This window comes from Pinus tabuliformis, chromosome 3_2 (genome assembly GCF_031772625.1).
Source record: "Pinus tabuliformis cultivar Carrire ecotype Pingquan chromosome 3_2, CPIR1, whole genome shotgun sequence".
Lineage (NCBI taxonomy): Eukaryota > Viridiplantae > Streptophyta > Pinopsida > Pinales > Pinaceae > Pinus > Pinus tabuliformis.
In genome coordinates this window covers 641110786-641182874 of record NC_142302.1, presented here as the reverse complement: position 1 = coordinate 641182874, position 72089 = coordinate 641110786, and the positions used below count along the sequence as shown (strand labels likewise).

At 36.2% G+C, this 72089-nt stretch overlaps 2 pseudogenes; both read right to left on the bottom strand.

Moving 5' to 3' along the window:
- Positions 1–37005: 37005 nt before the first annotated feature.
- Positions 37006–38411, bottom strand: LOC149182245 (uncharacterized; annotated as a pseudogene).
- Positions 38412–39826: 1415 nt separating this feature from the next.
- On the bottom strand, positions 39827–41158 carry LOC149182244 (uncharacterized; annotated as a pseudogene).
- Between the last annotated feature and the right edge of the window lie 30931 nt (positions 41159–72089).

Here is a 72089-nt window from a genome sequence, read left to right as displayed (position 1 = left end):
TTGCTTCACATCTTCCTCTGTCCATTCTACAGGATGTCAGTCATTGATCCACAATTTCACTTTGGGATTGAGCCTCTCTACGTCCTTTATTCTTTGGGAATATGTCATAATCAATTCTCTAGTTATGTCAAAACATGGAAATTTTTAAGTGCTCAACTAAATGGGATTTAATCTGCCCAGCTAGGCTTGCCACAAAGCAAACCTATGGATGATGGGTAAGAGGGATTTTTTATGGTATTTCCTGTCATGACTCTAGGGTAGTTCTTATATTAGAAAAAAAAAACTTTATCCCAGTTAGATGGTTTATAAAACAGAGGGATATTTATCTAAGAGATAATAAAGTTCCATAATGAGATCATTAAAGGGTAGTCATGGAAAAGATGGGTCATGGATACGTCACGATCTTTGCAACAAACCCACTAGGGTGGACAGAGTATACAATTTTTGAACTAGTTCTCAACAATTAGCAGCTTCATATGCACTATGAGGCATAAGAAATCTACGTTTTGAGCAATATCTTGTTCCACATGATGGAAACACATAGAATCCATAAGTAGACTGTTTCAAAATAGTAAGGTAAACTTGCTTTATAGTGTATTGTCCTTGTGTTTCCCTATGAGGGGTATTTCTCTTTTCTGAAAGCAATTGGAGTTGAATCCCTTAGGGCTAGGGTCATTTCCTTCCAGTGCTTTATTATATGAAGTGGAATATTTGAAGGCTACCTCCATCCTTTCCAAGCTATTTTATCATATTCACTTCAAATAGAGATATCAACAAGAATCTGAACACCATTATTTTCTTCAAAGGACTTTGGACTAAGGGAATATTTCTCATAATGGATTCCCTCCATACCTTTGTTGTTTTCTCATTCATGGGATGGATTGGATTTACAGATTTAGATATATCCAAAGGGAAGGTCCCTCAAAAGGATCATGTGCCTTTCCACCTCATTAAAATATATGTTCCAGATTACTTCCTTTCACCCTACTATTTTTCCAAAAACCGAATATTAATATATGCATGGGCGTACTAATGGTGCAATGCCATATAATGCATTGAGACATCTATCATTCTCTATGGACTTTGGGCAGTCAAGAAAAATTGTGGGAGGAGGTCAAAGTTCTGAAACACTTCTTGGTAATTAATCTTTCTATTTTAGCTTATGGTTTCACTCAAGCATTGTCTGAGGTCACTTTCTGTTATCTGAGGTCTGATGCCTATCTATGACGTGTTTTTATGGAGTTTATTCCAACATAGATCCTAAGGCTTAAGTCTGGCCTTACAAAATGACTGAAATGAAATGTCTGAACACAGGTTTTCAAGTTGATATAAGGGTTATATACACTATCCTTCTGCAACATGTATGCGACTCTCATTAGCCTGATCTATAATTTTTATGGTAGTCATTTATTTTGAATTGGTGTAACATTATTACAGGAAATATTTGCGGCTCTCTTAAGGCTCAAATTTGGGCACACATGGAGACCCATTTTAACACCTAACAGAGTTTATGTGTGCAAACTTAGTAATTTTTCTAAGGTATTTTTGACAAAGGGATAATTTATGTTTTTTGGAAGACATGTTCCTCTGAAGTCACTCCTATGCAATTTTAGGTTTCTCACTGTAATTGTCACACAATTTCAAGTGAAATTGTTGTAGCCTTGAGTATGGTATGTTTGCATCCTTTTCTAGATGATCTGAAGCCTATATTTGTGTAGAAGGATGGACTTAATTATAGCACATAATTTCTCTCCCTTGATTACATATTCAACACTCTTAAGGTTCATACGATGGTATATTCTAGAGCTCCTAGGGTTAGTATTTGAATGGTATTGATATATTACGTAGCCACTCCATAAAACAATTTTGTAAACCTTTCTCTTACATCATTTCTATGATCATTGGTTTTGTTCAGAGATTTGCCTTGCAATAGAGGACATAAATAGTATTTTCATACATTCAAGGAGCATATCTACAGATCAGTCCTATGGCATCTTTTTGAACCCTATTACAATGTCCAGATGTGGCAAGAGGTCGTAATCCTTGCTGGAGAATATACTTGTTGTATTGACCTTGAAGACAAAATAAAAATTTCTCATGAGGGCTCAAATTGAAGCATTAAAAATTGATCCTTGACAGTAAAGGTTTCATTGGGTCAGCTTGAAGATATATGACAAAGTTATTGTGTAGCAATATTTATCAACAGATCCAAGGAATGATGATATAGTTGAATTTTAGCTACTATTGAATGGACTAGTTTGAAGGGTTGTGTTATAGACATATTTGGGCACTAAAACCCCAAACTCATATGTCCATAAACTAAGGGCTCTTTAACCCCTAAAAGAGTTGTTTCATACCCTAAAGGATCATGGTCAACTGAATACATCATTTCCCAAAAGTTCCACCTGAAAAACCACTCAAAACTGACCAAAACTGGACCATATTGACTGCTCCATGGTTAAGGTGTGATGCATACTGGCTTCCACTCTAGTCAGGTGTGATGCATACTGAAAGAGCCTTCTGTAGGGTGTGATGAGTGAGAATAGACAAATGGTAGAGACGGTTTTCTAAGTGGATGATCATGGAATCTTCCAGAAACTTCTCATATGACACTTGCCTCTTTGAATTCGCCCAGGGATAAGTAAGATATCAATGAAATATCCAAGTGGAACCAAGAAATATCAGTGGAATGACACTAATCAAAAACCCAGAACTAACTCACACCCTTTCAAGACATCTATAAATGGATCCCTCATCTAAGAGATCTAGAGGCTGGAATTTTGTAATTTGTAACGAAGTGTTGTTGGTTTATCTTTGAGAAGAGACATTGTATTGTAGGGTGATCTTGATTTTCATGAGGTGAAGAGGGCTTCTATGTTGGGAGGATGATGTTGGACCAGATAGCTAGGTTGTAATCATCTCTTCTACTATTAATAAAGTTCCTTGAGTTTTCCTCCATATAATCGTGTGTTTTTTAATCTTATAGTTTATGAATGCAATTATATGGTCAATGTGTTTCTGATTCTGCATTGTTTATGATGTTTTAGATAGAGATTCTTTGATGGTTTTCTATTACTTTGACTCTACAGGTACTCTGTAAAGCGGGACAAGTATGAGAGGAATGGAAAATTCTATCAAGGGAAAGAGAAATCAAGTAAGGATCCAAGCGGAAGATCCAGGTTGGTCCTCTTTTCTTCCCTCTTATCTATTATACTTGAAGGAAATCTGTAATTGCTTTGATTGTTTGTTTCTAAGATAGCTACCCATCTTAGTGGGACTAGCAGTTTGAATCGACACTAGTTTGCCCAGAAATAAAATGGTGACTCCACTGGGGAGCAAATAGTTTGTTTTCTTGTTATTATTGTTTGCTTTATAAACTATAGACGGAGCCTGAAGTTAGCCAGCTAGCCTTCGAACCGCCTTTGCTATGCAATTGCGAAGTAGATGAACACTGCTTCAGTCAATCTCCAGGTTGGTTTATGAACTAAACATCTGACTTACAAGCATCTTAAGTGCCCTTGTGGTAGCTCATAACCTCATAATATCATACCCTTATAATACTTTGTTTTTACTATCCATCATAACTCAGCCTAAATCACTGAACTTAGCTGCAAATTTTGAGCAAAAACCCAACTCAGTTTCATTCCCTGGACCATCGCACTATCTGTGAGTGGAAACCAATATGTATCACACCTCCAGTATGTTTTAGGTGAGATGCATCCCCGTTTCCCTGAAGGACAGGTGCAATGACTGAGTGACACTATTTGACTCTTTGAAATTTGGTTTTTCCTCCTTGTTTTCAGCTCTATTCAATATTTTTGTCGTTCATGATCAATATCTCATTGCTGAAGCCTCCTTCCTTTACATTATTCAGCCTCCATTGATTAGGATTTTTAAATTTTTTTATGTATTTTTCAATCATTTACAGTCCTCCTTTGTCAAAAGTAGCTTAATCGAACTGTCGTTTTTGATGCAAAAAGTGTCGTAACTGTCATTTTGAGTCAAAAAGAAGAGTGTCGTAAAGTCTTCCTCCTCTAGATAGTCGATTGTACTTTTGTCATTGTATTTGATTTGGATTGTTAATATTTGAAGTGTCGAAAGAAATTTTCCATTCGAAATCGAAAAGTGTCATTTTAGTCTTCCTTTCATTTTTTGAAAAGAAATTGTCGAAATGTCGCTTTGAAGAAAATAATTTAGATCTGTACTTAGTTTTCCTTTTGAGAATTCTCACATTAAGGAAAAGAAAAACAAACACATGCATTTGCATTTGCATTTATATTGTGTGCGAAAATGATTTAGGAAAAGTGCATTTAGTGTGTGCTCTTTGCTCTATGTTGAAATAATTGTACTCTTCTTTCCTTAGTAGCTAGGATTTTCATTGCTAAAACAAAATAAAAGACTGTTTATCATTTTAGATTGCATATTTAGGAATTTTACATCTACATCACAAGGTGAACCTTGAAAGACAAACTTCTAAGCAAGATCAACTCTAAAATAAATCTCAATGAACATAAAAATGCTTTGGAACCTAACGCAACACATCTAGAAGTCTATGCTAGAGACGTGTTTTGGCATCGCAAAACCTGGTAACTATCATTTTTATCGAAGTTTGGGTGATTCCTCCTCTTTGATACGACAAGTGCCAGTACGAACTTGTGCTCCCTGTATTGTCGAGTATATATTGGGAGACCATAATAGGCTAATATCATTTATCCTTAGGAAGCTGTGTCTTCCGCCCTATCGATCGCAATGCACTAAACACAACATTCGAGAAAATTGACTACCATATGTAAATTCCTTGGTAATTTCTCTTTAATTTTACCACTAAGGTGTATATTGCAGTTTTTCGATTGGTTTGGTAATCCCTCTATCTAGATTTCTAGAGTAATCAATTTCATTCCTTTTCGACTCCTTAAAAGAAAAGGTCCATGTGAGTACTTGTTACTTCAGGCTCATTAAAAATCAAAGGTGACTAAAGTCACCTTTAGCTTTTTATCGACTCTTAAAAATTGAAAAATCAAAGTTGTGTCAAAGCGTCATTAAATTTTATTTAAACCGAAATAACATCCCTATTCCTTCTTTGATCTTAGGTTGATATAATGGAGTCCACCAATCAAGGAACCCCTCTTGGGGGGAATCCTAGTCCTTTCTCTTCTTGGGGAGATATTGGTGCTCGTATATGGCTACATTGTCCCTCCAGGAATCACAATCGACCTACCAGTATGACTATTCTCAACCTCTGTCATTCGAAACACCGTAATTCATCAGCAACCAAATGATACTGAAGTAGTCCCTTCACCTTTTACTTCACCTATTTCTCCCTCCCCTTCTTCCTCTTCGCTTGGTGAAACTAGTGATACTAAAAACCAAGTAGTTGAGAAGAAGAAGAAAGTGAAGGAAAAGAAGAAGAAGAATCTAGTTAAGCAAGAGGAAACAATGAATCATCTGGTGAAAATTCACACATTAAATCTCCTATATATCCTTGTCTAATTTGCAAAGAAAACCATTTCAATCGAGATTGTCCTTGCATTCCGCGGTTCTTGAGAGAATGGTCTCCCCGTTCGCACCATCTGGTGTCATCAAATTCTGACAATCATATTGATAGCACATTGTCAAATAGTGAAAATGAAAGTCCCGAACAGGGAGGAAAGGTAAAATCTCCCTGTCTACTATGTGAGGGAGACCATCACCTTCCTCGTTGTCCTTTTCTAGATGAGGCCAAGATAATCTTGCATAATCATCTTGCTTCACCGCACCAACTTCCTCCTAGATACAAGAAACTCTTACCAAGTCCAATGCTAGTTGAAAACCCAACTGACATAACTTAGTTGTTGGTCGAAACACCTATCGTTGGAAGTGAACCTTCTGAATCCATACCGTACCAAAGTCAATAGGTCGAGATGGCAGTCGACCCAGTCTTGCCTTTAGAAGGACCACCTTTGGATGATACAATTTCCAAAGAGAATGAGAACGACACCGTTCAAATTCTTTTTGTCAATACAGATTCTGGTGAACTTGGGGGAAATCCACCTATTCCTTTACAACAAGAGGAAAGCCCCCCAGTTCATGAGGTTTATGCAACCGTTTATCTGGTACCTCCTCCAAGAAGTCTAGTCATTTTCTTTGATTGGAATCAACTAGCAAGACCCCGCCTTCCATCTAGTATACCATTCTGAATCATAGTACAAGTTTACAAAATGATCATGTCTGGCACTATCATAGATGAAGGGGCTTCAGTGAGTATCCTTTCCTCAACTACTTGGAAAGCGCTTGGTTCACCATTGCTTCTGCCTGAAACACAAAATTTGTTAGGCTTCAACAAAGGAACCAGTTGACCGTTAGGGATCCTTCCGAAGTTGCTGATAACTTTGAAAAGGAAAACTGTTCACTTGAACGTGATGGTAGTACAAGGGCCAATAAATTACAATCTACTCCTTGGATTTGACTATATATATAGCATGGAAGCTATTGTTTCCACACTCTTTCGGGTGATGTGTTTTCCACATGAAGGAAAACTGGTGCAATTTGTCGACCAGCTTTCATTTCCAGGTTCAAACATAGCTACAAATCAACTGTCATCCCTAAATGGTCTCTTTGCATCAAAAATGTCTCTTCAACCTTTATTCCATCCACCTAATTACCACAATTAATTCGGTGAATGTAACCAAGTTTATGGGGCATGCACCCTGGTCTACTTCGGTAGGCAAACCCAGATGAAAATAGAGATTTCCTTCAAGGTTATATGATTGGACTGAAAACTATTTCCTTGTAGGTTATGTGATCAGTCTGAAACAACTATTTCCTTGTAAGGAATGTGATTGGAAGCTCACACCATTCACCTTCGTCTATTTCGATGGAAAATGCTAACGAATTTTTTTTTTCTACCACTGGCAGAAACAATCTTGCCTAACCGTAGGGACTTCCATATGGTGACCTCGGATCTCTCCTTTTATTAAATACCTGGGGGCATGCAAACCTTTGTATGCAAGTGAAAAACGATTAATTTCATTTCTTATCTTTTTAGTGTTTTTTAGCTTTTTAGATTTTTAGTTCAACTTCTTAGGTTAGGCAGTTGGTCTAAAGACGTCTGCACACCAGACGGACCAAAGGAAGGGATTTTGCCTCGACAGAGGACAAAACCATCCTACCTAACCTTAGTAGTTCCTTAGCTTTGGTACAATTAGCTTTATAGTTTGGTCGTTTCTAGCTTACATAAAAACACAATGAGCACATGTTATAGTAGAGTTCAAGCTCATTAAAAAGCAAACCTACCAATAAGAGACATCTTTAAAACGACTGGCATGGGCAATGTTTCCGCAAGGTTCAAGCTCGTTAAAAAATAAACCCGCCTATGAGCAATGTTTTCGCAAGGTTCAAGCTTATTAAAAAATTAAACCTGCCACTGAGCATAGTTTCTTCTAATTCAAGCTCATTAAAAAATGAGTCCACCCTTAGTAAATAACCTTTGTGATTGCCTTGCTATCAGCCTTTTCAGCCTTGGTTGTGTTCTTACCATCACCTCCATTCTTTTGGCCGATCATATGCTTCCACTTAATTGCTTACCTTTTTGAGGAACAACTGCGACTGGCATGAGAAATGTTTCTGCAAGGTTCAAGCTTGTTAAAAAATAAACCCACTTATGAGCAATGTTTCTGCAAGGTTCAAGCTTGTTAAAAAATTAAACCTACCACTGAGCATAGTTTCTTCTGATTCAAGCTCTTAAAAAAATGAGCCCACCCTCGGTAAATAACCTTTGTGATTGCCCTGCTATCAGCCTTTTCAGCCTTGGTTGTGTTCTTACCATCACCTCCATTCTCTTGGTTGATCATATGCTTCCACTTAATTGTTTACCCTTTTGAGGAATAGATGCAACGAGTGATTCTGTTAGCCACCCTCTTTACATGGCCATGTTTTGAGAAGTTCCAAACTTACTTGGAAGCAGTTGCTACCCGAAAATACCACTCATTCCTAAAAAACGAGTCGCTTTTAAACTCTTTTTAGACTCGTTAGATATAAAAAGATTGTCGAGCTAATGGTCTTTCCAACTCGCTAAAGTAAGGGGAAGTGCCATCCCTCCTATATATTTTAATCTTCTTGGAACTAAGCGATTATGAAACAAAAAGATCAAGCGCGTGTCCTTTTAGGCTCACTAAAGCAATCGAAAAGTCATCACTTTTGTATTATTTTATACATTTTCGGACTTAAGGGATTATGCTACGAAAAAAGACTGTTGGAGTTTCCTTTTCATCCATTTTCAAACTCTCTAAACATGAAAAGGATTGAGTTATCTTTTTCGTTAAACTCGTTAAAACAATAGCGACAAACTTGTCCACCCAGACAAGAACGAGTCTCACTAACCCTAGGCTCGGTAAAACATAGCGATAGGTTTTCCCAAAGGGAAAATTATAGACCAAACATATGTTATCCTCCTCAAGCTTGACAAAAATAAAGAGGTACTGGTCAGCAATGACTGGGGAAAAAGGGAAGAAAAATTGAAGAATTTTATTGGTAGCAGGTCGCTCTTGAACATTACACTTTCACTCCCTCACCGTGATTGAGTCAGGTTGGGTTATTCCGTTCACTGGTCATATCACCATTGGTCCTTTGTACCATCCATATTTTGGGGTTAATGCTACCAATCCATCTCAGTGTCACCGAAATGTTCAAGAGAAGTAATTCAGAGAATTCACCATCCAGCAAATGCCTCATCCACTGCAATACCTTCACCCTTCATTTTTTCATGACTGCCATTCCTAAACCCTATATCACCATATCGTTTTCACCTCCATAATATCTTTCTGTTCCATTTCATGTCGTAGATGTGGGATACATTAAGGCCCTCCTATAGAAAGTCACTTCTTGTCGACATCAGCTCATTATCCAAGAAGTTGACTTAGAAACAACCCTTTCAGTACTTTGAAGCTTGCATGCCCTAATGGCAAGTTTCTCACTTCTGGCAACAGGCTTAAATCAATGGCCTTTGACCGAAAGATTTTGCGTGGTGTTTGATAATGGTTCAGATATTCACACCACATGAATTGTACTGTAGTACCTTGAGGGTCATTATCATTATCTGTGACTCCTCTCGTGCCTGTTAACAGCTTACATTATTGGCTGGTAATCAGGCAATGTCTTTCCATGTTCGACTTCAGAACATCTTTTCACATGGATCGACTTATACATCAGGTGAAGATTGAATGAGTTTGAAGACCCCGGATCTAGTTTCATCCATCCAGGTTGTGATATATTTAGGAACATAAAGACATCAAATCTACACAGAACTTGCACAGATAGTCATCTAAACCAAGGAAGATAACTCTTCATGCGAAGAATCACCAGTTTGAAATAGCGGACGATTGTCTGTCCTATGTACATGAAAATGAATTTATAAAGTTGAGCATGGGAATGCCTGCCTCAGCTAGATCATGAAAATAATATGATTATGATGTATTGCATTGTATCTTATACAGGTCACCCGACATCAAAAGATTTACGACCTCATGCTTTAGGGGGCAACTGTTACAGACATATTTGGGAACTGCAACCCCAAACTCATATGTCCATAAACCAAGGACTCTTTAACCCCTAAAAGTTTTGTTTCATACCCTAAAGGATCATGGTCAACTAATTACATCATTTCCTAGAAGTTCCACCTAAAAAACAACTCAGAATTGGCCAAAACTGGACCATACTGTCTACTCCATGGTCAAGGTACGATGCATACTGGCTGTCATAGTAGCCAGGTGAGATGGATACTGAAAGAGCCTTCTGTAGGGTGTGATGAGCGAGAATAGACAAATGGCAGAGATAGTTTGCTAAGTGGATGATCATTGAATATTCCAGAAACTTCTCATATGACACTTGCCTCTTTGAATTCGCCCAAGGATGAGTAAGAGATCAATGAAATCTCCAAGTGGAACCAAGAACTATCAATGGAATGACACTAATCAAAAACCCAGAACTAACTCACACCCTTGCAAGACATCTATAAATGGATCCCTCATCTGAGAGATCTAGAGGCTGGAATTTTGTAATCTGTAAGGAAGTGATGTTGGTTTATCTATGAGAAGAGACATTATATTGTTGGGTGACCTTGCTTTTCATGAGGTGAAGAGGGCTTTTATGCTGGGAGGATGATGTTGGATTAGACAGCTGGGTTGTAATCCTCTCTTCTACCATTAATAAAGTTCTTTGAGTTTTCCTCCATATAATCATGTGTTTGTGAATCTTCTTGTTTATGAATGCAATTTTATGGTCAATGTGTTTCTGATTTTGCATTGTTTATGATGTTTTAGATAGAGATTCTTTGATGGTTTTCTGTTACTTTGACTCTACAAGTACTCTTTAAAGCGGGACAAGTAGGAGAGGAGTGGCAAATTCTATCAAGGGAAAGAGAAATCAAGAAAGGATCCAAGCGGAAGATCCAGGTTGGTCCTCTTTTCTTCCCTCTTATCTATTACACTTAAAGGAAATCTTGAATTGCTTTGATTTTTTGTTTCTAAGATAGCTACCCATCTTAGTGGGACTAGCAGTTCGAATCGACACTAGTTTTCCCGAAAACAGGTTGGACATCATATGTGCATTGGGATTGATTGAGGTACATTGAAGTATATAGCACACTTTTTTTAGAGATCAAAACTCTAAGTCCACTTGCATAGCTAGGCCATCATTATTTATGTCCAGAACTTGTGTTGATCAAGTTCGTTACGAGGGTTTAACAGTACTTGTGTTATGGTGATAAGGTTTAGGCTACAAACTTGTGCATAACTATTCTTGAAAATGATTAATGAACTGTGAGTATGGCCATAATCTAGTAAGAAAAGGTGCTCAAGATGTATGCTTTAAAGATTGTAACTGATGTGGATGCCTCCATATCTAAGATAAGTTAATGTAGTAGAAAATCTTTTGTTCTAATTACATAGATGAATAGCGGAGAACAATGGTATACTTTGTTTGATGACATAGCTTGTATTTGCAAACTCATTGGTGTTTGATGAGTGAATGCCATGATGATTTATGTATGAGAAAAAGTGTTTGTGACTGAGCAGCGTTTGAGTGGCAAAGTCTTGACAAAGTTCAATATTGGCAGAGATGATGTTGAGAGATTGTTTTGTCTGATATGAGTATGCTAATATGATGAGGAAAAAGTGTTGGACCTCAAGGATGGAATTCATGTCATTTATAGTGTTCTACCATGAGCCTATTGGAAAATGTAACTAGGTTCGGTCTTCATTATTGTACTTGAAGTCTAGATGTAATATATTTGTCAAAATAATTTTTATTGCTATTGAATTTGACTTATTAAATTATGAGGTTCATGCTTGGGTCAAATGTCTTAGGTCAAGCCTCCATTTAAGGCCTTCGGTTAATTGTCAAATTCAATTTTTTGTTTGAAGAATCCTCCTCCATCAAGGTCTCCTTACTGTCGGCTTCAAAAGAATCTTCATCAAGTTCGTTACCATTAAAAGAACTCATGTCAGCTCAAAACAGTGACACCGCTCCTCAAATATCATCTCGACTCATTTATGGAAAAACAAGTATAAATAGGAGGGTGCACCACTTCATAGTTTGAACAATAAGCCTGAATTTATATCTGAAGAAAAGTTTGGTCATCGCAAAAGAACAAGCTTGCATAAATCACAGAATGACAGGTTCAGATATCTCTAAAAGTGCGGATATCTCTGACATGAAGCTCAAATTACCACAGGTTCAATAACTTTGTTTTGGTACCATAACAATGAACAAAGGTATTACAGTAATCATGGTTTTGTCTAAGTTTAAAGGTATGAGTATAGTGGTAAGGGCATGGTGCTACAACAATGAAGATTTCGATGAAAATTAGTGAGAAGGGTTTGATGACACTACAGTGAGGAGGTCTCAGAGTTGATTTCTATTATAGTGATGATCTCTAGGTGGCATTATAGTGACAAGGATGACTTGATGGAAGGAGTCTCTAGTTTAGATTGTAAGGGTCTTGGTTGTCTCATGTTGAATCTAATGAAGGAAGAATTTGTGACTGGGTTTTCCCCTCGAGGGGGGTTTTTCCCTGCTAGCGTGCCTATACCTTGTGTTCTATTTGTTGCTTGGAATTAATCTTCATGATAAGAAAAGATAATTAATAGATCTAATACTAATAATTAAAACATCACGATTTAATGTCATTAATAACGAACGTGCTAATGGTGCAATGACATCTAATTCGTTGAGACATCTCTAATTCTCTATGGCCTTTGGGTAGTCAAGTAAATTCATATATCCATGGATGTTCTAATGGTGTAGTGACATGTAATGCGTTGAGACATCTCTAATTCTTTATGGCCTTTGGGTAATCAAGAAAATTCATATATGCATGGATGTGCTAAAGGATTTGTCACCATATAATGTAATAGCAATGGGAAGTCAGGACTGTAACATCACTATGTGGACCATAACTAGTCCACACCCTATTTTTGTTTGGAATTTTTTTTACCTATGTTCTTTGCAATCAAATAGGGATTTGACAATCCCTTTATTTTTTGTCCTTGTGTGAGTGGTTAGATGAGGGGGTGCCACTAAGACATAGGATGATGACAACATTACTTGTTGCTCCAGATCATCGCAGACCATAGGGACCACTCCCCATCCCTAGAGATGTCAAAGGTATCACCATACTAGATCTCTTACCAACGTGTAGATCAGATCACTTAGACATCAATAGCAAGTTATATCAACCACACAACTACATAGAATAGGCTTCAAATCTTCCCCTAGATCTTCTTTGGGGCATCATCCTATCTTGAGTTTCCTTCATTTGATCTATTGCTTGGAGAGGTAGATCTACTGTATCATGACCTAGTCTGTATATCCTTTCCCTCTACACATCTCCCTCCTGTTACAGTTGTCCGTACTTGAATCTGAGGTTGTTCTTGTGTTTTCATTTATAGATTTCATGTTTCAAAATTACTTCTTTTTATTTATATAAGAGAATTTTTTGTACTCCTCCTTTGTATGGAGTTCATTCTACATAGCAGTCCCATTGACATACTCGAGTGGTCATTTATTTGACATTTACGCAAGTATCTTATCTTATCATTTCCTTTAGTCCTTTAGTTCAACCATGTTTGGGTTGACAGTTATTATTAGTGAGAAATTACCCGCATTTATTACACAAGTACAATTGAGATAACTTGAGTTTGCATGGATGTAAGCTTACACAAGCACCTAATTTATGTGATAATTGAATCCAATATTATGCTTGCACTGGGTATTCCTTCTAGGAAATATTGTATTACCAACAAATCCTGCTCCCACTTGAGCCCTCCTCCAATGGTTAGCACTATATAATTAATCATACCCCAACAATACCATAAGACAAAGCCTTTGTCAGTGGTTCCAATATCATTTCACCTTTTCACTTTATAGCAAAGTGCATAAGACTACACTTTGGCCCGTCAAAGCTCCTTGCTTTGATATCAAGAAATAGGGTTATGCTCATAACACACCTTTCTTCCTAGTTGGATTTCCTTGACAAATGTGAAGCATAGGAAATGAATCAAACAAAGGCAGTTTCTTATCTGATCACAATGGAAATACCAAGAATATATTATTTCACTCTCTTGATTAGTGAGAAGCCATGTAACCCACTATGATCCATGTCTTATAGTGTTTTCCTACTTATATGAGTGGAAGAAATTTGTAGTTGGATATGCTTGTGACCATTATAACTTGGATGGATCTTATTATTTGGGTTTTGTTTCTTCCTAGGAAATATGAAATTATTGGTGATGAATAACTTTGAAAGATCTTGATTTTTATGTCTATATTCTTGTTTTGGTACTTTTTGGTTCTCTTATATTTAGGGCCACTTCTCATAGTTGTCTCATGCTTTTCTTGTTTTTGCATGGGTGTGTTTTAGCATCCATCTTTATATAGATTTCATACTATCTAATATTTATGATGCAAAACTCATTCATTGGTTATGATGTTCTAAAAGGACTTACAATTCCCCAGCCTAAATAGTACTAACATGTAAAAATTATTTATTATATTTTTTCTTTGACTAGTGCAATTGTTGGCTAATTTGAAGATATCAATAAAGAAGCCAGATTATCATCAGACAATAATCTAAATAGTACATCTCATTTTTTTGGATCTTAGGCAAAATATACATAAGGTATATTTCTGGAGATAGCCTTCGTGCACTCTTCAATGGTTGCCATGTTGGATGCTTCTATAGAGGATGTTATTGAACATGGTTATTTCACCTCATGTTATTTTGTGATTATTTCACCCCATTGTTATTTTGGGAAAGAAAGTTTAGGAATGCCAAACACTCGTGGATGGCTAAAAAAAACTTTTTATAATTGCAATGCCCATTCCATGACATATTCTCTTTATTGTTTGATTGTATTTTGAACTTTTAATTTGATTTTTTTTTTGTATTTTAACTATAAAATTTAACATGCATTGTATCATATCCATTTAAACAACATCCAAAACTTGAAGGTAATATTAGTATTATATTTGTTTTGTGTTAAAATATTTTTAGATTCAAAGTTTATAGATTTAAAGGATAAAAACAAATGTCAATGCCTTTGCTTGATTGTTGCTTGAGTATGGTGTGGGCAGGTTATAAGAAATGTGATTGGAAAAAGGATGGGGAGACAATGCGGAACATGACTTAGATATGATTCATTTGTTGCTAGAGATCCTTTAGGTTCCTGAGCCATCAAATTTGGAAATGTTTCTATTAGGGATTCCTATGGTTTTTAATGTTGTGATTTTTTCACCTCATTGTTTATTTGGGCAAGCAAATGTTCTAGGAATGCCAGACAAGACATCGGTGGACAAGTAAACTATTTTTTTATAATTGCAATGTCCATTCCATGATATATTCTCTTTATTGTTTGATTGTATTTGGAACATTTCTTTTCTTTTTTTTTCTTTTAACCATGAAATTCTTTTAACTATGAAATTTAAAATACTTGGTATCATGTCCATTTAAACAACAACCAAATCTTGAAGATCAAATTAGTATTACGTAACATTGATTGAAATCCTTTTAGTCGTTTTGTGTTAAAAGATTTTCATGGCTATTAGAAAAAATTACTTTCATATTGTTATTTGAGCACATTTTGTTTATATACTTGACCAAGTTCATGTGTTAGAGAATGAAATGTTGTTTTGAATAAAATGACAAGGATTAGACATCACATCTCAGATTATTTGTTTTCACAAGTTATCTTCTACTTGAACTTTTTAGCATGTAACTTGGTATGATTGTGCCTAAGATTGCCCTTGCTTTTATGGGGAAAAATGGTTCTAACATTGCTGATATTGAGTTATATGTCGTATAAATCCTTTATAGTCTACTTTAGTTTATATTCTAGTGTTCATTGTCTTTCATGGCTTACACTCTGCATTATATCTTTTTTTGTTTTTAGAAAAGGAACTCAATATTGATGATAAGAAGCAAGAATTAAATAAATAAGATACCAATAACACTGGAGTGACAAACACAAAAAGAAAGAGAGAAGAGAATCGGTCTAGTGATACTCTTAAGGTGAATATCCCACATAAGACACACATAGAGACTGATGGTCAAGTATTCAGAGTTGGTGAATTCCCCCGCAATGATTTGGAAACACAATGATAATGTTTTGAAGTAATGAAAAAAAATTCATGTGTAAATCTTAGTCCAACCAATATTAAGTTGGAAACTTATATTGTAATACTTGACATTTCATATAATATAATTTCTAGTTGAAATTATTTATAGTTGCACTTGATATTGTTTATTATTGTAATTAACATATATAACTTTGCACTTTTATATTACATAAACATGCACATTGTATGATTTTTTTTTAATTTAGTCGCAAAATCATACTAATTAATTTATGTCGATTAATAATGAATACATAAAATCAATCTAAAACTACCAAATTACTATTTTATCTTGACTAATGATGAACACAAATAAAATGAATATACGACTAAATTAGTTGTTTATAATGATTATTAATGAAAGTAAATGAAATGAATATAAACTACTAAATTAGTCGTTTATATAATGAATATGGAACTACTAAAAAAAGATAAATGACCACTGAAAATGATAAATTTATGATCACAAACGACGACTAAATTTTGCATATATAAGACTATTAGTAGCTAATTTATAATATCTTATAACATGACCAAAATTCAGTCATATTTATTTGGTCATTAATTGGTTTTGAACGATGATTAAAATTTTCATATATATGACTATTAGTAGTTAATTTATAGTATCTTATAACATGACCAACATTTTTGGTCATATTTATTTGGTCATTAATTGGTATTCTTGGGTGATCATATAGTAATATATCTTGTTGTATATTTGACTATTAATTGTGGCAATTAATGACTAAATTAATGACAAAATTTATGACTAAATATACTACTAGATGATGAAATTAAGACAACAAATTAATGACTAAGCTAAAAATGACTAAAATTTGGTAGCGTTATAAGATACTGTAAATTAGCTACTATTGGTCACCGACTGAAAAATAGTCGTTTATATGCAAATTTTAGTTTTTTTTTTAGTAACTGATTAACCATTTGTACTAGTGATATATGATGCAACCTTCTTAGACATTATGTCCTTTGCAGAAAGGGTGTTAAACAAATTGAGCAATCCCCTGGGATTAAACTCTATGTCTAGTCATAAATGGGGAACACAAATTTATGGTACAAAACTTGATTAGAAAATGGAAAGTGGCCAATATAAATTATATTCCAACTAATCATAGACCAACCTAAAATTGGTTTTCTCCTTACTGCTTTAGTGAATTGGCATATCTATCAAGTGCCTCTCCTCCTTCAATAATTAATTGGAATGACTCTAACCACTTTCTTCCCTTCCATCAGGAGGTCAACAAGGAGGAAATCAAGGATGACATTAACTCAAAATACATGCTACTTAAATCTCTCCTTCCTTTTTCTTGGAACTATAGCAGTTTTGGAACTTTTTTTGTCACCGAGGGATGGTATTATAATTCAAATAAGAAATTAAAATAGTAGTATATCCTACACTATGAAAGAAACATCACCAAATCTTTCATTAATAATGATGGTTATTAATGTCCACCAAGACCAATTTTAGTTAATTGGATCTTTGGAAAAAATGTAAGGAATTGATTGGTTTGCTTTATTTTATTTTATTTTATATGCAAGAGATATTTTCCTAAATTTCCATAATTTTGATAAGTTAAAAAGGTTAGAATTTTTTTTTTATTAGTGAAACATTTAAAAAAAAGGGTGAACACTATGGAGAGGTAATCCATCCCACTTATACTATTGCAACCTACTTTTTGAAGATAGATAAACTCAAGGATGATCTTTTGTCCATCGATGAGATTGTTCCGAACAAAGAAATGGTGATCACTGCTATATTATAATTTAAACCCTCTTGGCATGCATTTTCTTTAGGTCTCAATAGTTGGAAGGTAGCCCCCACCTTCAAATAATTATGGACCACATGTAGTCAAGAAGAAATAAGTATCTCAATGGTTTCCAATCGTGAAGGAGTATCAAATTCCTATGTTTCTCATCATAAAGAAAAGAGATTGAAGGGACCGAGGAAGAAATTTGACATGTATAAGATAGAGCGCTATCAATGTCATAAGAAAGGTCACTATAAAAGTGACTGTCCCGATAATCCAAGGAATAAGAAGAGAGGGAGAGATCAAGCCAACTTTGTTGAAGAAGGAGACTCAAAGAAAGTCAAGCCTGAAGAATCCAACATTAGGGACTTACACTATTAATTCATTTTCTTTACATAACTTATTTATATATTTTAGAATTTATAGGTTCTTAACATATTTTTGGAAAATACATTTTTGTATTACTTTAAGTTTGTAGGTTTCCCTAAAACTTTGTAGGGAACCTGAAACAACTTTCAAACACAAGTATCTAATATATTTTTAGTTTTGGGTTCATGTACTCATTTAGTTTTGATTATATTAAATATTAATCACCTTTCTCCATCTATTTTCTTGGTTAGGGAAAACCTCTGAAATATGGATGGTCTCTCAAGACAAGGTTAGTCAAGAAAAAAAAGGTACTCTTTGAATACATTGATTGAAAGGATTATTCATTTGATGATATATTACTAACTTTTTATGGCTAGTTGTATGGAATCCTAGTGATTCTTGATTCGGTGATTCATCCCTTGATAAATCTACCCACCCCACTCATATTCTTGATTGACTATGTAGAACCCTAGATAGGTTCTAGAAATCCCTAACCGAAGGGTATACTAATGTGAATGTCTTAAATCCTAAACTTTCTTAGGGTGATTATGAAATGCTAGTACAAGTTTTATTGATGATATCTTGTTTGGGATTTTGGTGTGGTCTGGAAATACTAACTTGTTAGGGTTGAATGATGAGGTTTAGAATCCCGAACCTTCAAAGTTTTGATAATATAGGGTTTGGTATGTTTCTATATTGGAACCCTAGCTTATTAGGGTTTGGTGGAATGTGTGAGAAATATTGTCTTAAAAATGTTCCCTTTGGTATGAGTGTGTTTTTCTCATCAAACCCTAGTGTAATCAAAATGATTATGTGTCTAACTCTTATTTGATATTGTTGTGAAGTTGGGTTTGACTAACAGATGATATGAAGTATATTTTCATGATGATAAAATCTAGGCATATATAGATATATCATTTTAGTCGAAATCCTAGGTTGGTCTAGGTCAAGATGTATTAATGTACTTGTTAGACATATGATATGCTTATGTATGGTTATGTATGATTATGAATTCCTATATGTGCGTTGACATAATCAGTGATGGTCATGAGTCTTAGGATTTAATAGAAGTCCTTGTCTAAGATTCTAGAATGATGATATCTCGAACTCTAGAGCATTGTAGCTAAACCCTAGTGAAGTTAATTGTCTAGTATGAAATGCAACAATCTGAGATTTATGCATGTAATCATTGTTCAGATTGTGGAAATGGAATTCTAAGGTTTTGGAAATAAAACTTAGTCAAAGTAAAATCTCTAGAATATGATGATTTGAGATTTGTATAATATTGTTGAATTCTAGGGTTTTGGAGTTGAACCTTAGTCAAAATAGAAATATTTGATATATGATGACTATATGATAATTGAGATTTGTGAAGAGATTGTTCAAATTACAATTTTTTGTTGAGTTTGATGATTGATTGAAAATATAGGGTTTGAAAACTAACCCTAGTGGTAGTTGGTAATGATAGTGACAGATTGATGGTTGATTGAAAAATCTAGGAGTTTGGAACTAACCCTAGTGGAAGCTAGTCATGTCAATGACTAAGTTGTGATTGAATTTGATTGATTCTTTTGCAGGAAATCTAGGATTTGTATGAATCCCTAGCAATAAGTCTAACATATATATTTTGAAATTTTTTAGATGTTTTATAAATCTATATATATATCTTTAGGGTTTACTATATGTTGTAGTAAGGTATGTCATACCTTTGGAAGACATATTGAAACCTTAGATGGAATAAAAGGTGGTATGAAGTAGCCTATGGTGTATATCAAAGTCCCTAGCAAGATGTTGAAGAGTATATGTATCTTGTTTGTAATTGATATTGGGTATCTAATATGTATAAAGATGAAATGCTTCTGTGGCTTTGATATGGCTAACATCATGCCTCTATAGATTTGGTTGTACTTGCTATTTAAGTTGTGCAGGTACACAATCTCCAACTTGATGGAGATGCTCCTTGATGCGACAAGCATGATGAGGATGATAAAAACTCTAATGAAATGGTTGGAGAAAGATTCGATGATGTCGAAAAAAAAATGTTGATCTCCTGGAGGAAGCATGAATAGAAAAGATATCCTGAAGATTAAGAGGGAGTTCGGATAAAGAGGTGCTTCTTGTTTGAGAGGAGTGACAGATATGCTTCTCTGCTTCATGTGTCTTGCACTAGACCAGTACTAATTGTCGTAAGTCTGAGTGAAGACCATGGACAGGGAAAGGAAATTGGAGAATGCATTTTGAAGTGCTACTGAAAGAAGGAAAGTAAGATCTAATTGAAGAATATGTTGTTGCATGAAAAGTAGAAAGGAAAACATATTATTAAGGAATATTATGTCAAATATTCAGTTAATAATCCTACTATGGAAAGTTCAGAAGCAACATCTGTTGTCTGAAAGATCCTTGACATTTTTATTTGGTTATGTACATGCGAAATTATATTATTGATTGGTGTCGTGTTTATATAGGTGAATCTCTCGGAGGATTTGATAACATGTTGATTACCAATCAGTTTGATTGGGATATATTGGACATTCTTGATCTACTGGATCAAGGGATTTTGAGGCTCTAATATTGAAGCATTACCTGGACAGACATATTGCTGACACTTTATGTTGATGTTTGGGTCTCAGAGTTGGAAAGGTGGCGTTGGAAATTGATTTCTTACACGCACTTGGATTTTACATTTGTGGTTAGCAAGTAAGCGTGATGGTACTTAGAGGGGTTGAAATCCTGAGTCCACCTTAGCCCTTTTGGATATATGTGCTGGTCAGGAATCTATTCCATGGCATTATTGTGCCTAAATTGTCGAGTGACTAGTTAGATAGATTTCCTTGGTCAAGAATCTACTCCATCACATTTTGGTGCCTAAAGTTCTTCATTGTTCATATATTTTGAGATCTTCCATTATATATGTACATTATGAATACCTCCCTAGTTAAGAGGGAGTGTTTCAAAAAGTAACTATGTTCGGTCATTGTTGTGGGGAAAAATGCCTATGCAGGACGATCCTATCCACCTAAGGTGTGAAAGTGCCTTAGCAACAAACAGAGACAGCTAATCTAGTATTCTTCCTTTATGAATTAAGAATGAAGAGAGATGGATGGACTAATCGGTGTCTTCCGTTTGTCCCTCGATCCGGTTTCTCCTCTCTTTGGGAGTTCCCAGCTACTTTTCTTCTCGCTCACCCAGCTTCAACAGGTCTCTGCAAGATCACAAGAGAAGAACACTACACAAAGACATAGATTCATAATCATAACTAGTTCAGGATTAGAAGTAAACTAAACATACTAATGCAATCATACATCAAAGATACATCAGTATATAGGAGGAACCAAGATAGCTTTATTGATGAATAACAAGGTTCAGGAAGAGATACAACCAAGAAGGCTCCAATCCAGCATCTCCTTCCCAGCAAAATGGAATTCCTATCTTCACCTCCCTTCAAAGCATTAAGCACCCAATGATTCCAGTCTCAAACCAACAACAATTCTTTGCAATAACAAAATTCCAGCCTCTAGATCTCGTGGAGGAGAGATCCATATATAGATGTTTGGAGAGAGGATGAGTCAGCTTGAGATCTGACTAGTGTCCTCTCCCTCTGTCAGTTCTTGATTCCACTTGGAGGTTCTTGCTTCCACTTGGAGATTTGGAACCTCTTACTCATCATAGTCGAATTCCCTGAGGCAAGTGTCATTGAGGAAGATTTTGGAAGCTTCCTGGGTTTTGACACCTTGTGGAATGAACTTGCCACATGTCAACTCTCGCTCAGCGCACCCTGGTAGTGCTTCTACCTGCGTTGCAGTGAAGGTAGCCAGTGTTGAATTTGACATTCAGCGCAGACAGCTAGTGGAGCCACTGAATTGATCTTGAATTGACTTGTTTTTGAGTAGTTTTTGGTGGAGAAATTCTGTGAATTGCTGTGGTTTGTTAGCCTTGTTCCTCTAGGGGTAGGAACAACATGTTTAGGGACTTTGGATCCCTTAGATTATGGACATTTCATGCTCAATTTTGTAAGGAACAAAAATGTCTATAACAGTTGCCCCCTAAAGTATGAGGTCGTTTATCGGGTGAAATTATTTATCCAGGAGGGTCCGAAGTTCATCCAATGCTGTGAGGAGACCTGTAATAAGATACAATACAATACATTATTTTTCATACTGCTTTCATGATCTAGCTGAGGCGGGCATTCCCATGCTCAGCTTTATAAATTCATTTTTCTGTACATAGAACAGACAATCGTCTGATGGTAGACTGATAATTTTGATGAAATTATCATCCTTTGAGTAGGATGATTATCTGCTGCAATGATGTACATGTCAATGTCTTTATTTTTCCTGAATATATATCGCAGCCCGGATGGATGAAACTAGATCCGGGGTCTTCAAACTCGTTCGATCTTCACTCTAAGTACAAGTCAATCCATGTGAGAAATGTTCTGAAGTCGAACATGGAAAGACATCGCTTGATTACTGGTCAATGAGGTAAACCGTTAACAAGCGCGAGAGGAATCACCAATAATGATAATGACCCTCAAGGTACTGCAGTACAATTTAAGTGGTGTGAATAAAGGACTTGGCGTCAAACACCACGCAAAATCTTTTGGTCAAAGGTCATTGATGTATACCTGTCGCCGGAAGTGAGAAACTTTCCATTGAGGCATGCAAACTTCAAAGTACTGAAGGGGTTGTTCCTAGATCAACTTCTTGGATAATGAGCTGATGTCGACAAGAAGTGATCCGTCAAAGGAGGGCCTTAATGAATCCCACATCAATGACACGGAACGGAGCTAATGATTTTGATGGAGGTGAAAACGATCTGTGACATATGATCCAGGGTGGCGGTCATGAAAGGATGAAGGATAATGTATGGCAGTGGATGGGACACGGTTGACTTCTCTGAATGACTTCTCTTGAACATGTGGCGACACTGATGCGATGGATCAGTAGCATTACCCCAAATATGGATGGTATGGCGAGACCATGGTGATGTGACCGGTGAATGAAACGACCCAACCCGATTGTGGTATGGAGGAAAAGTGTCATGTTCAAGAGCGACTTGCTACCATCAAAGTTTTCTTGAGTTTCTCCCAATTTTTCCCCAGTCATTGCTGACCAGTACCTCTTTATTTTTGTCAAGCTTGAGGAGAATAATATATGCTTGTTCTATAACCTTCCCTTTGGGCAAGCCCATCCTTATGTTTTAACGAGCCTAGCGATAGTGAAACTCGTTCTCGTCTAAAGACAAGTTTGTCGCTATTTAATGATTTTAACGAGTCTAACGACAAAGATAACTCGGTCCTTTTCATTTTTAGAGAGTCTGAAAAGGTACATAAAGTTAACTCCAAAAGTCCTTTTTTGTCACCTAATCCCTTAGGTCCGAAAAAGTATAAAACAATACAGAAGGGATGATTTTTCGATAGTTTTAACGAGCCGAACAAAACAAGCGCTCGATCTTTTTGTGCAATAATCCCTCAGGTCCAAAAAGATTAAAATCTAGAGGAGGGATAGCACTTCCTATCCTTTTAACGAGCTGGAAGGCCAAGGACTCGGCAATCTTTTCATATTTTACGAGTCAGTTGAAAAGAGCTTAAAGAAGACTCGTCTTTTGAGGAATGAGTGATAAACAGGGTTAGCAGTTGATTCCAGGTACAGGTTGGAATTTTCCAATCATGGCAGTGTCACAAGGATGGCTAGGTGAAATCACTCTTCGCAGCTGTTCCTCAAAATGGGTAAACAATCATATGGAGGTGAACGATCGGCCAAATGAAAAGTAGAGGTGATGGTGCAAACACGACCAAGGCTTTAATGGCTGATAAGGTTACATTCACAGTGGTTATTTACCGGGTAGTGGTTCATTTTTTATTTTAAAATGAGGTTAAACGCTGGTGGAAACACTTGCTCATTGCTTATGTTTATTTTTTAACGAGCATGAAGTCCGCGTTAAAACTGCTCGGATCTTGCGTTTATTTTTTTAACGAGCATGAACTGTGTGCTAAAACTGCTCGAATATTGCGTTTATTTTTTAACGAGCATGAACTGTGTGCTAAAACTGCTCGATGATAAGTTTGCATGCCCCCAACATAATAACACAAATCGAGGTGCATGCATATTGGTCACTATTTAAGCATAGTAACGCTTGAGGTACAACCCATTACGAGGTTGCACCAGTGGGATTCCGTCATAATACATTAACTCGTAGGCTCCTTTTGCTAACACTCGTTTAACAATATAGGGGCCCATCCATAAAGAATTAAATTTACCCGCTCCCAATTTGTCGGATTCTTGGTCGTAAAGCAAGACCAAGTCACCTTCTGAGAAGACACGGGGTTTGACATTTTTGTCGAACTGCGCCTTGACTCGTTTCTTATGGGCTTCGTTAGCCAAAGCGGCATCACGACGGGTTTCATCCAATTAGATTAATTCCAAGAAACGAGCCTCTTCTTCTGAAGTTCCGGGGAGGAGATCAATTGCGAGTTTAAGAGACGAGATTTCACACTGGACTGGCAGGACTGCCTCCAGGCCATACACCAGTTGGAAGGGTGTGAACCCGGTTGCATTCCTTACCAATGTTCAGTAAGCCCACAAGGCTGAGTACAGGATTAGATGCCACCTTCTTTTGTGAACCCCGATCATCCTTTGCAACATACGCTTCAGGACCTTGTTGATCACTTCAACTTGTCCGTTGGCGTACGGATAATACAGGGTAGAGCTGTCGTGAGATAGCCCTAGCTTGGCAGCTAATTCAACCATCATGTGATTGCGAAAATGCAATCCATGATCTGTAACTATAGCCTGTGGTACGCCGAACCTGGCGACTACATGATTGAAAAAGAAAAGGGCAGTTGTTTCACCAGTGTTATCTAATGTAGGCATCGCCTCGGCCCATTTGGTAAAATAGTCAACGGTGACTATGATATACCCATGCCCCCCGGTCGCGGTGGGGTTATATGTCATGAAATCGATGCCCCATTTGGCAGAAGGCCCAACTGCAACTATTGGTTGCAAAGGTGCGGGTGGTCTTCTGGTTTTGCTATCAAAAATTTGACAAGCATGGCAACTTCTGACTGCGGTTATGCAATGTTTGAACATGGTTGGCCAGAAGTATCCTGCTCGTAAGATTTTTTGTGTTGTTGCATATCCAGATTGATGCCCCCCACATGCGCCCGAATGACACTCATTCAGGGCTTTTTCGGCCTCCTCATGGGTGAGGCACCTCCTCAGAACTGTATCGATACCACGACGGTAAAGAGTATCACCGACGATCATGTAGTCTTTTGCTTGGTATCGTATACGTTTATGTTCAGAGTGAGAGGTGTTAGGCCTGAACTTTTGGGTTTGGAGATAAATTATTATATCTCCATACCACTCATTGCTTGTAGATATCAGAAACAAATTCTCGTCCACGATTGATTCTTCGGATGTTTCATCGTTGGACGACGATGGGAGATCGCACAATAATTCTGCGAAAACTAGAGCTTTCTTTGATTTGGATTTTACAAATTCCATATCAAACTCTTGAGGGATCGTTATCCATTTTGAATATTTGCCCCCCAGCAACTGTCGCGACAATATATAAGTCATGGGGTTGCAATCTGATAAAATGGTAGTTTTCCGAAAGAGGACATAATGTCGAAATCTTTGAATCGCTTGAACAGCTGCAAGCGCTAGTTTTTCAACATAAGAATATTTTCTTTCTGTATCATTTAAGTTTTTACTTAAATAATATATAGGATGTTCAATTCCATCGACTTCTTGAACTAAAACCATCGCAATGGTCGTATCTGCTGTAGCCAGATACAGGTTAAAATCTCTTTGATAGTCCGGGGCATACATTAATGATGCTTTTACTAGAGAATCTTTCAGAGCGTCAGAGGAAGCTTGCACCACCTGATCCCAGACAAAAGGTACATCCTTTTTCAAAAGACGGGTATAACCTTTAGCAAGTTCTGCGTAATTTCGAATGAACCTCCTCAGAAAATTTGCTTTCCCTTGGATTTTCTGAATCTGAAGAAAATTTGAAGGTGGAGGCAAATTAATGATTGCCTGAACCTTGCAAGGGTTGAGACAAATCCCATCCTTAGAGACTACAAAGCCAAGTAGATGACCAGAACCGACGCAAAATACACATTTGTGTGGATTGAGTCTTATCTTGTAGTGTCAGCAACGTAGAAATATCGCTCTTAAATGCTGCAGATGATCAGTCTGCTTTCATGAATGAGCCGGAAGGTCATCGAGATATGGTTGAATGATGTTCTTGTTGTCATGGAAGGCATAATTCATTGCCCTCTGAAACGTCGCCCCTGCATTCTTTAAACCAAAGGGTAATTTTCGATAAGTGAATGTGCCCCACAGAAAAATGAATGCAGTCTTTGACTGGTCATGTGGGTGGATATTTATTTGATTATACCCGGAAAATCCATCCATAAATGAAAAGATTTCACATCCGGCGCATTCATCAATTATCTGGTCGATGAAGGGTGTAGGGTAGTTGTCTTTCGGATAAGCTTGGTTTACATCCCTATAGTCGACACACACTCTAATTGTCCCTTGTTTCTTCATAACAGGGACAATATTCGATACCCAATCGGTTAGAGGAACCGGATAGATGAAACCAGCATGGAGAAGCTTTTCAACTTCTGCTTTAACGGCAGCGGCTTTCTTGGGGTGCACCTGTCGAAGCCGTTGTCTTACTAGTTTGACATCAGGATACATCTTAATTTCATGTTCGACGATACTCGAGTCAATTCCTGGAATTTCATCATATGACCAAGAAAAGACATCTCTAAACTCGCGAAAAAGAGCGTTATATATTTCCAGTTCTGAAGGAGAACAATCTTTGCCGACATAAATATTCTCTACAACATTTGTTTTAGTCGAGATATTTATGGCTATAGTCTCTTTAATATTGGATAAGTTTCGCTCAGAATCCATCGTATTTACAGTATTTGATAGGAATTCAAAAACTGAAGGGTGATAAATGTCATGTTGAGTATCTTCTTCTTAATCTGGAAGAAGGGAACGATGGTGGCAATCGTTCCATGGTGCCCCCTCAATCAACATTGATTATAGGATTCCTTCGTCAGTCCCATGCACTTTCGACCAAGGATCTAATGGGGTACCATATTCTATAGACCTATCTACCCAAACGCTTAACGAGCGTTGACTTGGGTTCGCCTCCCATGCTCAAAACATTGATTGCTACAATATTTCTATTGGGCTTGGGGGCAAAACCATTGCATGATCCATGTCGATATCGTCTTCTGAGATCTTCGTGGAAGATATCATGTTGCAGGCTCCTACCAACGCTACTTCTCCTATATAGATTGGAGGTGGAAGTGCGAAAGTTCCCATCAATGTGGGGTATTTCAGTAGGCCTACTCCGATATCTTGAAGCGAATGGTTGCTTCCATGGATCATGGGAATGCTTCCTATAACTTGTGAACCGTTAGGGAGGAAGTTTTGTTGGTCGACGACCGTAATCCCTCCTTGAAAACGGAATGCGATCTTCCTAAAGTAAGTCGACACAACAACTGCCATGGCATATATCCATGGTCTTCCCAGTAGGATGTTGTAGTCAAGATTCCCATCGATGACTTCAACATCTATTTCCACTGTTTTTCCCCCTAGTTCAACCTTCAAGTTATTTAGGATACCGTACGGGGTATATGTCCTTCCGTCGAATGCTTTCAATGTCGTCGAAGATCGCGACAAGGTTGGAGACCCTAAAGTTTTCCAGCAACTCATCGACATGATACATGTAGATGCCCCCTCATCAATAATTGTTCGGTGAACAGTTTTGTTGAGGGCTTTCACTTGAATAAGGAAAGCTAGTTGAGTTGGTAACTGAGGATCATATCCTTTGTGGTCAAAGGATACAAGATTGGAATCCTTAGGATAAACCCCACCAATAGCCGATAACAATGCCTGCCTTTGGGATGGACAATTTTGTAGTACTTCAAGAGTCGACATAGTGGATGGCGATTGGGCCAAATCTTCCACTATGTTATAATGCTGCGCTGCTCTAGTGCGAGGATTAAATGTCGACTTGTGTACTACTCCCTTTGGCGGTTTTATTGTTAATTCAGGAATGATGGGTGGTACAACTTCTGTCGAAGTTGTTGTCGAACTACTTGGTTGATCTTTACCTTTGTCGTTCGACATCTGCGGATTCCCGTAATCTTTATTCCTTGTCGAAATCAAAGCATCATTTTGTTGCTTGGAGATCGACAACATTAGCACTTGCGACGGGGAAGCATTTCCACTATCAACCAGATTTTGACCTTGATTTGGAAACGGATCAGTCAACACAGCTGAGGTTTGCGAACTTTTGAAGAACCTTTTTAGCTCAGCTTTGTATGGACAATTGCCTGTCCAATGATCCTCGTCACATATAAGACATGGAATTTTTGGTTTCCCTTTCCCAGGAGGGTTTGAAGAAGTTTTTTTAGGGGATGACTCACCCTATTTCTTCTTCTTCCCTTTGTTTTTCTTCTTCTTGCTTCTTGGTTGATTGGTTTCTTTGCCTTTATCTGCTGATACGACATTTACTTCCGAAGCAAGAATTTCTTCTTTTGCATTTTGATCTGAAGTCTTACGGGCTTTCTTAGACGAAGCCTTTGTTGATTTCGCGTTTGTCATGCCAATCACACCATCGCCGGCATGAGAGTCACTATTTGATTTAGGAGGAGGAGGAATTGAGAATTCCGGTCTAGGGGCGTCAAGTATTTTGTCGTAGAGCGTGCCAGACTGAGTGTAGACTAAGTCTAGATATTGTGCACGAGCAATAACTTGCTCCTCCGTTACGACTCCCCCCTTGGCTACATCTTCCGTTATGGCAGGAAGTAACGACTTGATAAACCATTCAGCTAATAGCTGATCGGGAACGTACGTCTTCACTATCCTACGACGACAACGCCACTCATGTATATGATCGGATATATGAGTGGCCGTTGTCTGTTTGAAGTTGGTTACGATTTCCGTTCCTGTTTCATACCTTATCGGTAATTGAAAATGGGTTAAGAAAGTCGTGGCTAGGGAGATGAAATTGTCGAAAGAGGCTCTAGGTAATTCAATATACCATTTAGCCGCTGGACCCGTTAACGTCCTCTGAAAAAGGTGAAGCCTTATTGAATCATCGTTCAGGGTGTTTGATGAACACCACAGATGAAAATTCATCGCGTGATTCGATGGGTCTTCACCTGGATTTCCATTAAATTTAGGAATGTCTGATGGAAGTTTGTGAGGAATCGCTGGCCACCAAGGGGCGTAAGCAATTGGATCGTTTGTTAACCGGTGTAAATCGGGTAACTCTAAAGTTGCCATGAATGGTAACTGTTGATTCAGGTTAGGTGAAGCATACCCAGGGTATGATGGAATTGCCTGAGCAGTAGGCCTTTGCATACCAGCATAATGTAATTGATGTTGGTATGACTGATACGGTTGGTGGACTTGATGTTGGTTTTGACCGTTTTGAATGTACAGTTGTCCACTGTTCGCAAAGACCTGCTGCTCAGAACCTTGGTACACTTGGCTGAATTGTGGTTGTTGGTATTGCACCAGCCACGGTTGTGAAACCATGTTCCGCTGCACTATACTAACCGGCGGACCAAGATGTGGGGTAATTGTACCCATTTGGACCTGTGTCGCCCCACCAGTTGGCGATTGTGGTTGTGTCACAGGGTCAAGGGGCTGTTGCATTACAACTTGAGAAATCAGAGGCTGACATACAACATGCATCGTTTGAACTTGTGACACTGTTACAATAGCTGGTGTTGTCGGGATGTTTGACATAGGTACACATTGTTGCATAGAATACACAACTCTTGGCTGTTGGGTAGCATAGGTACCCAACCACTTGTCGTAACTCCAGTATAACCTCAATATTGTTGAGAACTCCCGTATGGATATCCTCCCGGAGGGGGTAATGAAAGGGCATATTGCCCCCCATACGGTAGCAATCCGGAACTCAAGGGGATTGTTTGTCCTTGGGGACTGGATTGCCCAAATTGACCTCCAAATGGATCAATCTGGCGAGTCTCAACATACGAGTTGTTGGATATTATTTCGGAGGAACAAACTGGAACAGACCACACTGTCGAAATAGTCCCTCGGTGGACTCCTTCTAACGGTTGTGAGCTAGTTGGGACAGATGGTACGCTGGCAAACATTGTCGGAGTGACGGCAGGGAGTTCTGTTGTCGTTGTGTCATTCGACACAGTCCTAGATGTTGACGGTTGTTCAAACATTTTGAGTCTATCCAATAGATTGCCTAGCGTTTCTACAGGAACTTCCACTGGTGATAGACTAACTTCTTATGTAGAAGGAAATAGAGTGACCCCTACTCCAAAATGCGTTGGAGTACTTGCTTGTGGATCTTCTACAATTTCCTCTATCGCAATCAAACCAGGTGGAAGAGGAAGACCGTCAGGTCCATAAAATATTTCTGGTGCTGAAGAAGGGGTTGATTCGACAGTGACAGTTGTTTGAGGAGCAAGACTCTCTGAACCGGTCACAGATGGAACTGGTTCAGTAACACAAGTATTTGCTCTCAGACTAGGATCAGTGTCACTGTCCCTCTGTGGCTGTTGAACTTCTTCTATAGAGGCAGGGTTTCCAGAAATGTTTGGAGTAACCGAAATCTCAGATGTTGTTGGAACACTTGTTCTAACTTTGATAGGAGATTTCGAACTGGTTAAACGAGTTCGCTTTGTCCGTACTATTTTCGATTTCGGAGACAAAGACGGTTGACTCGTGAGCCTCCGCGAACAACGGGGTTTCAATTGACTTTCTTCCACGATTGCGGATTACTCGATCAAACAAAATACAAAAGGGGAAAGTGTGTTTCCGAATTGAATGAATTTTTTAGATGCCTTAGACACAACTTTCTTTTTCACTTTTAAAGAGTCGAGAAAAAGCTAAAGATGACTCTAGTCTCCTTCGATGTTTTAACGAGCCCGAAGTGACAAATGCTCGGATGGACTTTTTCTGTTATAGAGTCTGAAAAAGGCCGAAAGGAACTGCTCTAGAGTTCTAGGCAGAGGGTGTGCCAAACTTTTCGCAAAACCGCAGAATACTTTTTAAGGTACGGGCGGTCGATCTTCCTAAATGCTGTGTTCAATGCATTGCGATCAGTAGGGTGGCCGACACGGCTTCCTATGGATAAAGGTTATATTCCTATAGGGGTCTCCCAATATATACGCGACAGTACGTGGGAGCACAATCCGTATTGGCGCTATCGTCCCTCAGGAGGAATCACCCACCTTCAACGAGATCGACAGTCACCAGGCTTTACGACGCCGGAACACGTCTCTAGCCTAGACCTCTATGTTGTGCATTATGTTGCAAAGCGTTGTTAAGTTCATTCAGTTTATTTTAAGTTGATCTTTTTAGAAGTTTGCCTTTCTGGATTACCACGAGATGTATGATACAATTCCTAAATGCAGTCTAAAGATGATAAGCAAGCTTTATATCTTTTCGACTTTGAAAATCCTAGCTACTAAGGGAAAAGAAAGACACCATCTTTTCTCAAAGAGAAATCAGCACACTCTAATGCACTTTTCCTAAATCAAACATGCAAACTATCAAGATGCAAATGCATAATGCAGGTGTTTGTTTTCCGCTTTCTTAGTATTGATGCCTACAATGAAAGCTTTTTGTATAACTTTGAATTTGCTTTTAAATGACAAATACAAACAAGTTTACTTTTTCGAAATCGGAAAGGGTAGAAGAGAATACAACACTTTACGACTTTTGAAATGAACACTTGTTTCGACACTTAAAAGAGACAAACTCAAACCAATAAGCAAAAGCAAATGTATAATCAACTGTAAACAGCCAATGAACTCTCTCCTAAGATCACAATCAACAGATCTGAATCAAGGGCTACAGGATGATTATTTCACTCATGCAAAGGAAAACTGTAAATGACGCCACAAACACATAAAAACACTCACAGTCTTTTTGTACAAAAGGAGGCGGAATTCAAGCAGAGAAAAGGAGTTATCAGACTGGTACCTATGCTGGTTGCAGGCTGCAAAAATGAGAGATCAAAACAGGGCAAAACAGAGCAAAGAACCCCAGCTGCACAAGGCCAAAATGGATCAGCGCAACCTCAACACAGGGGTTTTGACATTCAGCGTAGGTGGCCTTCATGGGACCTGCGTTGAAATGTAGAATCCCTTCACAGGGGCTGCGCTGAAGGAGAAACGAGAGTTTCTCACTGGGTTCTGGGTCACAGTTTGCTGGTGAATCAACGGTTTCAGGCCAAACAAAAGCAACAAGCAAGGTACAATCAAAGGGATGCTTTGAGGGGGTACTAAGATCTATCACAAAGGATCATCAAATCATTTATGAGTCCATTGTTTAGATCATAGACAAATCCAGTGATTGGATCAAAGCAGCAACTGTCTACTTTGCATCTGAGAAGAGCAAATGCAGTTCGATAGTTGTTGTTGAGTCTATGAAACAAACAATGATAGAAACACAAATAAAATGACTAAACAGATCTCCCCAGTGGAGTCGCCAATTTGTTGTGGGGAAAAATGCCTATGCAGGACGATCCTATCCACCTAAGGTGTGACAGTGCCTTAGCAACAAACAGAGACAGCTAATCTATTATTCTTCCTTTATGAATTAAGAATGAAGAGATATGGATGGACTAACCGGTGTCTTCCGTTTGTCCCTCGATCCGGTTTCTCCTCTCTTTGGGAGTTCCCAGCTACTTGTCTTCTCGCTCGCCCAGCTTCAACAGGTCTCTGCAAGATCACAAGAGAAGAACACTACACAAAGACATAGATTCATAATCATAACTAGTTTAGGATTAGAAGTAAACTAAACATACTAATGCAATCATACATCAAAGATACATCAGTATATAGAAGGAACCAAGATAGCTTTATTGATGAATAACAAGGTTCAGGAAGAGATACAACCAAGAAGGCTCCAATCCAGCATCTCCTTCCTAGCAAAATGGAATTCCTATCTTCACCTCCCTTCAAAGCATTAAGCACCCAATGATTCCGGTCTCAAACCAACAACAATTCTTTGCAATAACAAAATTCCAGCCTATAGATCTCATGGAGGAGAGATCCATATATAGATGTTTGGAGAGAGGATGAGTCAGCTTGAGATTTGACTAGTGTCCTCTCCCTCTGTCAGTTATTGATTCCACTTGGAGGTTCTTGCTTCCACTTGGAGATTTGGAACCTCTTACTCATCATAGTCGAATTCCCTGAGGCAAGTGTCATTGAGGAAGATTTTGGAAGCTCCCTGGGTTTTGAGACCTTGTGGAATGAACTTGCCACATCTCAACTCTCGCTCAGCGCACCCTGGTAGTGCTTCTACCTGCATTGCAGTGCAGGTAGCCAGTGTTGACTTTGACATTCAGCGCAGACAGCTAGTGGAGCCATTGAATTGATCCTGAATTGACTTGTTTTTGAGCAGTTTTTGGTGGAGAACTTCTGTGAATTGCTGTGGTTTGTTAGCCTTGTTCCTCTAGGGGTAGGAACAACATGTTTAGGGACTTTGGATCCCTTAGATTATGGACATTTCATGCTCAATGCTGTAAGGCACAAAAATTTCTATAACAGTCATCAATAATGTACTTGTCAAAAGAATAAAGAAAAGATTTATTATTATTATTGTTGTGACTTATTAGAGCATGGGTTTCATGCTTGGGTCACCATGTTTTAGGCCAAAGTCCCCATTGAGGACTTCTAATATTTACTCTGAGTCTATAGAATTATTGTACATTTAAAGAGACCCTTCTTGGGCTTTTCAATCATGTAAAAAGGTTAAGTATTGAGTCAAATATGAATTATGGAACCTCCACACCATGTCGGCCTAAGGGAAGATCAAGTCAGCGTAAGACCCTATTCGACCTCACAAAAATCCTATAAAAGGAATGAAATCAAATTAATTTAGAACATCACTACTCATCAAGTTCAAATTCTCTCTACTCGACAAAAGTGTGAAAATTCTATTGTTAGGCAGAAGTGCGAAGTGGCTTGCTAGGAAAGTTCGTTACCAAGAAGCCAAAGTGAATGTGAGTTTGGGTGAGTCTAGGGAATCAAGGAAAATCAAAATTTTGGTGGTGGTCTCTCTCTCGTTCATGTTCTGGATTGGGAGATCAAAGCCTTCCAAGTTGAACGGCTGTCAGAAGTTGTTAGCTGCTGCAAGTTGCTCCATATTCGAAGTTGTTGGGAAGAGACCAATCTTCTAGACTGATTTACTTAGTGTGGATAGAGGGTCTAGTCTTGGTCTAGGGTGAAGAGTCTCAAACAATACTATTGAAAGGAAGAATTACTTTAGTTGGGTTTTCCCCTCGAGGGCGATTTTTCCGTGGCATGTGCCTACATCTTATGTTCATTTCTTTATGTGTTGCTTCTTTTGGTAATTTCTTGATGAACTAAAGAAAGAAGATAAAAAAACTCATAATAATAAGAAACATCACAATTAATTATCAAGATCAAAAAAATATTTACTGTCTTTCTAATTTTCCAACAAAAAGCACCAAAAAACATTGCATGGACCATATAAAACATACACCTATCATCCATAATGACAATTTCCCATGTGAATGTCGAATGTGATGAGGTTAATACACTATGAAAAAATTACATGGATGACATAACCCTGAGATGGCTCCAAAAAAGTTGCATGGTAGATTTCTTTATCGCCACAAAAGCAAAAACAAGTAACCTTGACTATGCTAGCTCCTTCAAGTAGCTCATTGAGATATTGAAATTGGATTGGATGTCTAATACATAAAATAGACAAGAAGAGAGGCAAAAGAAAAATTTCCAAACTTCACAATCAATGAAAGCATTAAACTGCTTATATGGTATGAGAAAGAAAGTAAAATAGATGAGGTGAAAGTTAAAGGAATACATATGTTAAAGTAAATATTGATTGGAAGAAGGTTACTGTATCTATGTGATCATTTTTCATGACCTACAAATGTGTAGATAATATTTTTCCATTCTTAACTTCACAATAGCTAAAAATCCACAAATCATATATTTGTTTGGAATCAAGAATGTGTTTCAGACCTGATATAAATTATCATGACCAATATGTTATAAGAAATTAAGAATAGACCCACAATTCATGGCCACATTTTCATAACATTAAGAAAACCAATGTAAAGGATGTAAAATTGTAGATATCTAATATTATAACCTCACCTCAAAAATTATATTTTGATACCCATAAACACATGTTGAGCCAAAAGGATTAGTCGTTGAACCTTGTGTTGAATTGTAGCCTGACCACCATCTCCCAAAATTATTGGAAGAAAGTACAATAAACGTGAAATTTCCTATAGCAAAAATCCTATCGTGAACCAGCCCATGGTTTCTTTGGGTTTGCAGAGTCATAATGCATACTTTAAAATCTATACATGTCACACTCTCAATCTAAACCAATCTCTTACTTTCTGTATCCTAAACCAAGACTACTTTAGTGGCAGTCAACATGGATACTTGAATGAGACTTTCTAGACTTGCATAAATTTTAGCATGAAAGTGTTCATAACATTTTTCCACTAGGTTTTGAGGCCTCCATTGGACCTTGATAGCCAACACCAATATATATCCCCAACCTCAAAAAGTTTACAAAGACCACAACTTATACAAATGGTTCTCAATTGATACCTATCTATAATAGTCTTGGATTCAATGTTATACCTTATGAAGTAAATATGAAATCTAGGGCTTGAATACAAAATTACCATATTTGGTTCATGCAGTCCACAAAACCCTGAAACAAAAATTTTAAGTCTGACATAAATATTCTATTCAAATTTTGTTATTTCTATTCCTATAAAATGAAAAAATAAAATGCCAAATCAACAACGTTATCAATGCTAACCATCCAACAAATTATGTTATACCATCCAATGGAAGCACTTTTCATCCCAAAGAGAAAGGTAAAAAAATTAACAAAATTAAAAGATACAAATAATAAAACAATCGTGGAGAAATTAAACCATGGGATTCAACTACAAGACAAGAAAAAGTAAGGTTAAGCAAGTTAGATCAGACTCAAACTACCTCTAATAGGTGGAAAATCTTAAATATATTTTGACGTCGGGCATCCTCAAAACAACGCATTTTTTAAAAATCAACATCGAAGAGAATAGGCTATGAATAAGCCATTGAAAACTTGGAAAACCCAAATAATCTATCAAAGATCCATTGAGATGGAATTTCATGATTAAATTGCACCCTTTACACGTTTCCACCATACTATACTGATAGGGGCAACACTTACAACAACATATAGAGGACCAAAATGGCTCTAGTGAAGTGTCTTAGTTCTTTTGATCAAAGTTAAAAAATGTACCCTCCAAAAGTGTTTTGGTGTCTCTACGAATTCAACCCCCTCTTAAAATAAGTTTAGACCTGCTCTAATGAGAATCCTACTATTATCATCTATCTGAAACATTTTGACCTACTAAAAGTTGTAGTTACTAGGCCTAAATCAAATTTAATGGAAAATAATTAGAAAACATAACTCGATGTCAATTCCAGATTTCTTTCGTCTAAAATTTTTATCATTTCTTATGACTAACTTCATATTTTCACTTGAAAGGTTTACATTACATATATGTTGGGACTCTTGTTGTCGACTCTGAGTATACTTGGTGTCATTGTTCGCAATAATATCAAGGCCTCGAGGTCCAACTTAGCAAGTTCAAGGTAGGTTATCAACAACATTGAATTTACTTTCACTATACCCAGTAGTAGGAAAGAATATTTTAATGTTGCCATCTGCGAGAATTTGAGTCTAAGGAACATTTCATCTTTAGGATCCTCACCTTTAATGATATATGGGGGAGATACAACTGCCTATTCTATGAGTCAAGACGACCCTATCAACATCAGATTTGCCTTTGTAAATCTAGATGTTATTTTCCAACATATTTTCATGGACATCATTAAAGGTGAGCTAAAGCTCAACATTAGAGCTCACCTTATGGCATATGGAACTCCAATGTGTCTGCTAGTTGTGAATATAGACAAAAATAATAGGGAAAGATATATTTTATCTCCCCCCTTAACTATTTATCTTAGGGATCAAGAAACCTAATATGCAAGAAAAAAACTAATTAAATATATTTAGTATCAAGCAATTCCATTCCTCAAGAGGTAAAAATACTATGTTTTTTCCTTATATCAATTTTTCTATTCCGCAGTGTACAAGTAAAAACCAAATTGGCGAAAGATTTATTCCCCTTGCTTTGCTTCAATGTCTCTACTGAAGTCAATATTGGGATCACAATCCAACACTAACGTTGGAAACTGAAGTCGACATGTTTTCATTAAAAGCGTCCAATTAGCATCATAAAATATATAGCATCATTAGAATGCAAGTTGATTGTAAATATAACATATCAATATTTGGCTTACCTTCTAAATACCGGCATGTACATGAACTCCTTACAAAAGAAACGTGTGATCTATGATCTCAAGATGTAGAGACCTCTCAATATCAATAGGTAATTGGCTCATAGACAACAACCCATGACTGCCACTTTGAGCACGGAAGAGCCAGTTCTAATGATTTTCATGCAAACCTCTCAAATAATCTAATGAAACATTATTTTCTTCTGCTCTCTTCGATAACTGAAAACATTTATGGTATGTGTATGGATTGTCCCTCAAGTAAATAAATCCATCAGCTACAAGCCTAGGAAAAAATAGAAACAACTAGATCAAACCATGAATCATATATGTTAAGCTTCATCCCATTCATCCATTTTCCCTCATGAATGACTTGTGAAAACACCTAGTATATTCAAGACCAGTAAATTTGTTTCTAACTTCTGGTTTCCAATGCTAAAATGTCCACAAAAGCACTAAAAGCAAGCGCTAGAACACAAAGTAGATATGCAAAAAAAAAGAAAGCAATTAGACTGACTCTCAATAGGATAGATACAGTACAACATCAATTTACTTGTAAATTTATTTATCTATGACATTAATAAAATTAGACATGAAAAACATAGAGTATGAAAACTATGACTCTCAAGTTACTACATTGTATAAATTTATGAGAGCCTATTGAACTTTCTACCAAAATGAAACTCAAAACGTACCATATGGTCACTGAAAACAGTTCTTTCCATGAGTTGTAGAGGCTTTAAGCCACCTATAAACTCTCACTCTTGCATCACCCTCATTACAAAAACATAATTATGAAATGTGTAGGCATATCGTTGAGGTTCAACATAGAAAGCATCCAATATATTAAAATGATCAAGCCCAATATCTTGAAACTTAGAAATAAGCTCAGGAACCACCTCTACAAGGTCACATAACTCAAGTGTCTGATTGGAAATCCTCTGTAGAAATTTGGTTTTCCCAACACTAATATTACCTTCCTAAGGGGGGGATGTTGAGCACCAAATATGTTAAGGTTATGGTATGGACTGTGAACCGTCACAGGGAATCCATTGATAGACATTGGAAGTTCAATCCAATAGTCATAGACATTGTATTTATATGTCTATCAACTTAATGAAAATAAATTCGTGCATATTCTTTCATTTTGGTCTGCATGGTTCAAAAATTAAAAATGGGTGATATGTTATAGTCCTCCAACATCTCAACTTCAAATGCATTGCCTCCATTTTTTTTTCAAGCTTGGAACTGATCTTCTTCAAGTTCAACTTAATGTAGGTCCCTTTGGGATGGTATCTTGGTCACCATCTACAAATATCATAAATATTTTATGGGCATCTAGATTCTATGCTTTCCTAATATTTCATGTCATTCTCCTATAATTTTTCTTGGATTTTTGCAAAGTTGCAAACCCCTCTGCAAAATATTTGACATTACAACTTCTTGTCTTGTCTACTACAAAATCAAGTTTTCAACTCTCTTTGGAATCTCCCAGTACATAATTTAAATGGAGAAAACCTTGTCAATGTATTAATAGAGTTCTTACATGGGCACTATTTCTACATAAAAAACTAATCCTACTTCTTTTGGCTTATCTTTAATGATACATCTCAAAATATTTACCCAAGTTTGGTTCAATGCATCTATTTTTCTATCAATCTAAGGGTTATACATTGAACTAAATTATAACTCTGCCTCCATATTTTGCCACAATGTTCACTGAAAAGACTTTAAAATCTCCTAACACAGTGGGTTATTAGGTGTCATGGTATCTAGAAGTCTTGCTCTTATTTTAAGATTCAACACTTGGGTGGTTAGTGAACATTGGTCATTAGTAACATCCTGTAGCTACATCACATTAGAGTTAAATATAGGTGTTCTATGCTTTGTCATAAAATTGAAAACGTCGATAATGTAATGTGGAATTGTGAAGTTAACAAATCATTTTGAGCTTGGATAGTGTTTTCTTTTTGTTTCTTCCTTCAATATAAAGAGCTATGAGGAGATATGGATGATGTAGTACCTAAGTTGGAATATATGGGATGTCATCAGATTGGAAACCATGTCTTTGTTATGAAGATGATGTTGCAGAGCAATGTTTGATAAGGAAAAATAATCAATTCAACCTAGATATGAAAATACTAATCCACACATATATATTGATTTATTATATTAAACATGATTCTTTGAATACATAACTAAAGGTATCATATATAAAAAATTAAGTGAATCATTGAATTCTAGAGGGCCCTCATCCAAGACCTTGTTTAGAAACTTCCTCTACTTCCCATCACCATATGAAGCTTAATTTTACAATGACTAAGTATTGATGTATGGCATAGTATACATCCCAAGGCTGATCACTTCATCAAATCAGGATATATGAATCCCGCCCATGCATATGACACTACATTGTGTATGCTAGTTGTGAATATAGACAAACATAACAGGTAAAAAGATCTATCTTCCTGACTAACTATTTATCTCAGGGATCAAGAAACACAATATATGAGAAAAAACCTAATTAAATATATTTATTATCAACCAATTCCATTCCTCAAGAGGTCAAAATATTTATTTTTTCTTTATATCAAATTTTTTATTTCACAATGAATAATTAAACTCCAAATCAGTGAAATATTTCTTACCCTTTATTTGCTTCATTGTCTCTACTGAAGTCAATATTGGGATCACAATCCAACAATAACGTCGGAACTTGGAGTTGACTTGTTTACATTAGAAGAAGCAAATTAGCATCATAAAATATATAGCAACATTAGAATGCAAGTTGATTATAAATATAACATATCAATATTTGGCTTACCTTCTAAATATTGGCATGTACATGCTCTCCTTACAAAATAAATGTGTGATCTTTGATCTAAGGATGTAGAAACCTATCAATATCAATAGGTAATTGGCTCATAGAAAAGAACCCATGACTGCCAAATTGAGAAGGGAAGAGCCGATTATCATTCTTTTTATGCAAACCTTTCAAATAATCTAATGACACATTATTTTCTTATGTTGTCTTTCGTAATTGAAAATGTCTATGGCATGTGTCTGGACTAATCCTCAAATAAAAAAATTCCTCTAGAACAAGCCCAAGTAAAATAGAAACAATTGGATCAAACTATGAATCATAGATGCTAAGCTCCATCCTATTCATCCATTTTTCGTCATGAAAAACTCGCACAAACACCTGGTATATTCAATACCAGTAAATTTGTTTCTAAATTCTTGTTTCTAATGCTAAAATGTCAACAACTGCACTAAAAGCAGACACTACAATACAAAGTGGATAGGAAAAAACAAAGAAATAAGTTAGAATGATTCTTAACAAGATAGATACACTACAACATTGATTTACTTGTAAATTTTTGTATCTATGACAATAATAAATTAGACTTGAACAATATATAATATAAAAACTAAGACTCTCAATTTACTGCACTCCATAAATGTATGAGATCCTATTGACATTTATACCAAAATGAGCCTCAAAACATACCATTCGATCACTGAAAACACTTCTTTCCATGAGTCATAGAGGATTTATGCCACCTGCAAACTCGCACTATTGTATCACCCTCAGTACAAAAACATAATTCTGAAATGTGTGGGAATGTCATTGAGGTTCAACATAGAAGGCATCCAATATATTGAAAATTTAAGGCCCAATATCTTGAAACATAGAAATAATCTCAAGAACCACCTCTATAAGGTCATGTAACTCAAGTGTCTCAATTGCAATCCTCTATATAAATGTGGTTTTCCCAAAACTAATATTACCTTCCACATAAAATTTGAGCCTCTTTTTTTGCATTTTAGTTCTCTCTCCATCATGCGAGGTTTCTTCTTCTAGATCTTCATCCACACTCTCCGTGATGTAAGAAATTATACTCTCTATGAGGTTCTTGTAGATTATTTGAATGGAACTGCGTAGAAATTTGGCCATCTTTTCACTACCATATCCAAGGAACTATACACATATTAAGAGGACAAGAATGTCGACCCGGTCTCAAAATGACTAGAGTTTGAGAAGAAATTTCATCCACTAACTATCTACAGTCTAATGTGTGAAAATAATATAAAGAGTAATAAATGAACTCATAACAGCCCATTACAAATTTATGTTGATTGGACAAACCTGTGTTGTTAGTGAAATTGAATAGAAGAAAATGTCAAACTACATCTTGGTTCCCTCACACTCACTTTACAACTTATGCTCCTACTAGCTCTGTTAATCATAAGAATTTCCATATATAAATTAGAAGCAAACAAGAACATACAATTTCATTCTATGTAAATAAAATGTCATGTTGAACAAATGAAAACACCTACTTTGTTAAGGAAAATAAAATGAGAATCAAAAATCAATCTACATATTGGTCCCATCACATTTTCTTTACCAGCAATGTTCCTGATGGTTCTAGGTACTCATAAAAATTTCCAAATATAAACTAGAGGCAAACAATAACATAAAATTGCGTTCTATGTAACTAAAATTCCATTTTTGCAGTCATTCCCATAACATTTTCTATATGGAAGCTACTTGAAATATCTAGAGATCTGTGTTGCATGTGGACCCATCCACACCCCCCCACACCACCAAAAAACACAAAAGTTTTGTACCTTCCATTCTAGTGGTTTGGGTACTTATGGAACACTAGGGAGGTAACATCCCCAAATTGTCGGAGACCTCATCAGGGAATTGGGGACTTTCTGACCATCCCCAACACATTCTAGCTAGATTTTCAGGACATTCATGACAAATTATAGGAATATTCCCGACAAATTTTAGGGATATTCTATCCATATATCTTCACTTTTGACAATGGACATTGATGATTGAACAATATTATCATTTTTCCCATCAATTGTTTTTTCTATTACACCAAATCTAAATTTACTATACAAGTTGTAGCTCAAAACACATTTTTTTTATGGTGGATTTTGATTTGAGTTTCTGGTGATTTAACTTTTGTCTTTTCGGCAAATACATTATAGCAAGAAAAACGTCCATGTAAAAATGTCAAGAAATGCAACATTTCAAAGGGCTAATCCTTGGGGTTATTGCTCTTCCTCTTCTTATTTTTTAATTCATTTGAGCTTTTACATATTGTGCATGTATTTACAAGAGTCATTTAAGTCCATTTCATCCACCATCCAAACCGTAAGCGTTGTGAAAAGTTTAATAATTAGTGAAAAAAAATAGATAGTAGTGACCCAGATTGGTTACAAATGTTTGAATAAATTCCTAGAAATCACCTTCTTAATATGAAATATGAATCTAATCTCATTACATAACCATAGTTGCTTTCAATACAATTGTAAAAATTGGAAGTACTATTGATAAGGGAATTATTTTTAAGTTTTAGCATAAGCATCATTAACAGGAAATTTGAGGAAGAAAAGTTGTTATAGAGACAGTTCTTTGTCTCATAGACCCTCCATGGATCTTATTGCAAATTGAAAATAGTTACAATTATGTTTCCTAAAACTAAATTTCATTTTTCTCACATATATAGGCCAGTAATGGAATGCCTCTCGGCCCTTTTTTTAAATTCTCGAGCTTTTTTTAGAACTAACAAGTGTGAGGGATGTTCAAAGTACTATAGTATCACCTACTATGCTTACAAGCAACTACAAATGTTTATAGTAAATTATTAATTTATAATATTTTGTTATTATTTTTATTACTATTATTGACGTTCCCAACCCACCATCCATTCAAAAAATTGAGGGTCCACTCTATCAATCCCATGGACACATCCCCATGTCTTTGCCATTTCCACATCCCAAAAACAATGCAACATAGCCGTAGATAGTTTGCAAGTTTTTTCCTGCCCAATTCCAAAAGTTAAATTTATTTTTCTATGTAGTTTTAATTATTTTACTTTTTATTTATGAATTATGGGTGCACCCTACAACTTCTAACCTCGATAAGGTGAGAAAAAAATAATGGAAAAAAATTAATAGTGTTTGTATTGTTTTCAAAGTTTTTGTTATTCCTATAGTCCTATGTCAAACTAGTTAATTTGCAATGCATTTATATAAACTTTTCATTTACGCATTAATTAAGTGGCATTTTTTAAACTTGTACTATTTCCTAATACCATGTGCACTTCTTGATTCGAGGTGGAAAGAATCACATTAAGTGGCAATGCTTTATTGTTGAATGGTTGTGTTTGTAGGGTGAAGTGCAGACCTTAAAAGAGTATGAATGGTAGCTATCCAATCCTCCTAGCCTGAACTGACCTATAATGATATTATACCACAACTTGATCCTATAAAGATTTACAATCGATTCGGTACCACAAAGATGACACCATAGTTCATGGTTTTACCATACAAATGATGACACAGCAACTCATATTCTAACTGAACTTATATCAAATACTGAACTAAGTCTTTGGTTGAAGTACTTTTTCCACTTAAAAAGCATCTGATACTGGCTAACAAGATGACAACTCATTCGGGAAGTCAATGGAATGTTAATCCACCACCAGTGTTCTATTCACTTTATTCTCTCAATATATTCCAATATGATTTGTTGAAGAAGGGCCATTTTAGAGTAATGAGGTATGCAAACTTCAGAAAATATTATCAGACTATGGAGCACATATTCTAATCTTCACTCTCCAAAAAATTATTAAATAATCTAGGGAGTAATATTCTAACATCTATTTTTATTTTGTTGACTTCATGAAGGCCTTTAAATATGTCCCAAGGTAATGGTTCTCTAAGAGCTCTTTGTAACATAAGAGTTTCCAAGACTCTTATCACTACTATTATGACACTCTACGAGACACTGACATAGTAGTTGGCCCTTCATAGAACATATGTGATCTCTTAGGATTCATCCAGAGAACTAGTGTAGTCAAGCATGGGTTCCCCTTCCCCCAACTTTATTTAGAGCCTATGTTGATGAGGTTGAGGAATTCCTTGACAAGAGTAACCTTCCATAAGACATATTCCTTCTACACATTGCCTTGGTCACATTGCTTCTCTTTTCCAATGATGTAGTCTGCATAGCCTCCTCCCTTGAGGGGGTTGTAAACATATTTAAAGGGTCTTGCATCATTTTGTAATTGTTGTAAGCTTGTGGTTAACATCAGTAAAGCTAAGGCCACGGTCTTCAATACTACAAAAGACACAATATCTAGGTTTTTTTCTTCTTTTGAGGGATCATGTTGCTGCTACGATCATTGTATTCACTTCTTGGAGGAGTCTCTACTTGGAGACTGGAGTCATTTCTAGCCTACTTGGATTCGCTAGAGACCATCGTTTCTTGGAAGTTAGAGACCATATGACATCATAGTTCACCAGAAACACTACAATTCATTGATTGAAATTGGGCCTTGGATGTTGGAGACCCTTGGACATTGGAGAGCCTAGAGGTCATTCTTCGATACATTATTGAAGCATGATAAATAGTAAATCCCAGCATGTGGCTAAGGGTAAATATCTTGGAATAAATAGGTGGATTTATGAGTTATATTTAACTCTTTGGCTTGTCATTGGGGATGATCTCTTTTAATGTATGGAAAAGATTTGGAAATAGGTTGCATGCATGTGCAAGTCAATGCACAACATATTAAATTAATGCCCAAGGGACACAAATGAACATTTTTTATGGCCAACAACTTATCATATAGCTTGATGTGTTTGATAAATCATTTGTCTAAGTTATTGGTACATGCATTAAAAACACAACTATCCACATTGTTTGACTTGAATAAACATGGTTTTTTGAAAGATGCTTATATTTTTGATAATTTGGTTGCATCCTAAAAGAATGTTGGAGAAGAAAACTAATGGATTATTCAGTTTTTATGTACAAGTTAATGATATGTAATGTCTAGTAGACTTTAAAGTCTGTCATTAGAAAACATGTGACTAGTCAATGGTTAGGTATTTAAACCACCATAACCATATATAGTGTTACAAATATTGAAATCTGATTTATAAAATAAGGGGAAAGAGTACTAAAAGCATGGTTGGCATCCTTCTTCAGGCACCCCACCTTATATATTATGCAATATTAATGTAACATTTATTATTCTCTCAAATCTACTAGCGTCTAGTATGCATGCACCCCAAAAATCAACATGGTGTCAGAGCAAACAAGCCAAACCTTCGAACATCTAGATGTTTGAGTAGAGCCTATGATATCTATGTGTTTATATGGGACCCACGAATATCTCGATGTTTGAAGTTGACCAAATGTTTTCATGACGAGAAAAGGAAAGTGTGAATCGATTAATGAAATCTATTTTTTAAAAGTTATTTGGAATGTTGAATTTGGAAGATAGACATATGAAGGTAGAAAGTTTTTTATAATGTAAAAACTTAGAAAAATATGTAAAGATCAAACTTGACAATAAATGATCAACGATTTCCATATTTAGCACCAGTTTTGATTTTCAAGAAAAAAATGACATCTAGTCCATTTCGAATGGCACTAAAAAAAAAAGAAATGTAAGGTAGCAGCATGCTCTGCACCCACATATTGACAGCCCATATATGAAAGCATACAAAAGTGTTGGAATCCAAACTAAGTCACATATTGTCGATTTGATTGAAGGAACAATAGTGATGCTTAGATTGAAGAATGAAAGCTAAAGTCTAAAGAAACATTATAACATAATTACATGAGGCTAGAGACAAATTCTAGAAATGTGTTGATAAAGTTAGAATTGGAGGAACATAAGCATACATGAATGTAGTGGGTTGCAAACAAAAATTTTGATTACAGAATAAAGATACCTGGTAAGGCACATAAATCCTGAATAAAATATACTAGAAATAAATATTTTACAGTAAACCTACAGAGAAAATTGAATGGCTACAGAAATCAAAGAATTCACACTAAACAATTGCTAAAAATGAACCATTTTTTTGAATAATTTTGTTTCAGTGAAAATAGGGCATACACAAGACTGCAAACATTGTTTTATAAAGACATATTGTGTGGTAGAAACAATAGAGATATTGCAATCCAAAATTGTTACAAACATCACAAAAGGAGAGAAAGTGCATACCCTATTGTTTAATAGAAATTGAACGCTATTGTAACCAACATAGTCACTATAGGAAAAACATACTTTCAAATTTTTTTGCATTTTCCTACCACAGGCATCTAAACATCTAGAGATTAGTTTCAATTATTTTAGATACCATGAGCACCAAAAGTGTGACCTAGATGCCATAAAACAAATGTGTGTATATGCATGGTTAGCCAAGTAGAAGGCATCAAACACATATGTCATGTTTTTACAAATTTTATGTTTGATGTTATATGGTTATTGTTGAGGTTGTGGATGAATGTGTTACAAAAATATGAAGATTAATTTCCTAGAATTCCTTTCTCTAGTCACAATAAATTATTTCCATGAAATGGTATGGTCCTTTAGATACAAATTAGATATAAATTAGGGGTATGATGTGCCTACATGCTATGTTGATCTAAATTTTGAATTAAGAGCATGGAGTTCTTCCTTTGAGCTTGAATATGTTATATTACAGCCATAGGTTGCAACATTAGAGTGTTGTTGCTTAGCATCGTTGTTTCTTAGTATTCCTCAATTGTTATTTGTGTGTTTAGGCAATTTACATATATGAGTAAATTTTTAAATGAAGTCGATGCCCGATTTATTAATGCCAGGGAGACTGTAAGTGTTGGAGGGTGGAATGCCATGTTGCGTTGAAGGTATGAAGATATTACCATTGACCATGGTGTGGTCAATCCATGATATTTGGAGTAGATACAAAACATATAAGTTGTCATTGTTTGTTAAGTTAGAATACCTAGAAGTAAATCGCATTTGAGATCTCATTAATGGTAATGGGTATTTACAATTGAGGAAGTATCTTGTGGGTATCTGAATTGTTTAAGTTATGTATTGAAACCTGAGTTGAATTCTAGAGGGATATCTAATGGGTCTTTAGCACCAAATTGCATCTTCAATATTAAAAAAATGCCTTTGAAGGAACTGTGTGAGTACATAGACATTGAGATTTTTTATATTATGTTTGTAATTACAAATATAAACAGAAACCTAGAAATTGGAGGGTCATGTATCATTTTGGTGTTCTAGAAATTAATATTGGGTTCAATTGAACAAAGGAGGTAAAATGTTGAGCTAATTACTAGTTTTCAAATCCCATAAGCATACCTTTATTTTGAAGAAGTTAAGATTCAACTTTGGAGATAAGTTGTAAGCTTTAATGGATCTAGGTATATTCTAGTTAAAATAGATAATGTGGTTTAAAATTGTAGACATTGAGATCAGACTTTGAGGATGAAACAAAGATATGATTTTATGTTCATGGTTACGAGAAATTTTGATTTCCTATAACAAAGTTTGAGGAAGGTCTTAGGTTAAGAATGAATGTTAGTATTATTTGTAGCCTATCAAAAAATTTATTGCATCACTCAAGCTCCTAAATTTGGGCATGATACAGTCCATTACACAAATAGTCAATGACTAAAAGAAAGTTGCAAGGAAAAAATATACTTTCTTACATTCCGACCCTAGAAAATATGAGGATAGTGAACATATCTGTAAAATAAGGAAATGAAAGATTCTTATTTGCACCTTATATTTTGATGAATTGTTGGTTGCATTCAAGACCTACATCACCATAATCATTAAATCGTCGAATATAGATAAAAAAATTTCCTTTCTCATATAAACCCTCGAAGTTTTTTACCAATAAGAACATAAATCATTTTTAATAAAAATGAATACCTTTGTGATGGCCAAGAGCTCTCCAGAGTCCAAATTCATACCCATGTAAACACGACCATAAGCTCCACACCCAATGAGCTCGCCCTTCCTCCACCTAATCATTGTTTCTCTCCTTAGGCGTTTCCCATGTAGACTCCATCTGGGGTTCGAAACCCATGAAATCTAGACATCACTTTGAAGGAATTTATTCTTTGGAATTTCCACGTAGATAAGCATAATGTAGTGCTCCATTGTGATGTTGTGAGCATTCAATTTCAAAGAATATGTAAAATTTGAAATTAAAATGTAAAAAAAATTATAATAGAAAAATTAAAAGATATAAATTACAATTGGGTTAAAGTTTTTATTTTTAATATGAAATTAAAGTACTTGCTATTTAATATTTTGGTTTTAAAAATCAACATTGGTATTCAAATCAATTTCCAAATGTTAATTACATGGAATTGGATTCAATGAATAGATTTTTAAAAAATGCATTTACAATTTTTTTTTATTAAAAAATATATTTTTAAAATTACAAATTATTAGAAATAAATAATGCTTGGTTCACATATACACCATGTGAGGAAGAAGCAGTGTTTATGGAAGTATAACTTTTCGTGAAATCTATAATAGCCTTTGAATCCCCTATCACTTGTAAGTTTAGATTTCTCAAGTGAAACCACTAATTTATATGTGTTAGGTAGTCATACTTTTGTTCCTATACTAAATTAGCCATTCATTTTAGCCATAGTTAGTTGTATTACTTATTAGTTAGTCACATATCTTAATACCATACTAAATTAGTCATTTATGTTAGTTTTTTTTAGTTGGGTTACTTAAGATTTCTCATTTTTGGTAGTATTTCATGTGGAAAAGCTACAATGACTAATGTTTTTAGTCACTAATTTCTCATTTTTTAGTAGTGAATATATTACCAAAATATGAATTTTATAGTTGGTAAGTGCCACTGGTTCCTCTTGCAACTTATTTTCATTAAATTTCCATAGATGTAGATTGGCACCCTATGCTTATTGATCCTAACGTTGGGAATACATTGGTACAAATATGACTAATAAAATCCATCTTCATCCCATATTCAAATAAATAAATTTTACATTAACTGTAAAACTTGGTCAAAGGGATTTTCCAAAGTTGTTGACATTTAGAAACTACAAAATTACATTGAAGAAATATTCTTTCAAGTGAATGCTATTTTCTCCAATGGTTGTTTCTACAAGATTTTCTATTGGTGTATCATAATATTTTAAGGAGATTGTGTTTTAATGCAAAATCACATTCAACCAAGTCTTTTTGCAATGGTATATCCTTCAATAATGTATGTTCTTAAGGCCTTTGAAATCACTCTTAGTTTTTAATGAGATTAGACAGTCTTAGTCCATCCCATAGGCATGAAGGCTTGGCTGATCTATTATTTTCTTCCTATACGTGAGATTGGGATTAAGAATGAGTATTTGAAACATTTTAGACTAAGAAATTTTTCTTTTCAACATATTTCATCCCTTGTTGTGGGAAGTTTTTTATTTTTTTTATTTTTCCGTTCTTGAACTAGAAAAATCAACTACTAGGGTGGGTTCGTACTTATGTGATATGGGGTTGATTATGAGCATTACCACAATAACCTCCAATTGTAACAATACAACCCCCAACATGAAATTAAAGGCTAGTTGTGGGTTTGAACTAATGACGTCGCTAGGAGTCACAAGGCGTTCCTCAAAATTGTACCCTTGCTTTAGAAAATTACTTTATATAGAATGAAGTTAAAATTAGAGTGTTAGATCAATAAGTATTTTTTAATATTTTGGTTTTGATTCTTTCAATATTTTATGCCAAATAATAAATAAGTATATGTAATAATAGGAATTAGTGTAAATAATGTAAATATGTTGATATGGATTCATAGTGTAGTGGTCAAGGGTAAGGCCCAAGTGGTGAATGTCTAGACTTATATTTTCGCTATATATGCTTTCTATATACCATGAGATACCTTTCCACAATATTCTCATAGAAAATGTAAATGTTATCTCAAAAATTAATGTAAAGGTGTGAGGTTGGAATCCCATGAATAGGGTGGATTTCCCCTCCCTTATGACTCCCTTAAACAAGGGGGCTACCCCTATTTCTACCACTAGTGCAATGTACAATGTGTGAAAAATTTCTTGTAAAGAATATAACACATACCCACAAAATTAACAAGAAATAGAATGTACAAATGAGAATAGAGGTGAAATTTGATGGCAAGACATACCCCTTAAACATATTACTTCTCATTTTCTATCTTAAGAGTTAATATATGAACTGAGTAATTTGATCTAGATGATAGATGATAGATGATAGTTTTGACTCCTACACAAACATTGAATAATATTGGAGGAAAGAAGATCCTTGAGATACTTTTGAGCATAGAAGGTAAAGCTCTTCATTGTGGTTGTGTGTGTTAATGAGGGGAATCCATGATTAGAATGGTTGTGGTGTCTCTTGGATAGTTTTGGGGTAAATAGTTTGGTTGAGCCTAAAATAAATTAGTTTGGGTGAGTAAATTGAGTTTCCTGGACTAATTTCCTTTACCTTATGACCCCATAGCTTATTAGTGGCATCAATGAAGTATTTCCTATGGTTGCGAGCAAATTTTTCACCAATAGGAAAATCCTAAGTGTGTCATCTCTATTATGGATTATCACTGATAATTTTTTTACTAAGATAATAAAATATTATGTACAAATTACATAATGGTGTTCATGGATGTAATATGTGTTGCATGCTTAAAATTTTCATTGTTATGTTGTATGCATTCATAATTTGAGGAATTTTAAGTTTATTGTTTTGAATTACTTTCTACATTAAATTTTATATATGAATGATGGTTACATTGATAGGATGTATGTCCTTGTAAATTATTTGAATTGCCTAAGCGTATTTCTATTTGAATTCATTTTATGCTTTTGGTATTAAGTGATGCACTTGAGAAGGATGGCATGGACTAGATCTAATTGAAATTATTTGTGTATAAAGTTGTTTAGCGTGTAAGACTAGCATTGAGTCAAATCCTTTTTGTGCATTTGAAATATTCATTTTGAACAATGGTTGGTACTTCCATTTGGTTGTTTACTTTGAAGGGCCCCTTCAAGTTAGGCCAATTGGTCATTGCTTAATTCAAATTATATCTTTGAATGTATTGGCAATCTCTTTTTATTATACTCCATAATATTATCTTCAAAGTGGTTTGACTAGAATTTTGTTGGGAAGAGGTTTAATGGCCTATTGGAACACTCGTTTGAGAGTCCTTGACGACATTTTTTTCAAAGGGCCCAATGACCTATTTTTCTAATTCAAGAAAATGATTAAATTAGTCTCAAAGATATATTTTGAAATGGCCCCATGGACATACCTTTAGAATAGGCATTTTCGAAAGAGGCTCAATGGAGGCTATCAAAGACATTTGAATGGCAATCTTTGAAGTTGCACCAAAAGCTTATTAGCAACATTCAAATGTTGTTCTTTTGAAATAGTCTAATGATTTGTTGGGAACGTTTGAATATTGTTCTTTTGAGTTGACTTGATTGTTTATTGGGATTGTTCACATCTTCATTAGGGACATTCAAATGTTTTTCTTCTAAGCTAGTTTGATAATTTATTAAGAACATTTGAATATTATTCTTTTGAGTATACCTCATGGGTTGTTTCAATTATTCCTCTTTCAAGAATGTTAATTGAAGGTAATCAAAATATGTTCTTCTGAGTTGGCACATTGGCTTATTACGAGTGCTCAAATATTTTCCTTTTAAAAATGGCTGATGGAAATCTTCTAAGAAGTTTGATGGGCTTATTTTTTTCTCTAAATGTGGATTTATAGGATTAGCCCAGTGGTTTATGATGGATAATTGAATTATAATTTATCAAGTTGGCGTGATGGATGTATTAGGAGTAATCAAAATATGTCGTTCCAAATTGGCCCAGTGATGTACTAGGGGAATTAGAAAAATTGTTCTTTTGAAAAGGTCTAAAATTATGTTGGGTGAATATTTTGAAAGCTACCAATGGCCATATGTGAAAAGATCCTGATGGCAAGATCATTTGAAGGGTAGGATATATTTGGAATGATGTCCAATTGATATCTTTAAAATATAGCTAATACAGTATATGAAATAGTAAATAGTCACCATAAATGGATGCATATGCATGTTCCTTTTTAATATAAAAGCAAGGTGATATTCCAATCATCCTGTTGAGTATATATGAATGTGTTCTTTCAAATGAATGGTAATGTAAAGAATATTTGAAGAGGAAAAAATGATTTGGTGGAACCTTAGACATAAAGCCAATCAAAAATGACAAAATAAACAAAATAAAGAAAAAAATTAAAAGGCCTACTCTTGTCAACATTACCTTGGGAAGGGAAATAGGAAGCCCTATAAGTGTAGTTATACTAATGTCTATATTCTCTTGTGGTTGAAAAATTATTTAGTTTAATGTTGGAAGGATTGGAACCTCCAAACTTGTGGTACTGTGACAATTTGAGCTATTTAGATTCTTTTCCTTGTGATGAATATTTTAATATACGTCATTTACATTTTAGTGTGAAATGATATGTACATAGAAAATTCAAGAAAAACACTATCATATTTGATCCAAAAATGCTATACTATCCTTGTATATCTAGATTACCATCACATAAATATTTATTATCTCATTTATTTTACATTTGTTTTATAAGTACACATGAAATATTGTGTGTGTGTGTGTGTGTGTGTGTGTGTGTGTGTGTGTGTGTGTGTGTGTGTGTGTGTGTGTGTGTGTGTGTGTGTGTGTGTTGTGTGTGTGTGTGTTGTGTGTGTGTGTGTTAAATCTACATGCATATCCACTTACATTTACAAGATACATATACATCCACTTGTCTGCATGGTATGTGCATATTCCCATACCATATAGATATAAACCAATGTGCATGCATTCTGTGCATATGGATCGCTTCGTGCTTGAGTAACTCACACTATCTGCCATGCCGAAGTAACTCTCACTCTCACTCTATTTGAAAATTAAAGTTCAAACTCAGACCTTGGAAAGTAAAGTAAGAGCACTCTATTAGAAAACTCAAGTTCGAATTTAAAATTTGGAGAGAAAAGTCAGAATAAAGATCCAACATAGGTGCATCATAATATACATGTCCATCGTTCTCACGGCCTCTTCCATCAAGCTAGTAATTTTTCAAAGATTCAATCTCACTTTGTAGCTTCCCCGCAAATTTCAACCATGCATATTTAAACAACTTTGTCATATCCCCAAAGAATATACTACTCTTAAACAAAGTTCCTTCTTTGGTAATATCACAACTTGTTTGATGAGTGCCTAGTTGAACTTTCTGAGGCAAACCTCAAATCCATTACCATTGTGGAGGTGTTATATTCCAGCCTTACATTAAAATACAATGGATGGTGTACAATTACATGCATTTATTTCTTTCTTCTCAAACATGTGTACAAGTATTTATATTTCTTTCTTTTAGTTCATACATAATGTCTTCTTAAGAAACTTAAAGTAGTTACATTACTACCTATGGGAACAACCAAACTATTCCACAAGTATGATAAAGAGAACAAAAAACTTGATGCACTTATATTCATCCAAATTATCAATATCCATAGATAATAGTAGACTTACCATATTATTCATGATATTCATATGTTGTCTCATCTACTATGCATCCTTTATCCTCGGTATATACAATATTTCCAATGGGAACAAATTGTTCACGAGGGACTTAGATTAATTCAAAGCCCCTAAATTGTTCCACAAATCCTTTGTTTTATCTCACCCAAAATAATTTAGTAATGTTGAATCTAAGAGACACAAACATATTATTCTCTTTTCCTTTCAATCCAACATGGCTCATTCTTATATTGAAAACCTTATCGGTGCAAAACCTAGACCCAAGGTCATCCACTGATCTTTGTCCACCAAAAAATATTCCATTTTTACTTCCATAACTAAAAAATATACCCATTAAAATTCCCAATCTCTATCTTTGAATTGCTTGTCATTTTCTCTCACAATAAGAATCACTTCTACATATCTCCCACTATAACAGGGCCTACCATAGGCCCGAGCCAAATACCTTAGCCACATATTTATCTCCTTGAAGCCAAAAATACTCCAATACCAAATGTAGGGTTCAACCCTAAATTTTAAAATTGTAAATGAATCCTTGATAAATTAGAAAAGATGCAAAAATAAATGCACACACTAACACAAATATTTTTATCCTAGAAATTCAAACTTGAAAAAAACTAAGATTTTCTTAATATATATTATTTTGTATAATATTACAATAAAATATATATCCCTTGGTATCCATAAACATCAATACATTTACCTTTTTGATTAGAATACAACCATAATTCCTTGAGAAAAACTACAAAACCATGGTATAAATAACCATGTGTTGCAAAACTACTTTTAACAAAAAAACGTGTCCTAGAAACCAAAAAACATTGATGCAAGAACAAATGACAATTTTTTTAGGGGGGCACTGGCCCTAAACTTCCCTAAAGGGGAACTCACAACCCCTTGAAAACTCCTTAAGAAGGGTGGAATACACGTCCCCCCACCTATGAGCCCCCTACTACTATCGGTGCAAAGTACAATGAGTGAGGATAGTTGTGCAAAGAATATAAAACATACCCAAAAAAAATTAAAGAGAGATGGAAGGTACAAATGAGCATAGAGGCCAAGTTTAATAGCAAGATATACCAGCAATTCATGTATATTATTGATGATATCTATCTCAAGGGTTGAGATATGACTTGATCAAGTTGATCTAGATTAAAAATTATAGGTTGGATTCCTTCTACATAGACATTGAGTGGTATTAAGCGAAGAATATTCTCGATGGATTTTTAAGCATATAAGGGGAGATATTCCTTGTGATTGTGTGGTTTGTGTAGGGAGTTCCATGATTAGATTGGTTGGGGTGTTTCTTGGAGATTTGTGGGGTAAATATTTTTGTTAAACCTAAAATAAATTAGGTTGGTTTAGTAACTTGAGTTTCCTAGACTAATTTCCTTTACCTTATGACCTCACATCTTATTCATGACATTGACATAGATTTTCCTATGGTATGGTAGAAAATTTTTTACAGAAAGGAAAATTCCTTATACTAGTATGTTTGAAAGATGTGTGTACCATTGCTATTATGAATTCTTGTTGATTTTTTTTATTAAGCTAATAATTGGGCATCTATGAATTAAGTAATGGCGTTCATTGATGTAATATGCATTGTATGCCTAGATTTTCCATTATTAGGTTGCATGCCTTCATAATTTGAATGTTTCAAAGTTTATTGTTTTGAATTACATTTTGCCTTCAATTTTATATATGTGCAATGGTTTCATTTATAGGATGTATGTCCTTGTAAATTATTTGTATCGCCTGAGAGTATTTTTGTTTGAATCCAAGTTATGCCTTTGGTATTATGTGGTTCACATGAGATGGATGGCATGCACTAGATATAATTAAATTGGTTTGAATATAAAGTTATTTAGCATGCAAGACAAGCATTGAGTCCAATCCTTTTTGTTCATTTAAAATATTGATTTTGAATAGTGGTTGCTATAGGCATTCATTTTTTTCTTTGAAGGCTTCCTTCAAGTTAGGCCAATTGATCATTGTTTAATTCAAATTATTTCTTTGAATGGATTGAAATCCATTTTTAATGTGTGCCATAGTATAATCTTCAAAGTGTTTGACTATAATTTTGCTGGAAATAGATTTAATGGTCTATTAGGACAATCTTCTAGGAGTCCTTGATGACATTTTTTTAAGGAATATACCTATACTCTCATAATCAGTTAGAAATTGAACTTAGTTTGAATCCCTTAACCCCACTCTTGTGTGCAACAAGGTATTTGAATCTATGTTTTGACACTAATGAAATTTCAATCACCTTGAATCATATTTTTAGATCTCTCTTTCCACTAGCAAGAAAAACAACAAGCCTAATCAACCCCCTAATCCCACTCTTGTGTGTAACAAGGTATTACCATTGCCTGCCAAATTATTTTCACAGTTGATTTTACTAAATCAACATTTCTTTGGAAGGTTTTGTTTACCAACGAAAGCTTTAAATGAAGGAAAATTAATATACATGTAATCTATAAAGTATGTAGGTAGATATAAAATTTGAATCTTTCATTGTTATTCAAGATTAGTTTGGTAGATTATTTTTTTTCTTCTTAAAAGAGTATTAAATTATTTTCAATACAAGACAGATTTCACATAAAAAATTGTTTGTGAATGATGAAGTATCATTCCATATCATATCAAATTAAGAGACAATACTCTTGCTAGTTGTCTACTAAGAAAAAATAATTAAAGCTTGAGATCAAATGTCTTTATGAATTATGAAGTATTATAATATATTATTGAGGCATGAATTTTGTAGCTGGTAAGAGTTACTAGCTCCTTTTGAAACTTCTTTTCAATAACTTTCCATAGATATAGATTGGCACATATATGCTTATTGATCCTAATTTTGAGCATACATTAGTACAACTATGACTAATTATATCCATCTTGATCCTATATTCAAAGAAATTAATTTTACATTAATTGTAAAACTTGTTCAAAAGTATTTTCAAGTGATCTTTAGAAACTACAAAATCACATTGAAGAAATATTCTTTCAAGTGAATGATTTTTTCTCCAATGGTTGTTTTCGCCAGAATTTTTATTAGTGTATCATAATATTTTAGGGAGACTGTGTTTTAATGAAAACCACATTCGTACAACGCTTTTTGTAATGATATAACCTTCAATGATGTATGTTCTTAAGGCCTTTGAAATCGTTTTAAATGAGGTTGGACAGTCTTAGTCCATCCTAGAGGCATGTTGGGTTACATGATCTCAAATGCCTTGGACTCTAGAAATCCCTTCTAACGATTGGATATTTTCCCTCTATCCAATAACCTTTATTTTCTCATACCATTTTCTTTATTTTTTTTTTGGATGGGACTCCCTAGGTTAACCTTCACTTCATATTAGGTGGTGAAGTCATTATGGTTGGATTGATTTAATTTTTGGCCTTTAATAAACTTATTATATGGAATATTGAGATCATGCTTGGCATTAGCTTAAGGTAATGTTTATTTCACATTAATAAGCGTAGTTGAAATTAATGATGGGGAAAGTTTTAATTTGATCGCATTAAGTTTCAAAGGGGATGATCATTCTCTCTAGGAAATAAGACGAAGACACATTGAGCAAGAGTCTAGAAATCCCTGGTTGAGGAAGAAGAATATACAACCTAGAGTTCGGAGGTGATAATTATTCCTCGAGAAATACTCAAGAAAGGAAGAGCCTATACATGAATAATAGAAGACAAAGAAAGGATAGAAAGAAGAAGATTAAAGAAGGAACAGAAAGAAGAAGATTAAATAAATTTGAAGCATGTGAAGTAGTAGAGATAAGAAGGAAAGGCACAAAAAAAATGATAAAAAGGAAAACAAAGGAAGATATCTGACAAATTGAAGAAGATAGTAGATTAGAAGAGACTACGAAATGAAGGCCAAGAACAACAAAACAATAGAACCCAAGTTGAAATTAAATTTTTGTTTGCAAAATTTTCACTTATAAGTGTATAGGCCTAGCAAAGACTTAAACCATCTAGCATTTCTATAATTCCCAATTTAGTCATTTAAATGAAGGGTTTTATAACCCATTATGATCATATTATTCAAAGAAACCATGGAGGCATTTTTAATTATGATTATATAAATTTGAAAATTAATATTGAGTTATGGTTGTGAAGAATCTAATTTTCCCTTGTCTAGAATTATTCACTTAGTACTATATTTAATGTAATCATCTAATTTTTTAATCCATGTTTGATGAAACAAAGCCAATTTTAATGTTTAAATCCTCTGAAACTTTGTGGGTAATACTTTTAGTAAATTTTGGTAATTAAAATTTAATGCACATATATAATTAAAGCCTTAAACTCGTAGAAGCCTTATGAATTTTAATGCGTCGTAAAAGGATAATTTGTAGGGAGTTATGTTTCTTTCTTGATGTTATTTTTCCAAAAACTATTTATGTTATTTAATGATTGAATTTACATTTAACCAATCTAGATCCATGTTAATTGTGGATCTACCTAGAATCAAGAGGGATCAAATCTCTTTTCACTCAAAAATGGGTTTGCATCTTGATAGGTTTAATTATAATTATTTATTTTATATTTCATTTTTGTTTTATTTTATTTTATTTTGATATATTTAAAATGTTTACAGGACATTACATTACATTGCAACATCTCTACCTTACTTACTGGGGTGGAGAGCTTGTCTTGGCACAACATACTTCATAACATGGTGATTACCAATTGAATTGGGGCATGATTTTAATTAAGTTTAGAAATAATATAATTTATAGTTTTTATGTGATGTATTTTGTTTGCTAAATATTATTTTTGTAAATTAATATAAATTATAATATATTAATACTAGCTTATGTTCGAAAATTAATATAACAAATGAAGTTGACATTTATATTTTTTCCTGACATTTGAAAAAAGTTGACATACAATCTCACATTATTTTTGGGCATGGAACCCCCCCAAGGCATGTTTTGGGGCTCAAAGCCCAAGTTTTGACCCAATATTGTTGTAAAGACTCCGCGAATTGTGGGCGCGGAGCGCGAAATGTATGATAGAGTCACAGGCTTGTCCACCCTAGTTTTGTAATGTAATGTTGACCTACCGGACCATGGGATTGTATAAATAGAGTGAGGCTTAGGACGGAGCAGCAAGGAAGCGAGAAGAGAGGATAGAGTCAAAGTGACTGAGTGTGTCTTGGGTCGTAGAGTAGGAGAAGGCTCTACAGCTGAGTGCGCAGAGGCCTAATAGTCTGCAGGTTGGTGCGTGGACTTCTGCAGCTGAGTGCACAGGGCAGAGTCGAGTATGTAACCAAGGAAGAAAATAATAAAGAGAAGGTTTATCATAATTTTTTTCATATGTTCTTGGGTTAATGCATGTTTGTTATAAATTACAAATGTATTGTTTATTTACCACGCGCACCTATATGAATGATTTATATTGCTAAGTATAACTTAACGCATACAAATAGGCTAAGTTAATCAACTAACAACGAAATACTAGTAAGGACTTGGGTAATAACAACATTTGGCCCCCATGTAGGGTTGCGTGAAGAAAACATCTCAGGGTGCGAGGTACGGCAAAAGTGCATGTAGCGATGTGCACGCAGGGTCAAACCGCAGACCTCTTGAACTCATCAAACATCTCTAGGGTACGGAAACCTAGTTCTAGCACCCTCCCATACTACTTCTGGGTGAGATCTCAATCCGTGCTCCACGGACTATTGCCGAAAGGGCCAATAGTACCGAGATTTGTTTGACTAAATCACCTATGAACTTGGGTCAGGCCCCAATAAGCCAACAAATGGTTCCATTGCCAAGACCGGGAACTGTATAAGAGATGTTTGATGTAGTGTAATTGGAATCTGACAAAGAAATAAATTGAAGGGTGGTTGGACAGAAAGATTCACGAGTTCGTGGCACAGGAAAATAGGAATCCGCTAGTATCTAAGGAAAATTGGTTATAGCACTACTTATATACGAAAATCCAAAAAATTTCTTTGCATCCTTCCCCTCTGAGTTGTACGAGTGGATCGCGAAGCTAGCAGACAGTAAGGGAAGGTGTAGGCTTGATAGACCTATTGTGTGGACTCCAGAGTTGGTGCGCAGACTAGAAGCATCGGAAGATAATATTTCACACGCTGTGGACTTTTGGCTCGATCCAATTATAGGAGGATTTATCACCGAGTTCACAGTAGATACGTCAATCAACTATAGCAAGGCAGAACGATGCTTCCTCAAAGGACTACGAGTGGGAGGATCTACAGAAATGAAGTAGCATAGAATTAGAGACTAGTCCCTTGCTTTCACCTCTACGGGAGAGCAAGGAGGAGCTCGTGAAAGTTTCACCAAGAAGTGTGATCAGTCTAATAAGATAGTGAATTCCATGCATACCACCCCCACCTACACCACCACTAGTTTCACCATCTTCACCCCCATCTTCGCCCACACCACCTCCTCCACCACCACAGTTCAATATGGCAAGTGCAATAAAGTTGTCGGTGTTCAAAGGAGTACGGAATGAAGATCCGGACCAATTTTGGTTCATATTAAAGAGTAAGACACATTGAGTAAGAGTCTAGAAATCCCTGGTTGAGGAAGAAGAATATACAACCTAGAGTTCGGAGGTGATAATTATTCCTTGAGAAATACTCAAGAAAGGAAGAGCTTGTACATGAAGAATAGAATACAAAGAAAGGATAGAAAGAAGAAGATTAAAGAAGGAACAAAAAGAAGAAGATTAAATAAATTTGAAGCATGTGAAGTAGTAGAGATAAGAAGGAAAGGCACAAAAAAAATGATAAAAAGGAAAACAAAGGAAGATATCTGACAAATTGAAGAAGATAGTAGATTAGAAGAGACTATGAAACGAAGGCCAAGAACAACAAAACAATAGAACCCAAGTTGAAATTAAATTTTTGTTTGCAAAATTTTCACTTATAAGTGTATAGGCCTAGCTAAGACTTAAACCATCTAGCATTTCTATAATTCCCAATTTATTCATTTAAATGAAGGGTTTTATAACCCATTATGATCATATTATTCAAAGAAACCATGGAGGCATTTTTAATTATGATTATATAAATTTGAAAATTAATATTGAGTTATGGTTGTGAAGAATCTAATTTTTCCTTGTCTAGAATTATTCACCTAGTACTATATTTAATGTAATCATCTAATTTTTTAATCCATGTTTGATGAAGCAAAGCCAATTTTAATGTTTAAATCCTCTGAAACTTTGTGGGTAATACTTTTAGTAAATTTTGGTAACTAAAATTTAATGCACATATATAATTAAAGCCTTAAACTCATAGAAGCCTTATAAATTTTAATGTGTCGTAAAAGGATAATTTGTAGGGAGTTATGTTTCTTTCTTGATGTTATTTTTCCAAAAACTATTTATGTTATTTAATGATTTAATTTACATTTAACCAATCTAGATCCATGTTAATTGTGGATCTACCTACAATCAAGAGGGATCAAATCTCTTTTCACTCAAAAATGGGTTTGCACCTTGATAGGTTTAATTATAATTATTCATTTTATATTTTATTTTTATTTTATTTCGATATATTTAAAATGTTTACAGGACATTACATTACATTGCAACATCTCTACCTTACTTACTGGGGTGGAGAGCTTGTCTTGGCACAATATACTTCATAACATGGTGATTACCAATTGAATTGGGGCATGATTTTAATTAAGTTTAGAAATAATATAATTTATAGTTTTTATGTGATGTCTTTTGTTTGCTAAATATTATTTTTATAAATTAATATAAATTATAATATATTAATACTAGTTTATGTTCGAAAATTAATATAACAAATGAAGTTGGCATTTATTTTTTTTCCTGACATTTGAAAAAAGTTGACATACAATCTTACATTATTGTTGGGCATGGAATCCCCCCAAGGCATGTTTTGGGCTCAAAGCCCAAGTTTTGACCCAATATTGTTGTAAAGACTCCGCGAATTGTGGGTGCGGAGCATGAAACGTATGATAGAGTCACAGGGTTGTCCGCCCTAGTTTTGTAATGTAATGTTGATCTATCGGACCATGGGATTGTATAAATAGAGCGAGGCTTAGGATGGAGCAGCAAGGAAGCGAGAAGAGAGGATAGAGTCAAAGTGACTGAGTGTGTCTTGGGTCATAGAGTAGGAGAAGGCTCTGCAGCTGAGTGCGCAGAGGCCTAATAGTCTGCAGCTGGCTGCGTGGACCCCTGCAGCTGAGTGCACAGGGCAGAGCCGAGTATGTAACCGAGGAAGAAAATAATAAAGAGAAGGTTTATCATAATTTTTTGCATATGTTCTTGGGTTAATGCATGTTTGTTATAAATTACAAATGTATTGTTTATTTACCACGCGCACCTGTATGAATGATTTATATTGCTAAGTATAACTTAACGCATACAAATAGGCTAAGTATAACTTAACGCATACAAATAGGCTAAGTTAATCAACTAACTGTGAAATACTAGTAAGGACTTGGGTAATAACAACGTTTGGCCCCCATGTAGGGTTGCGCGAAGACAACATCTCAGGGTGCGAGGTACAGCAAAAGTGCATGTAGCGATGTGCATGTAGGGTCAAACTGCAGACATCTTGAACTCATCAAACATCTCTAGGGTACGGGAACCTAGTTCTAGCACCCTCCCATACTACTCTGAGGTGAGACCTCAGTCCGTGCTCCACGGACTATTGCCGAAAGGGCCAATAGTACCGATATTTGTTTGACTAAATCACCTATGAACCTGGGTCAGGCCCCAATAAGACAACAAATGGTTCCATCGCCAAGACCGAGATCTGCATAAGAGATGTTTGATGTAGTGTCATTGGAATCTGGCAAAGAAATAAATTGAAGGGTGGCTGGACAGAAACATTCACGAGTTCGTGGCGTAGGAAAATAGGAATCCGCTAGTATCTAAGGAAAAGTGGTTATAGCGCTACTTATATACGGAAATCCACAAAATTTTCTTTGCATCCTTCCCCTCTTAGTTGTATGAGTGGATCGCGAAGCTAGCAGATAGTCAGGGAAGGTGTAGGCTCGATAGACCTATTGTGTGGACTCCAGAGTTGGTGCGCAGACTAGAAGCATCAGAAGATAATATTGCACACGCTGTGGACCATTAGCTCGATCCAACTATAGGAGGATTTATCACTGAGTTCACAGTAGATACGTCAATCAACTATAGCAAGGCAGAACGACGCTTCCTCAAAGGACCACGAGTGGGAGGATCTACAAAAATGAATGTAGCAGAGAATTAGAGACTAGTCCCTTGATTTCACCTCTACGGGAGAGCAAGGAGGAGCTCGCGAAAGTTTCACCAAGAAGTGTGATCAGTCTAATAAGACAGTGAATTCCGTGCATACCACCCCACCTACACCACCACTAGTTTCACCATCTTCACCCCCATCTTCGCCCACACCACCTCCTCCACCACCACAGTTCAATATGGAAAGTGCAATAAAGTTGTCGGTGTTCAAAGGAGTAGGGAATGAAGATCTGGACCAATTTTGGTTCATAGTAAAGGCTGTATGGGAAGCGCAAGGAGTCACGGATGATATTATAAAGAAGGCCACATTGGTTAGCACCTTGCAGGATTGCACACTGACGTGGTACATTAAGCATTCCAATGGCAATCCAAATGCAGGGATTGCAAATATCCAACCTGTGCTAAATAGGGAATTTAGCAGGCCAAAATCAGAGACACAGTCGATTATCGGATTTAAGGAAATCGCGATGCTTCCAAGTGAGATCCCTTGGGAGCTGGATCAGAGAGTGAAGTGTATGATTCATGAAGCCAGCATGACCTTGACGGATGGGCAACACCGCACATGGTTTGTAGCATCGCTAACGTCGCATCTAAGGAATGCATTGTCACAACAGAAGCTTTCAACTCAGGCCGAGCCTTTGGAGATTGCAATGAGACTGCACAGGACCCCGATACAAGGTCCAATAGATCCACGCACAGTTGAAAAACTTGTGTCTTGAGATGAAAATCTTGAAACAAGATAGGATATCTCACTCAGAAGTGTGCAAGGAGGTATGGTGCATAAAGAGCAAAGGCCAGGGACATGACAAGGACCATTGTCCAGTCTTCGCGAACTACCTAGTGGGAAGAGGCCCAATGCCATTGAGACCAAAGGCACAAGTAGGACCGAGCGCGGTGCCTGCATTATGGTGCGTGATTTGTCATATAGGAGGGAAGCATGCTACAGATAACTGTCATCTGTTATAGAAGTATATGCAGACGTCCTAGTAGTTGTTCTGTAATTTCTGCAGGTCAGTAGGCCACGATGAGCATACCTATAGAAGTTATGAACCGATGATGGATTGAACTCCTACCTACATAGTTCAGACTGAAACATGAGGCCTCGATCAAAATGCAGGGATGGCGTGCACTGGATTTCAGTGGCGTGGAGGAGGTCGAGATGGAATGGGACCAGGAAGGGGTTGATGATGGCTGATTTGTTACAATTGCAGAGGGACAGGGCACTATGCCCGCAATTGTACTAATTCAACGAGAGCATCATGTTTATATCTTACGTAGTTTGATCATGAGATGGAGGACTGCCCCACATGGATAGCGAGGTTGCACGATAAAGGAACACTCCAACCTCCCCTGACTCAGAACCTACAAATGATGAGGTGTGAGCACCGCAAGGAGGACCAGAATGTAAACATTGTGCTCCGAAGTGGTATCAGGACAGTAGATAACAAGGGCAGGTAGCTCGAAGAGAGTGCCTAGGTTTGCAAGGCTCCAACAAAGGAACCTGAGTTCGATTTGGAGCACGCGAAGGAGACATTCATGGAAGCTAAGAAGAGCTTCACGAAGGCCTCCACTTCAAATAGCAAATACAAACTAGAACCAGAGATGGACCCATCAATGCTCACTACCTTTCTAGAGACATGCATGAAGTTGTTGCACGACAGCAAAGCGGTGAAGGGGCTACAAGAACTCATCACTAGATGTGTGGGACTCGAAGAATTGTGCATAGTCTAGAATCTCAAAAAGCATGCAACTTGAACAGGAAGGGAGATCAGATTGACTGCGCAAGTCGGGGAATATGAAATGGATCAAATGATTTTGGATATAGGATCAGACGCAAATGTTCTGCCAAAGCAGACATAGGAGCGCATGGGTAGGCCTGCATTGCAATGGTCTCCTATTTATTTGCGAATGGAAAACCATCCAAAGATCATATCGATTGGAAGATTGTAGGGAATAACAGTAGATATCGAAGGTGCAAGCGCGCTTGCAGATTTCGAAGTGATAGAGATTGTTGATAACAGCAATCCCTATCCCGCACTACTGGGAGTAAATTGGGCCACTGATATGAATGGAGTGATAAATCTAAAGAAGCGCAAGATGATTTTTGAGAAAAAGTCACCGCGCGTAGTGGTAACCCTAGACCCTGCGGAGGGATTGCGCTACATAGAGCCAGTGCGCGACTGCGACAGTGATGACGATATGGACTATATCTACAAGATAACTGCTTAGGAGTAGGATTTGGTAAATCCAACGGTAGATGGTAAGGTTTCATGGGAGCTTGAAAGCTCTGACACCTCAGATTCGGACGAGGAGATAGAAAAATGGCAGAACCGGTTACACGAGGTAACCACACTCAACTGCAACATGATGATAAGGTCACTACGCTGTGTAGAAATAGAGGCAAGAGATCTGCCTATGTATGACAGACTAACCACGGTAGATGATTTCCTAAACAAACTTGAAAGAGAAGTACCAGAACAGCAACAATTTGATGCTCTGAAATGGGTACTATGCACTACGCCTGCAAGGTGGTGGGGATGCATCAAAGAAGTTTTGAGGATTGGCACGAATGCAGGAGAATGATACGCCTACGCTTTGGGAAACCTCAGATGCGACTAACAAACAAGTATGACGAACGGGACGATCCACGTGCACACCTTGCGAAATGGACCAAGGTCTGCGGGGAAGAGCCACAACCTAAGTGGATGCATCTATTTTGTCATACCTTGGATATCATACCCATGAATTGGTATACTGAGACAGAGCTCTGCCATGGCACGAGCAAATGGGATACCTTGCGTGAATGATTCCTGTTAACCTTCACGTTTGAGGATTGTTGTTGGGATACTGTTAATGATGCGATACAAGCAGTAAAAGCAGTTATTTTCAAAATACCCCAAGAGCCAATGGAAGTGATTTAGCCCGGATGGGTGACCCAGCTGAGCTGCGCACTGGAGTGTTACAATGTAAATATTGAGGAGGATGATGAGGATCGACAGAAAATTAACATTCCAGAAACTGAAGGCTATCGCGAGGTTTGAGGACCATTGATCAAATATCCTGACATCACCGCGCTGCTAAAAACAAAGCAGGTAAACATTGGCACAGAGGCTGAACCAAAATATGAAACACTCGGTGATTATTGGGATGATGCCATGGTGGATAAGGTCGTTGAGTTACTCCGTGAGTACCAAGACTTATTCCCGACCAAGATTACGGACTTAAAAGGGATCGTTGGCAACTTATGGATGATGAAGATCACCCTAAAACCCGATGCAAAGCCAGTTAAGTAGAGGCCTTACCGCTTGAATCCAAAGTATAAGGAAAAGGTTCACGTAGAACTAGAAAAAATGCTCGCAACCGGAATTATTGAGCCGATGGAAGAATCCGACTGGGTGAGCCCTATGGTAGTATATGAGAAAAAGCAGAAGGGCGAGATAAGAATATGCGTGGACCTCAGGAAGTTGAATGACGCCTATGTACACGACCCATTCCCGACACCATTCATAGATGAAGTATTAGAAAATGTTAGCAGACAGGAAGCATACTCTTTCACAAACGGGTTCTTAGGATACCACCAGATCAAATCGCGCCGGAAGACTGGAGCAAGGTGACCTTCACAACAGAAAGGGGCTGCTTTCAATACACCGTTATGCCTTTTGGGTTGAAGAATGCGCCAGCCATATTTTCACGCATCGTTGTTTCCGCATTCAAAGAATACATCCACAAGTTCCTGGAGGTCTATCTGGATGATTGGATTGTATTTGGATTAGTTAAGAACCACGTAACAAGCTTACGCTTGATGATGGATACTTGTCGATGACAACAGATTGCGTTGAACCTTAAGAAGTGCACATTCCTTGTTCCCTTTGGGAACCTGTTGGGACATGTGGTCTGCAAACAAGGACTAATATTGGACCTTGTGAAGATTGTAGTGATTCTAAATTTGGAAGCACCATGAAGTGTTAAACAGCTACGCGCTATCTTGGGACACACATGGTACTACAGGAAGTTCATTAAAATCTATGCCAAAATCACCACGGCGATGGAGAAACTATTGAAAAGGGATGTCACATTTTGCTGAATGGTGATTGCATGAAGAGCCTTGATGTCCTAAAGGGGAAATTGGCCTTCGCTCCACTCCTAGTCTTCCCAAAATGGGATGTGGAGTTTCATGTCCATGTTGTTGCGTCATGTATCGCACTAGGAGAAGTGCTCACACAAGAAGGAGAAGAAGGCTTGGATCAACCTATCACATTTGCAAGTCGTAGATTGTCCAAAGCCGAGAAGAACTATTCCACAACCAAGCACGAGGGGTTGGCAATGGTGTACGCGCTCCAAAAATACTGGCACTATTTGCTAGGAGGACATTTCAAAATGTATACAGACCATTCCGTGCTAAAGTACTTGGTCAATAAGCCTGTGTTGGGGGGGTGCATATGTAGGTGGCTCTTATTGTTCCAAGAATATGACTTTGAGGTTGTGGTAAAACCTGGGCACCTGAATGCAAGACCGGATCACTTGTCATGTATTGAGATAGGTGAGGAACCTATTAGTTTGGAGGAAGGATTACCTGACGCACAACTCTTTGTTGTACACGTCGCGAACGGGCACTTCGAAGATATAATCTACTTTCTAACAATTGGGACCGCACTAAAGGAATACTCCATCCAAAAGAAGAAGGAATTGGTGGTGCGCGCGGTGGACTTTTCTATCATCACAGGGCACCTATATAAAATGGGAAATGATGAGATATTGCAAAGATACGTACATGAATTTGAACGAAGTCAGATCCTTTCGGAAGCACATGGGGATGCTACAGGAGGATACTATGCAGGACAAGGGACTGCACAAAATATTCTTCGCGCAGGGCTGTGGTGGCCAACCCTTCACTAGGATTTGAAAGCACACTGTAAGGCTTGCGATATATGTCACAGGATGTTATGTAAAAAATTAGTTAATTTTACGGTTATTATTTAATTTTAATTTTAATTAGACGAAAGGGAACGATCATAAGATCATGCCCTTTCCCAAAGGGTTTTCGTGGTGGTATATAAGCTAGGAACCCCATTGTAATCAATCATCATCTGTCTATTCATTTATTAATAAAATATTTCTATATATATTTCTGTTTATCCAGAATTTTTTATGCTTCATTGGTTTCAGAGCAAGTTCGTTCCTCGGGCTTGTTGATCTGACTTCCTGTTCAAACCCGCAAACCCTCGAAATTATTCCAACCAGAAACCCTAGCCCAGAACTTCGCCTTCTTCAAGACACCGACAATTTCCGACCACTGTTCCCTTGTTCCTTGTTCCAATACTGCCACTGATAGAACCTTATCCGCACACTATCATACCCACACATTCATGCTTCTGTCGTTCCTTGACTCGTTGTCCACCAAATTCGACTGTCACAACCTCCTTCCATTCCGCTGCTACCGTAGGTTACCCGCTGACCACACGCTGCATCGGTGGTCTGTAGTCTTGTGGGCATTTTGCATCCACGAGAGATGTGTCATTTTGAGCATTATGGTCCAGCTGCAGACTGCGTCCACCTCCCTTTCCTTTGCCTCGTCAATCATCGTATCCCCACAATCATTTTTTTGCAGTCGCCACTGCCTCTGTCCGTTGTTCTCATCACTCTATTTCTTAACATTAATTACTTGCCCACGTCTGTCGTGTTCTCCGCTCAAACCGTCGTGCCGCTCCTCCAAATTAAATTCGATAAGAGTTTTATTATATATGTATAATATATATAATTATATTATATTAAAAATTATATATTATATAATATATATAATTAAATTATATTCAAAAATTATATATTATATATTATATATAATTTTATATACATATAGTATATAGTTGAAAACTATATGATATATATAATTTAATATATATATATATATATATATATATATATATATATATATATATATATATATATAAAAACTTATGTCATATAATTAAATTAATCAATTTAATTTAATTATTTAACAAAAAAAAAAAAAAAATTGGCAGATAAGTACACTCCCCCACAAACCGTTCAATGTCGAGAATGACAATGGCAGGTTTTCAAAAAAAATTGTTGGATGCGAAGCATAAGATAAATAGCAACCACGATGAGGTCAATAAAAGATTAAATGAATTCTAGATCAAGCTTAGGGAGCAAGCTGATGAAATCAAAAATATTCACGATATGACAAATCAAATAGAAATAAAGATGGAAAATTACCATGTCCAGACAGAAGCAGGCATCAGAGAGGTCTTAACAATGCTGAAAATTTTGTGTAAGAGGTCAAATTGTACACCCAAACAACTACTAAAAGAAGGTGAAGAGAATCAAGAACGCATCTCGTTAGATTCAACAAAGTCAACAGACTCTCATGAAAACGTTGAATCCCAAAAAAAATCAGCGACACCCCACCAAGAAGCAAGTAACACAGCCTTTACAAACAAGCAACTCTGGGATAACTTTACCAATCAACACCCTTTTTTCACTCAACCATTAGCAATGTACCAGCGAAGGGCAAAAGTCGAGATGCCTAAATTCGATGGAAATGAAAAAAACAATGTTGCATGGATAAATAAAGCAGAAGAATACTTTGAGATATATGACATCAATGACGATGACGAAAAGCTCAGGCATGCATCCATGAAAATGGAAGGAGAAGCATATAACTGGTATATGTGGTGGAAAAAGACAACACACATCATTAGCTGGAGGAAATTTAAAGATGCATTCTTTAAAAGATTCCAAGGTGTAAAGGAACAAGAGTTCTTTTCAAAACTCATCAAATTACGACAAAAAGGAAGTGTAGACGAATACACTCAAGAATGGGAGACCTTAGTAACACGAGTACCTGGGTTATCAGAATCTCGTCTAATTCAGTCATACATCTCGGGACTCAAAACCCATTTACAAGCAAAACTTGAGATGCATGACATTACATCTATAGAAGTAGCAAGATGAAAAGCAAAAACAACCGAAAAGAAATCCGAACCAATATTTTGGTCAAAAGCGGAAAAAACTTATGCAAGACGAAGGATACCCCAATATGTGGACTCAAATAATACAAGATATGTTCCACCACATCGTCGTGAAGATGAAAAATCTAATGTGGAAATGCAAAGGATAAAAGAGGGTAAATGTAAACGCTGTGGTGAGAAGTGGTACCCCAAACATAGATGTGCTAAAGGAAAAGAACCAAAGAACCTATATAATTGTGAAGCAACCAATGATTCAAACAGTGAAGATTATGACATAGAAGACACAGAAGACGCCCCAGAATTCTCACCAGAATTAGATGATGGATGTATTCCACAAGTGTCATTATCAGCTATGACAGGTATATCACAACCTCGGACTTTAAAGTTAAAAGGACACATAAAGAAGAACAACGTAGTTGTTCTCATCGACTCTGGAAGCACACACAATTTTTTAGATGCAACCGTGGCAAAGAGACTCAATATTTTTTCATTTTCCTTACCAAACATGAAAGTGATGGTAGCTAATGGTAAGAAGATTGAAAAGGTAGGGAAATGCCATAAGGTCAATTTATAGATTCAAGACTTTAATCTAGAGTCTCCATTCTTCACAGTACCATTAGGAGGAGTAGATGTAGTCTTAGGTATCCAATGGCTACGAACTTTAGGTACTTATGCCGCCAACCATCAAGTACAATTTATCAAATTCAAATGGGGAGGTCAAAAGTACAAACTACACAGATTCCAAGCACCCGAAAATCAAGTTGTATCATCATCTCAGATGATGAAGCTGAGTCGAAGAAGAGCACCTGCTTATGCAATACAATGTCACCAGTTAGAAATGTTATCTGCAAATATGACCAGAGAAGAGTCACCAGAGATACAAGATATGATTCAGAAACATGAAAAAGTTTTTCAAGACCTACCTATGAAGATGTCGCCTAATAGGGAAATTGAGCATACAATAGAAGTCAAGGCAGGGTCAGACCCCATGAACATCAAGCCATACCGATATCCACATCTCCAAAAAACGGAAATTGAGAAATTAATCCAAGACCTTTTAAAGTGTGGGACCTTGATCATCTTGGAATATATAATCAAGTGGAAGGACTTGCCGAAGAAGAAGTTTCTTGGGAGAATGAATCATTCTTCAACAACATCCATTGTTACTTATGCTTTGAGGACAAAGCATTCTTTCGAGAGGAAGGCAATGTTATGTAAAAAATTAGTTAATTTTAGGGTTATTATTTAATTTTAATTTTAATTAGATGAAAGGGCACGATCATAAGATCATGCCCTTTTCCAAAGGGTGTCCGTGGCGGTATATAAGCCAGGAACCCCATTGTAATCAATCATCATCTGTCTATTCATTTATTAATACAATATTTCTATATATATTTATGTTTATCCAGAAGTTTTTATGCTTCAAAGGACCGAAAAACCATCATGGAGGGATAAGATTCAGTTGAATCCACAAATGACACTACAGCCGTTCAAGAAATGGGCAATCAACTTTGTGGGACCTATCAAACCTCAGGGAAAAACATGTGTGCACTACATCATCATCACGACATAGTACCTGACGCGATGGGCGGACGCGCAGCTAGTCAAATATTGCACATCCGATATAGCTGCGAAGTTTTTGTTTGAACACGTGTTGACCCAATTTGGATGTCCGAAGATCTTAATGAGTGATCGCAGTACACATTTCCTGAATGAAACCATCAACACAACAGAAGAGTTCCAGATGTATCATCAAAAAATCACACCGTATCACCCACAAGCCAATGGGACAATAGAAGCATTCAACAAAATACTAGAGACTGCACTCACCAAAGTGTGCAATGTGCAATGAAATGATTGGGACCTGCGCATACCTGCAATACTATGCACTTGTAGGATAACATGCAAGAAATTGATGGGACAAACACCTTTTCGGTTAGTTTACGGTATGGAAGCTGTCATGCCAATGGAGTATATTGTACCTAGTCTATGAATAGCTGCGCTCACAGGGATGACAGCCTGCGAAGCTCTAGAGGAAAGGCTCGTGCAATTGGAAAAACTTGAGGAGGAAAATTTATGGGCTAGTTTTCATCAACAGGTACAAAAGCAGCATGAAAAGGCCTAGCACAATCGCCATATTAAGTTTTGCACATTCAAGGTAAATGACTTAGTGTTTTTGTATGACAGTAAGTTTGAAAAATTTATGGGAAAATTTAGAATGCATTGGTTGGGACCATAC